A 64,765-nucleotide genomic window follows, 5' to 3' on the forward strand; every position below is an offset into this window, starting at 1 on the left:
TCTGTGGACATTCCTCACTTTCCTTCTTCCCATTTACTTCCCTGAAATCCATTGGTCCCCAGCCCACTGAACTTCCCATCAAACCTTCCTGGCTTTCCCCGTTCTTAGACCTGTGGTCTTACCTACCCAAGGACACATTATGCCACAGATGCAAAATTAAGTTCTCTGTTCCGAGGATAATTTATTTTCAAATTACATCTAATCCTGTGTGAACTGCTGAAAGGGCAACTATAAGCCGATTTAAGAGGAGAAAGATAAAACTGAAACATTTTACAACTGTATTACAATACAGAACACACAACTCTCAAGACAGTTCTCTTGAACGGGATCATGTTCCCAAGCTTCAGACCCCTGTGGAGCAGAACTGACTTGTTCCACCACAGCACACGACAACGTGTTGTCATACAGTAGCTCAAAATCTCTCCTGTATGCAGATGCTGCTGTTTGCAAGATGGGATGAGTGAGAGGCTTGTCAGGCAGCTAGTTGTGATTCCAGATTCTGCAGCTAATTCAGTGCTTGTCTGGACAGCTCTAAACTATACCAGCTGCTAATAGTCCCCCTCGGGATCATTTTCTAATTGCAGATTACTAGACACAGCGGGGCATCCCTTTCTTCTCCAGGGGTAATCCTTGTGCTGGGATGGAGGCGAGGAGATTTATGAACCAAGTACGCAAGCCTCAGCTGAGAATTGCCTGCGTGATAGGGACAACTAATAAGTTGGGAATGCTTGAGCGATTTCTGGTGCTTTTGTGCTCTTTCATGCAGGGAATCCAACTTTTACTGTACTAATATCAGCCTGTCAATTCATTGGTGTGGGTATTATACACCAGAAGAGCTCCATTGCAGTTCATTCAGGTGACTGGTATCTGGGTATATGCAAATCCAGGACCGTGCTGTCCTACCAAACTCATGTGTCTGCGTCATCACTTGTACTGAACTCGCTTGTCTGGTCCATCTCACCTAAGAAAGCCTTTATCTTGTGTTTTTCCCACACCAGAAATCTGATTGTCAGGTCCTTGGTGTTACACCGGTGCAAAGAACATGAGGCTGTAGCCTGTATGCCTAGGGCATGATTTCAGATGAGAAAGTTTTAATAGCAGCAGTGAGCCTTAAAAACTTAATCCTTGTTAGCGACCTCTTTGTATTTCTCACCAAAACTGTTTTGAAGCTTCAGTTATAATGTGGCACACTCATTTTTCTTACTAATTTTCGGAAAGTGCAGAAATCCTGCACGAAAGAATCCAAAACACGGAGTAGGATTTCAAATTCCAAGATCGCATCTGTGAATAGCTCTCCAAAATCACAAGAGCTCCCAGAAGATCTTTTTGCTGCTGATACGCTTACCTTGGTGTCTGCGAAGTGTCAGTCTTACGGTGCTACCTCACTTTTGCGCGAAGAATTCTGCGTACCTGTTGCTTGTGACAGGATTTTCTTTACCTGTCACTAGAGGGCAACACAGCCACTCACATCGTTACACCACCCCGCTATACACCCCAGCAACAGATCCACGGGTGCGGATTTCGCGTCAAAATTTGCATTTTTTTTCTCTATAAACCCCATGCTCAGGTGTTAGCTTTAATAGTTGCTTGTTGCATACTTTTGAATGGGCAATCCGGAATGACACTGAGAGGACAACAATTAATGCTGTTTACAGCAGTAGGACTTCTCTGTTTATCTCACATCCTCATAGGAGTCATTGTCCACTGCAGTGCTGAGAACAATAACTGATTTTGAACAACTGATGCCAATGGGAGATTTATCACTGACTGAATTTCATACAGAATTTGTTCTTTGGTACTGACTTTTACCCACAACTGCACATACCAGAATACTATTTGCTCAGGTTGGATTAAACTGACCTTCTGAAAAGCAATTCAAAAGTAGCAGGTACCTTTGAGTTTTGTGCAGGCTGGAGGGGGAAAAAAAAAAAAAAAAAAAAAAAGTTTTGATTCTGTCACATGTAACTCAAATATTGCCAAACAGCCTGACTTGTCTTAACTTGCAAGCACTTGGCGTGGAAACAATCTATCATTTTGAACATTCCTAAGTACAGTAATGTGCTCATTTAACCATGACTATGTTGGCTACATTAAAGGTGTAACTTCCAAAGGAGATAACGCCGTGTGATTACCTAGTATCAAAGGTGGGTTTAATCATTTCACTGAGATCAAGTTTTTACAGCCCCCTATGATTTTTACCATGTTGCCAACACCCTACTCTGTCTTGGAGTCAGAGTTCTCTGATTTCATGTGATTATCTTGGGACAGTTTCCAAGTATATATAAGTTGGATTACCACCTAAGGATATTTTCTTCCCTGCTTACTCAAGCAGTGTCTCCAGATGACCTTCCAAGGAGCCTATAAATATATATATATATTCAAGCCTCACACGTGAAGCCCACATACTTGACTCCTGCCTCCTGCTTCTCTGCAGACATTTGCAGTGTGACTCCACAGTTTCTCTCCCATTCCATGTAGCAAATGCAAGTAACTCTAGCCAGCTGTTAATTTATATATATATATATATATACAAGGTAAAAGACATCTATATTTAGGTCTTGCAAGAATTTACTTTTGTGATAGGTAAGAGAGAGTCTTGTCAAGTTGTGAGTTAAAATGTGGTGAAGTCAGATTATGGGAGAAAGGCTCCAGAGCTGTCCCCTCCCCCAAAATGCCACACTTGAAGGAACGCTATTCAACAGAAGCCTAATACATCTCTTCTAACCAAGTAGCCTTGTACATTGCATACATCCCTTGTCACATGTGATACGTAAGCCCCTCCCATGAACTAAGAATACTTGAGAGATCTGAACGTAGATATCTTACCAGCATTTTTAGAAGTATATGCTGCTGGTACATTGGGATATTACAGATAACTTGTTTTAAAGTACAGTTTGATTTTTTTTCTTAAAGCTTTGGGGTAAAAAAAAAAAAAAATCCTTTAAATTTAATGTTAACTTTTTACTTAACAAGAACTTTTTATTAAACACAGCGTCTTCTATTTCGAATGCAGGACTTGTTACTTGGAATTGGCTCATACGTTCCTCTCCTTCAACATCCTTTTTCTGGCATTGAGCAGCATGGCAAACTTCAGAAGGTGGTGAATGAAATCCTGCTACTGGTTATAATGAAAACTGCCATTTTTCTTTCTCAGGCAAATTATGCGTAATTTACGAATAGTTGTATTCTAACACTCAGCTATACCCACATCATATTTTAAAGGAAATTTAGATGCTATCCTAAATTTTGTTGCTGGAGGGCAGCTTCCCTTTTTCTCTCTTAGTCCTTTTCAATCTTAAAGACAATAAAAGGTGATGAAAAAGTCTTTGTGGTGAATCCCAAGACTAGGATATCCCCAAGGCAATGTGGTTAGAGCAAAACCAAGAAAAGCACTTAATTCTGTAGATATAATCCAGTCCTTCCAGTAAGTGAATACAAGCCTATTAAAAACTCATCTCAAAAAAAAAAAAAAAATGCTCGGCAGAGGTTTTGTTAGATTTGGGCAGATAAACTCTTGAGAGTCCCTCTGCATGCGGCAGGTTTTGTCGCTGGGCCCCAGCTGCTGACACCCTGAGCCCAGCACCAGGCGCTGAGGAAGAGCAGTGGTACGGACGGTACATGTCAGCCGGAGCCTTTAGACACCCCTCACCCTCTCTCCGGGAAGAAAAATGAGGTAAAACCAGCAAAGCCTCGCCAAAACGTGGCCGCGCCGTTTCCTCAGGACACCGCCCAGCAGTAGGGCCAGCCAGCGGGTCCGCGACGACATGCCAGACCCCTTTCCCTCCCCTCATGAGGGAAACGGAGGAGGAGGAGGAGGAGGAGGAGGAGGAGGAGGAGGAGGAGGAGGAGGAGGAGGGCTGCTTTCACCCCGAGGGGCTGCCGAGGGCAGCGGGGAAAGGCTGCGCTTCCCGCCGCCGCCGCGCTGACAGGAGCCCCGTCGCTCACAGGTAAGAGCCGCCGGCGAGGCGGGAAGGGAGAAGGGGAGGGGTGTGTGCGCCCCCCCCCTCCACCCATCCCTGCCCCTTGGGCGGGCCGAGGGGACCTGAGTGGATGGAGCCCGCGTCACTCAGGGACAGGGCGAGGCCGGCGACTGGGGATGGCGGCCCCCACCCGTCGTTGGGGCTCCAGTTGTGGAAGAGCGGCGGCACCATGCGGGCGGTCGGCGGGGTAGGGCGGGGGAAGGCACCTGCTCCCCGTGAGGGGAGGCGGGCTGAGGCGGGAGGGCTCCCGCCGCGGGCTTGTCGCTGCCCCGGCTCTGCCGCCGCCGAATGGCGGCGGCAGAGCCGGGGCAGCGACAAGCCCGGCGACGGTTTGGTTCATCCGTTTCTTTCTAGGACGTGGTGGGCATCCTCTGCTTGGTTTCTGTGGCGGCCTCGTTGGATTTCAAGTACCACCACGCCGAGGAGCTGGAGGCGTACCTGAAGGGGGTTCACGCCGCGTACCCCTCCCTCACCCACTTGCACAGCATCGGGCGCTCGGTGGAAGGTAAGGGGGGGGGGGTGTGGTGTGAGGGCGGGGAGGAAGGTGGCGAAGCGAAGGTTTGCTGTTTCGATTTAAAACTGGGACAAGCGTGGCGGGGAAAGGTGGCGGCGGTGGTGTTTCGGGCGCTCTTGCTGGCGCGGGGCTGCTCTGACCGCAAGCTCCGGGTGCTTCTGCTTCAATCCCTGGGAAGTTTCCTCATCCTCTTGCTTACGCGTGAATAACAAACTCTGGTGACACGTCTGACGCTTCAGCTAGGGTAGAAGTTCTCCCGACGCCCAGTTTTTTGGAGAATTGGAAACCCCCTGAGTGGCAATTTCAGAAACAGGGCTGTCTTATAGAGAGCTTTAAAGTGTGCGGTACCCCGTTTGCCAAGTGTCCATTCTAGGTGGGGCTGTAGTAGGAGTGTGTGTTTTCTAACTTGTGGCTGTCTTAAAAATATCTTCTCTTTTGGCTTTACCTATTATTCCAGTAAATCTAGACTGACTAGAAAAAGCATTTCAAATTTCATGATGATAAAAGGTCTTGTGCTTTAAATGGAGAATGGGATTTCAGTCTCAAACCCTACAGGAAAATATACTGAAATCAATAATCACCTTTCTGGCCTTACATAGATACTTGAATTCACCTCCCTGTGATTGATACTTTCTTACAATAGACTTACAGGAAAAAAAAAACCCAAACTTTTTCATTTGTTTAAAGAGATTAGAAAGTTTAGTGTTTATTAACATATAAATACTTTAATGTAGTTTTAATCAAAAAACCCTTTAGGTTTCAGTTCAGAAAATTAGATCACTTTGATCTAATTCTCACACAGAGTTAATTCTTTAGAAACATCATCTGTTCCTCTAATTCCATTTTATACCACTGAAAGGAGACAGTTGTAGCATCTATTATCAAATCTATGCTTGTGTTTAAAAAAAAAAAAATTCTACAACTTTCTGAGTAGATAATCATGAAGAACGCTGGTATTTTCTTTTCGTAGCTCCTTTCTTGTGTTACCATGTGTGTCTTCAAATTTTTTAAATATACTTGTATTTGTCTGGGACATAAATTTTGGTTGAAAAGAGGGCTCTGTTTCAGAGAGATATCAAACAGCTGTCATGTTGCTACGGATATGTCATCTTGTTTCTGTGCATATCTGCACTCATTTTTTAGGAAGTCTTGTAGGAAGGCTCACCCTAGACAAGGAATCTTAAAGTTAGTTAAACTGTGTTCTTGGTTTCGTCAAAAGCAGTATCATACTGGATTATGTTATTCATCCACACAAGAGAAAGCTAGTCCCTTTAAGTACAGTTCCCTCCAGTACAAACTACCTATTAGCCACATCTTCCTTCTCCTACCTTGAGGGGCTTAGCTTAGTGACATCAAAATGTTGCATTTTAATGATAGGACTAGATACTGACTTCTCTGATGTGAAGTCTACTGGCTTATCTTTGTGCAGGTAGAACAAAACCTTTCATCCAACCTGTGAGACTGAAATCTTGGCTTTTACATATCTAGACATCTGAAAGTTGGTAACATGAAGTGTTTGACTTGTCTGAGTTCCATTAGCATGAAAACTGGAAATGCACCATCTCTGTGATTGAGCAATGCACTGAAACTTTATTCAGAGTTTGGTATATTGCCTTCTGCTTTGCCAAACTGCATGAGAAAAGAGACTTGCGTGGGCTCTCCCTTGTTCTGCCAGCTACATGTCATGATTCACAAGCACTTCATCAGTTACGCTTTTTGCGTGTCCTGTGTGCCTGCAGTATTCCCCTGCATGGAGTAGGTGGGCAGTGGAAACTTTCTCAGTGCCATGTAAAGCAGAATGGCAGTGAAAATTGTTCAGTGCTTCTCTATTAATTTCTTTTTTCTAAATGTTAAGAGATTTGTACCTCTTAGGAAATGTGCCTTTAGAGTCCCCTGAAATATGGTAGAGGATGGAACAGAATTAGGGTGTCTTTTTTTTTTTTTTTTTTCCCCTCATACTAAAAGCAAGTTCTGTGACAACAGTTGTTAATATAATTTTTGTGAAAATGAAGTTTCAATGTGCATGCACTTACTTGTGTGGGTTACTAGTGTTGTCCCACTACTAATTAGCTAAACTGTGACAGCAAAATGTACTTATTGATGATGAGAAACGAATTTAAATATTTTAAAATTGAGGTCAATGCAATGTAGTAACTTTTCTATCAAGCTGTTGACATTCCTGATACGGAAATTGTTGATAATGAATACAAAATCCTATGAATCGGAGTGGTAGCTGTAAAGCCAGCTGACGCAGTTTTACTGTTACCATGAATGGCTATTGTTCCCATGTTATTCTCAAGCCTAATCTAGGTTTTAGTCTAATTTTATCTAATAATCTAGTATTATATACTGCCATCTGTACTTGAGTTATGAAGAACGTGAAGCAAAGGCTTGACTTTTGGTTGGCATGTAGACTCGGAGCTCTGTGAGGGTCTAGAATCCGATCGTAGAAGCCCAGATGTGGACGGTGATAGGGACCTGTTTGTTACCACTGCAGAAAGTGATCGCATGTAGCTCTTTAATGGAAATATCTGGACACTCCTCATGCCAGAAGCCTCACATGCTTCAGGCAGATCATAAAGTAATTTAGGTCTGGGGGCCACCTAGTTTGAGCTCCTGTTCAAAGCAGGGCTAACTTGAAAGTTAGATTATGATGCTCAGGGCCCTCTCCACCCGAGTTTTGAATATCTGCAAGGGTGGAGATTCTGTGGGGTCTATGGGTACCTGATTCAGTGCTCAACTACCTTTGCTGTGGAAATGTTTTCTTGCATCCAATTAGAATTTCCATTGCTGTCAGTTGTTACCTGCCCTTTTTACCTCCAAGAGGTGTCTGGCTCTGTCTTCTCTGTAATATCCCTTTAGGTAGTGGAAGGTTGTAGCTGTTTCATCCTCCAGGCTAAACAAGCCAGCCTCTCCTCAGAGGTAGTGTGGTTATCTCGGTGGCCCTCTGCTGGACCTCCTCCAGTGTGGAAGTGGTGGTGTCTGTCTTGTGCTAGGAAACCCACAGGTGGACGTGGGACTCCAGGTGTAGCTTTACTAATGCTGAGTGGAGGGGAATAATAATTTCCCTCAAGCTGCTGGTTTATGTTATGTCTGATGCAGCCGAGCACACAGGTTACCTTTTCTGCTGCAAGAGCACACTGCTAACTCACATTTATCGTGTCCACCTGGACATTCCTCCCACACCCTGCAACCCCTAGGTTGCAGAGCCACAACCTAGCCCAGTCTGCAGCCTGTACAAGCATGAGGTTCTCTTCTTGGGCTGATAATCCCAGTATGATGTTCTTCCGTTCCAGGTGCAGGACTTTGCATTTGCCTTTGTCAAACTTCATGAGATTTCTTTTGAGAAATTCCTTCAGCTTGTCAAGGCCCCTCTGAATGGCAGCCCTGGCCCTGGTGAAGATATTAAACGGTATCAGTTCAGTACTGAGCCTTGAGGAATGCTGCTAATAATTTGCTGTCACTTGAACCACCAGTTGCTCAGTCCAGCCAGCTTCTGACCTCACTGTAGTCTACTCATTAATCCATATGTTTCCAGCTTGTTTACAAAGATAGTGTGAGGGTGACAGAGCAATGGAACAGGCTGTTCAGGGAGGTTGTGGAATCCCCATCCTTGGAAATACTCAAAAGCTGTCTGGACACAGATCTTGGCAACTGGCTATAGGTGTCCCTGCTTGAGCAGAGGAGAGTTGGACCATGTGACCTCCAGAGGTCACTTCCAACAGATTCTGTGGTTCTGTTGAAAGTGTTGCTAAGGTCAAGGCTAAAGAAATAGAGTGCTTTCCTCTCTCCCACTAAGCCAGTCATTTCTGCATAAAAGGTAAGCAGTCAAGTATGATTTGTCATGGATAAATTTGAAGTGAGATTTATGAAGTGTGTTTATTTGATGTATGTAGACTGTAACAGCAATGTACACAACAGAACTGGTACCAAAAGCCTCACTGGAAAACAAACTAAAGAATGCCCAGTGTGTCTTGCGGTGGTTTACATCACCATGTGGAAATTCACCGCCCCTCTGCCAGATTACTGGGAACACCTCTGCTAGATTACTGGGAAGAATGTGGACTGGCAATGGCCTGTTGAGTCTCCAGGTCTGTACATTCAGAAGCTGTGATATTTAATTATGCATCTCATCTGCTAAGCTATTATCCTTAAATGAGGGGAGAAGGGAGCTTAAAAAGATGTAGCCCATTGGTTGACAAAACTGAGTGTTACCTGTTTGGTCTAATTCAGTAGGTAACCTCAAATCCCTCAAGATTTGTAGGTGATTTATATGGTTGTGAGAAACCACATATGGTCTTATAAGCAGGCAGTCAGAGATGTGTGATGGCCTAGAAAAGACCTTGATTCTTTTATATTGTTTCAGATACCTTGTTGAATAAGCTCGTAAAAGATCTTTGGCAGGAGCTCTGTTTTCTAATAGGCACCACATCCAACCTCAGTACAGTATGTGCACTGTATAATAACAGAGGAGGGTGCAGAGCTGTGTCAGTCCATAGAATGGGACCTGGTGTAATCATATTAACCTGTCCTGCCTCATACCACCCCAGCAAAAAATAGACGGACTCTTCAGCAAGCAAATCTTGCAGTGTGCATTATCAAAAAGAAAATATTTGATGTATGAGTACAGTCTGTGGCTTTTCGTTGTTCAAGATACCATGCTGTTATTCTTTCTTTCTTGGCAGTGCTAGGTTAACGGTTGGACTCGATAATCTTAAAGGTCTTTTCCAACCTAAATTATTCAATGATTCTATGGTTTGAAAAGAAGATGAGGGTGGTGGAAGCAGACTTAAGGATTGTGATAGACCTGATGACCTTATTAGGAGAACAAAGGCAAGCAGCTGTTGAAAGAGCTGAGTGGCTTTTGTAGTAGGTCCACACTCGTTTTAAAATCTCTTTTCAGATACACTCTAGATTCAGAGGAAGTGATACCATGCCGATTGCAGCTTGTTTTAGATTTGGATTTTCTGGAGGCCAGTCTGCATTTTTAGGATTCCAGTCAAATTGGAACAATTGTAAACATCATCCTTAAGCCAGCTCCTGCTCACTGAGCGAAAAGTTGTGTATGGTTCAAGTACTTCTGTCTTTACCTAGTGAAGAGCCTCAGACTTGATTTACTAGATTAACATCTCTTTGGCAGATTGGAGGGACAAAAAGCAAAACAAAACAAATGGACCAGATTTTATTGTGGTTTCATTAGAAGTTTTCAGAAGTAGCTTCTTGCAAAAGAGCTGTCCTGAAAGCTTTTTTTGAGTGAGAACTAAGTGGTTTAATCATCCTATTCTTCTGCTTACTACTCAGTTGTACTCTCTGTTGCCCTTGGGCTAGCACAATCCATCCATTTATCTTAAGCATTTTGCTAACTTTCACTAGTCCACAAGAAAAATATCTCACTTGCTAGCATTCTGCTGTCGCTGCTGTATAGCAGAGAGGCTGAAGCATACGTTGGCGGCTGTGTTTGCTTGGGATGGGTTTTAAAGTTCATGCAGGACTTCCACGTGGCTGTGTGCATAGAGGATAACTAGGTACTACAGGGAGGGTGTGCTCTGCAGGGCTCCCAGCAGGCCAGGTTTTTCAGTGCCTGCTGGAGCTCATCGTGTCTCCCTCCTGCCCACATTCATGGGTTTACCTCCTCGGAAAACAGAAGGGAATGGCACATGCCCAGGTTTCCATCTGATAAGCAGCTGTGACTTCATGAAAGGGTGCACTAGGGATCAGAATTCAGTAGTGCAGTGGGAGCCGTGTGCTTGCCTGGTAAGAGGGTTAATAGAGAACCCAGGCAGTTAACCTGTCCCTGACACCATTGTGCGCAAACATCAGTGGAACGTGTGCCCAAGGTATGCCAGGGATCAGTTAAAATTTTCTGTCTTTTCTGATACAGCATGATTGATACTTTTAGGCATTTATGGGTGGCTACTGAACAGGGGAGTGTGAACTTCAGGTCCATTGCACCGCAGCAAAAATATTTAATAATAAAAGACCAGGTATTGTGCTTGCCTAGTCTATATATTGATAGTCTGTGCATGGAGCTGAAAAATGATATCTACCTGGGGAAAAACAGGAAGTTATTTTCAGACGTTTCTTGTGATTCAGTGTGGAAGGAGCCTGGATTACTACCATCAGTAGTAAAATGCGCTGTAAATTTTGTTGAATTTACATTAGAAGCACTTATATTCTGGATGGTTTTACTTTGTTTAAAGTACTAGCAAACAAGTTTTACTGCTGGAGAAAACAAAACTGAAATATGTATCCATAAAATGTTTGTACTCTACTGGCATTGTTCCTGTCAGGTTAGTTTCAGGGGTCCTGTCACTGTACAAAAATAGAATGAGGAGCTTATACATAGCCCAGTGTACTTTGAGGTAAGTTTCTCAGCATTACCCATTATTAAAAGTTTGTGCAAACTAAACATGAGTACCAGTCCATTTAAAAAGAAGGAAAAGAAAAAAAAAAAAAAAAAAGTGATAAAGATGATTCTCTTTGTCCTGAAAATAAATTGTATGGAAGAAAATCCCCAGGAAACACGCTGTCTTTAAAGAGAATATTGCAATTATTTTTTTCTGTGGTTATATGATGTGAGGTATGTTTGTGTAGAAGAGCATTACCTTCTGTTTGTTCCATTTGAATGACTGCTGCAGACGGCTTTCCTCCTGTCTCCAATCATTGATAATGTCCCCCCTTCCCTTCCCTCCTCCTTATCTCCCACCCCACAAATTTCCTTAGTGAATTACAGGCTCATCGTGAAAGCATGGCATGTGTAGATAATATAAGCATTGAGATTTTCAGCGTTTAATTTTAGAAACAAGAATGAATGAGACATTTTCTACTCTGAGGGCATCATGTAAAGCACACTAGAGTCGCTTGGCTTAAGTTTGGAGATTAATTTAAAAGCGGGCATTCTAAAACTTATCATGATAGGTAAACTTTTACGTGTTCTTGCCTGCTTCTGTTCAGAAATTTTTTCCCCTTATATGCCACTTACTCTTGGTCTCTTGCTTCATACCCACCTTTATTCTAGTCTTTGTCAGTACTTGTGGCGTATAAATGTATGTTAACAAGATTCTAAGTAGGTTTATACATTCATTTTATTATTGAAAGGGTGTTGGGGTTCATGGATGGGCTTGATCATAACTGCCTTGTAAACTCTGTTTGCAGCGTATTATGTGAGTCACTATGATGGGAAGGGAAAAAAAACAGAGGAGGAGGAGGAGGACTGGCTCCTTCAGGGTTTATCTAAAGGCTAAACCATGACTTTAAAATCAAGAAGTATTAGCCTGTATTTTTAAAAATCTTCAGCTTCCAACTGAGCTTTACTCTAAACCATGTGCTTACATAGACCTCACCATTACTAAATTAACTTTAACTTCTAAGTCCATTTGCTCTAACTGAAGCTGAAAAGTCTTTAAATATGGAAATGTAATTCTATATTTCATCTGACTGCATCCTCTAGCAATGTAGTTAGCAGAATTAGTTTTAAATGTGAATACTGCCTATGTCTACTTGTAGGAGAAAAGCCATGGCGCTTCTACCCTCTGCAATAGTAGTCTGACTTGTTGCGGTCGAGGGGGACAAAGCAACAAGACAACAAACCTTTTTGAAAGCCTGTTAGTACAAAAGCCTTTATTGCTCTCTTTCTCTGTTCATTTATACTCTCTTTCCCCTTAGCTTTCCCAGACGTGTCTCCTTCTAATTGGTTCAAAGTTGTTATACAAGCTTAATCGTTTGTTATTTGCACAGTTCATTATAACTCAGCTCTTCTGCCAGAAGGACATGTACGCCTTGTCTTATGGTCGACACTTTCTCAGAACTTGCTTGTCTTGCAGCTGCAGCTCTTTTTGCTCCTTTTTTTTCTCTCACGGGTAGACTGGAATCCTCTCAAGGTCAAAGTCGTCCTGTCCAGGGGCCTCAGTCCAGCTGAGATCCCCCACACTGACTACCTTAACCTGACACAGGTAGTTTGTGTGCAATCAGTCCTCTGCTAGCCAAGTACTAAGATTTTGCCTGATGATAACACAACTTAACATTGCTTTCCTGTCAGTATGGCTATGCATTTTACACAAATAACTTGTAAAAAGCACGTAACTCGGTCAGCGCCGGATGTTTAAAAGATTGTTAAGATGTTACTCTGAGATTCAGTCACTGACTCAGAGCACGTTCCTTGCAGGGAAGGTAAAATAATTTGCTTAAATCTTCTCTTTTGTTATGCTTGCTGTGAATTGGTCAATCACCTTTGTCCTGCCTTCTGTGCTATTTCCTACACCTATAATAATAATAATGGAAATGTATGTATGTATTTGTGTGTGTTGTGCAGTTTTCTTCCACATACATGCATGTGCACAGACAAATGAAACTTAAATACAGTTCTTGAGAAAATCTTGTGGGAAGGCTTTTTTTTTCCTGTGAAACCTGCTGTATCAGAGATTCTTGCCTCAGCCTAAAAAAAAAAAAAAAAAGATTTTCAAACAATTGTTTGAAGGGAACTTATCCTAGTAACATAGATTAAACACTTCTGGTATAAAACCTGTTATCTAGTACTGGAATCTTTATGTTGTAACTTTGAAATGGGAAGAGCTGATCTATTTAGAAATAGTCCACTGCTCCTGTGAGCAGCATTTATTTAAAACCAGTGTCGTGGGAAGAATCTCCTTTCCTGCCTCCTCCCTGCTCCTTGCTTTGTAGTTGTCTAGTTGCAATATATATTTGTCAGACTGTTCTTTGGAGCAGTAAAGGTCTTAAGCCTGCAGCCATCCTGTTTTCCCTCAGCAGGACTTTGCAGCTTTCCATGTTTGTTTATCCGTAGACCGAATTGACAGCTGGATATGGTAATTCACACCACTGAAGTTAGCAATGCTGGGGAGCTTGTGTAATGTCGAATCAGCAATTGCAGTCGATGGGTGCAGTTTCAATTCTTGTCGATCTCCATATCCTTTAGCTGGTGTTAAGAAAGTAAGTAGAAGATGTTTTAGAAAAACAAGCAAGCACAAAACCACAGAGTTAAGGATACTAAGAACGGTGCACAATAGACAGATAGATTACTGGGGCTTTTCCCCCTTATTTCTTGTAGGATTCTTCTTTTTGGAGTATTGTAAATAAATTTTTAGCCATGTAAATAAGAGACCTCGAAACATGGACTGAGATCATTTGTATAGCTTGTAACTATACTGAAAATTTAATTTATGGTCTGCTGATTGCAAGGGGCAAATTAAACGTGCATTCTTACTTCAAGTTACTTTCTATATGTAACTCAGTGTTGACTTACAGTGGTCCTAAGTAAGTATTCGTTTCCTCAGACTGCTTTTTTTCAGATGCTTTAGAGTAGCGCAAGAAGATAAAGAGATTCTCCAATAAAGAAAAAAAGAGAAAACATAACCATTAATGAAGAGGTGGCCTTCACTTGAGGGTCTTCTGCCACCAAATTAGGGGTCTCTATTAGCCTGACACAGCCTACATTTGCTGGTCTTTGGGTCATGCTACAGGGCCTGTATTTCCCTAGAAGTAGGGAAAATGGAGTGAATATTGATGTTAATGATCAGTGATGTGGGTTGAATCGCCCTTTCAGTACAATGTTGTTAATTTTTAAACGAATTCTAATCACAGACTTGCCAAAAAATAAGTAAAACTCTTACCCTATGCCTGTGTTTTACCCAGATGGTCAGTCTGTCTGCATTCTCCTCTTAAGGAGAGCACAGTAACACATCACTCCTACCCTGCTTCAGGGGATGAAGCTTTTCAGCAGAAAAGTGTTTCTAGTAGCTTTTTATTCACATCCCATAAAAGGAGAAAAGCAGTGTACCTTGCATCCCTTCTGGATGGCCTTTCTTCCTAGGACCTCTGGCTGTAGATCCTTAGAGCTACCAATGTTGCTGATTCTTGGGGCTGCCTAATTAAAGCTTTACTGTATGTAACTATGGTATGGCCTTTATGTTCAGCTAGTTCACATAAGCACAAATGGAGACCTACTCATAATATATTTATTAGTTGATAGGCAAGATGAGACTTCTTACCCTGAAGCATTTGTTCCTTAGGCGGTTGTTCCATGTGTTATTTTGCATAGGAGAGAGATCTAGATTTATTTTTTTTTTTAAGGCTGGGTTTTTTTCTTTGAATGAAAGCTGGGCATGCGCATAATTGCTAGTTTTGCTTTCATAACTTTTTATGAATTAGTTACTACTGGAGATGGAAACAAGTCATGTGTAGGGCTGGCTGTAGCTCTGTTCCCCTCCCAGCTGAGATATTAACCTCCCTGTAAACTGTTCCACTTCTGGCACAGTGACTTTTATAATCTATACACTGGTTTAGATGTGAGGAGAAGGTTAGAGGATGCTTCTAAGCAGATGATTGCAGCTTGATGTCTAGGGCTTACTTGTTATGGGAAAGGTCAGTTCATGGCAGTTGGAGTTATTTAATGAAATGACTGTAGCTGCTGCATAACATGCTGGGCTCACAGTGGATTTAGGACAGTTGAGTTACATTTCCTGTTTGTTGTTCCCAATGTGTTCTATGTCTGTGGGTCTTGCAGTTACCTGGGGCATTTAAGCAGAGCTTCAGCAGGTCTGCACAAGTAACATTTATCCTAAAGCCAAAATAAAAGTAAACTGTGCTCTCAATAAGAAATATAGTCCTACTGTGTCAGTTCAAAAGTCTAGTCTGGTCCAGTATTCTTTTTCCCAAGAACAGCTAGAGAAGGGTCTAGGAATAGGGTAGGCACAGAATGATACTTTCCCAGTGTGCACTTCTAGCAATGTGCAACCCGGCTGTTTCTGACAGCGTATTTCCTAATCGTGGTGGACCTAAAGTAGGTTAAAGTACAAAGCTTGCTTTGATGCACAGTTGCACCAGGCTGATCTCAAAATCCAAGCAGAAAGAAAGGCCACCAGGACATGTTTCTCAAAGAGACAAAGGACTGAGTTTCTCTGTTTGTAGGTAGTAACACTGCCTGAATTTTAGTTTCCTGCAGTGCCTGTTGCCTTTCCTAAAAGGCAGTCACTAGTGTTTCTAAGGAGACATTTTGTTACCCATTTTGCGAAAGCATCTGGAAGCAACTGGTCAAACTAATGTAGCTTGTTAACTGAACCAGAAACAGATGGTGATGATAAGGATTGGATTATTTTTTAAAAGTTTATCTTGCATTTTTTTCCCCCTCCAGCTAGTTTAAAAAAAAAAAAAAGGGGGGGGGGGGGGAGGGAAGTAGAAGGGGAAGCTGCTTACTGCATTTGTAGGACTTTGCTTGCCAGTGTTGGGATGTGTATTGTTTGGAGCTTCCTATTCTTGAAGCAAACATAATGTCTGGGATCTGCCGAGGATGTTTGCAGGGTATGCATAGCAAGTCTCTTGATTAGACATGTCAATGTACTGAAACTCTTAAGGTACACCAGTAACTTCTCAGCCATAGAGGAGCAACAACCTGTAATCTCCTCCTGGTTTTCTACTCCCTCTCTTGCCTTCAGGCAGCAGGAATAGTTTTGACCTTCTCTGCCTCTGGTGGTAAAAGGGTAGGCCAGAGAGAACTGTTGAATTGGGTTAAATTGCACTTAAAACCAAACCATACCCCTCCTTGTGCCTGGCTTGTGTTATACAGCAATTGCTACTCATGATGATCCCATGGTAACTTCTGCAAATGGGCAGCTTTACTTTCTTTTATGTATACAATAGCTTTTCTGAAAATTACTAGATGCATACAAGTTTCACGCCTTTCTGACAAAATAAAGCACACATTTTCAGAACTAGGTTTAGAAGCCCTGTGGCAATAGAAGCAAGAGTTGGTGAAAAGGAAAAATAGTCTGGTTTCTGGGAGTTAACATGCAACCAATCAGTGTAAATAGTGGGGAAAGCCTGTTCAGGCTAATTCTATGTGTCTGTGGTGGTCTCTTCTCAGTGAGTAATACTGAATAAGGTTAGTGTATATTAATTTAAAAACAGTTTTCCCCTCTGGATTGTTTATCTTTGGATTTTTAAAATTTATTTCTGGTTTTGTGTTCAAATAAACTATAAGGTGCTATTGTAGAAACTGCTCTGGATTGGCAATTTTTCCTGTTTTTTTTTGTTTTGTGTCTAAAGAGTGATTATGAGAACTGGAAATGGTACACTGAGATGAGTCATGTATATGTAGGAAAGAAAGAGTTGTCATTCTCATAGGATACAAGTCCTGTGGAAGTATCTAAAGCAGCTGTGGATCCAAAGCAACCAAAGATTTGTAAACCTTTAAGAAGATAAGCAAGCACATGAACCATGAACTGTTTTGACTCCCTTCCCTTCTCAAGTGCTTTGGTTACAAATAAACAGTACCTAGGGTTTTTTTAAAGCGTCATTGGTCATTCCTACAGTTCTGCGTATAAAGTACTGACTCTGAATTGGGTTGGCTGGTATAATCTCTGGAAGTGGATAGGTGCTTATTAAATAGCGGGAAAGTGTTACTTTTATTTAGTTTTTTTCCTCTTTAGAGAGAGAGAGGTAGCCTTATGCCTTTAAGAAGGGATACATGGGAAGAGACCAGAACTGTTAAGCTAAGCAGTGGCCCCAGCATAGTAACCATGTCACTGGTAGCGTGTCTCTTGCTGAAGCATTATGGTCCTTTGTGTCTCAAGAAATACCACAAATTGGCTGAGATGGGACTGTCTGTATTAGGACTTGGAAAGCTGACACGTGAAAATACAGAGCACAGCATTGTCCTAACACTTTGAAATAAAATTGAAAAATATTGCACAGGTACTGTACCAATTAGTTTGTCTTGCTGTTATCCTCAAACAAGTATTTGCTTCCTTATCAATGATTTTCACTCCTTCCAATAGCTTACTAAGAACAGTGTGGTTAGAGTAGTTCTTGGTAAGTATGGTCTCTCTTAGTCTCTCCATTAAGCAGGGTACTTGAGGAAACAAAACAAGTAGTAAAACCTTTACTTACCTCCCTGAATAAGAAGTGCTATCAGTTTGGGGCAGGGGAGAGTGGGGAGGTGGCCATGGTAGACCTGCAGTCTAATGTTACCTTGGGCTCTTTGGGGTTTGTTCTGCTTACCTAGGTAGCATGCTGAACATGGCCAGATATGCCTGGTTAATATATGTGATTGATCTGTATCTTTTTAAGCCTTCAAAATACCTTGAAGACTTTCTTATATTTAAAGTGCCCTAGCTCTTCTTGGGATGCCAACTTTGTTCATTACTAATGCTAATCCAGGCTGAGTCTTTAGGTAATCCTTTCTGTCTGTGAACTGTGAGAATAATAATATGCTGAAAGTTGAGGATAAACTCTCACAAAAGCATTTGATGTACTGCAGTTGTTCGTACAGATGTCTATCTGATCCCAGCTTCAGGTACATAGGTTATTCTAAGTATAAACTAGACATTTAGAGTGTCTGTTTTCTGAACAGACACAGCCTCCTTTTTTGGCTGATAACTTACAAAACTTATATCCCAGAGGATACATTTATATTACTTACCATAATCTGGCGGGTGCTTTATTCAACTGTCTGGCTAGACTAAACTCGCGTATTTGTTCATGTTTGTAAGGCTACTTCTGCAATGCTACTAGGTCAGTCATTCTGATTAAACATTTCTGGTTATATAAATAATGTGTGGTATCTCTAACTTTGTTAGAATCTGAATTGAGCCATGTGTGCTGTTGGGCAGTTCCCTTGGGGAAGACAAGTTCCAAAACAGAGTACCACAGGGCAAGGATGCTGCTGGGGCTTGCTTAGCAAAAGGGAATTGTTCATGAAGCCCTTCATTAGCTGTGGTAGTATTTTGCCAGAAGACAGTGTTGTCCCACTGTTATCATGGAGAAACTAATGCTTTGTCTTTGTATGGAAGCTTGAAAGTGCAATGCTAAGTTACACAAGCATTTAATGTCTTGGAATTTCCATCTTCTTGCTTATGTGTGTGCACATAGGTGTCAATCGTGCTTCTGTGTTATACACTGACAGTACTGAGCTTTGCAGGGAATACAAGTACAGATCAGAAGACTTAAAGGCAAAAAATGGTTTATGTTAGTACACAAACAGATTTACTGTGAATGTGATTTAACAGTTGAAGTGGTAAAGCTAGGATTGATTTCTTCATCTCTCTCTTCCTGCAAGATAAGAAACTTTATGTTTATGGTTCGACTTAGTTTCAGAAAATGTGTCAGATGCAGCTAGGAAGATACCCTGACTTAGTTCTGCAATGAAAAGAAAACTGTGAAGATGCCATAGTATTGTGCATGTTAACAATTAACCTAGATTTACACTGGTATTACAGGTAGCCAGTAAGGATGGAGTATCTCAAGATATTGCAGAATATGTTGCCAAATGCAGTTAGGGAGATGTTTCCAATATTACTATGCATGGATTAAAGTGGATTAAAGAGCGTATGAGAGATTGTGGGAATTGGGGTGTATCTACAGAAGAATTTATCAAGGAGTGACTCATGCCATCTTGTCTCCCCGCAATATTTTGTATAAGTAATGCAGATGCTGGTTATTTGCATCGTTTCTCTTTCTTCTGTCGAACCATAATTATGTAATGGTTGCTTTTGCAGTGGAAGCTGTTTTAAAAATCAGCTGGATGTTTATTTCACTGCTGTTACTTTGTGTTCTCATCATAGGATCTAGGCTGAGGCTCTTCTGCTTATACTGGAATTGAGCAGGATTGAGACAAGCTATGCCTAAGGCATAGCCACTACCCTCTTATGTTCTCATTGAACAAAACCCTGTCTATCTGGTCCCCCTTCTTATTTTGCACTGCTTTCATTTTTTTGCTTTGGGGGTGAGAAACATACATTTAATTTAAAAGTTTGTGTGGAGCACAATAGAATTCAGCCCTGATAGGGAGAGTTCTCAGGACTGTTGAAATACCAGTAGTCAATAACAATCTGAAGAATAATGATAAAGCTTTTAAGTTGTTTGCACTTTCTATTTAACTTTTCTATCTTTAGGCAAGGTGGCCTTGCTTACAGCTTATGGGTAATACACAAACCACTCTGATAATGTGCTACTTGGCCTGTAGAGTTTGTTGCCAAACATGGCGTAAGTAAGAGTAAAAATAAGTGCTTTTTAAGGGAGAGGATATGAAATAAATACAAAGAGAAATAAATTGTTGTGGCTTGTATCAAATCTCAAGAGTATATTTTTTGAGGACATCATTACTTAGATTTGGTATAATGTCATGTTGTCTTTTTTCATAATCTAGCTTTATGCATTTTATAGATAACGTAGATGGATCCAGGCAGATTCAGATCTGTGGCTTGGATTTAGACATTAAAAATCCAATTTTATAGCCAGTGTCAGAGCAAGTTTTGTATGCGCTATGTTCAGTGCTGTACTGTTCAAACAGGTATTCAGTCAGATCTGGAGCCAGAGTAAACTGGTTTTGACACTGTTTTCCACAACCTTCTCCTGGATAAACTGGTAAGATGCGGATTGGATAGGCAGCCTTCAAGATAGGTAGAAAACTGGCTAGCAGGCTGTATTCAGAGGGTGCTCATCAATGTTTTTCACTCAGGTTGTCAGCCTGTCACAAGTGAGGTCCCCAGGGATCGATACTGGACTCTACACTGTTCAACACCTTCATAAATTATCTGGACAATAGGATTGAAAGCACTGCCACCACATTTGCTGATGACACCAATCTGGGTGGTGAGGTGGACAAGTTAGAAGGGTGAACCATCTTAGAGAGACCTGGACAGGCTGGAAGAGTGGGCTGGCAAGAATGGTATGAAGTTTAACAAAGACAAATGCTAAGTCCTTCACCTGGAATAACCAAACAGCCCAGCACAGGCTGGGATCTGTGGGGCTGGGGAGCAGCCTTGCAGAAAGCGTCCTGGTGGAAACACAGAGCTGAACATGAGTCAGCAGTGTGATGCTGCAGCAACGAAGGCAAATTGGATCCTGGGCTGCATCCGTAGGGGCATTACTAGCAGTGATAAAGGCATGATCATCCCACACAGCGTGCTCAGGCTGCATCTGGAGTACTGTGTCCAGTTCTGGTACCCACGATTCAAGAAAGATGCAGACAGACTGGAGAGGGTCCAAAGGGTGGGCCATAAAGATCAAAGGGCAGGAGAACCTGCCCTGTGAGAAAAGACTAAAGGAGTTCAGGCTCGTCTACCTGGTGAAGAGAATGCTCAGGGGGAGAACCTCATCACAGGATTCTAGTACTTAAAGTGTGGCTACAAAGAGGACGGAGGCTTTGCCTTTGCAAGGAGCCATATGGAAAAAGACAAAGGGCAATGGATACAAGTTGCACTGGGGGAGGTTTCATCTCGGTGTAAGAAAGAAACTTTTTACAGTGAGAACAATCATTCACTGGAACAACTTCTCCAGGGCTGTGGTAGAGTCCCCATCACTGGAGGTTTTCAAGATGCAATTGGGCAGGGTGCTTAGTAATCTCACCTAGGCTCACTTTCTCATGAAAGGTTGGACCAGATGATCTTTTGAGGTACCTTCCAACCTGGGCTGTCCTGGTTTCCGTGTTTCTTGGACCTTGCATTCTAATGAGAATCAATTTTTCTTCCTCTTCTCTGTCCTGTGCCTTTCTAGGTAGGGACTGCTCCACATGGATCAGCAGTACTGCAGTTCCTACCTATGAAGTCAGTGTGCAACATATGGCCAGCCAAGGAGGACTATAGTCAGCCTATTGCTTTTTCTGGGTCAAAGTGGACATACATGCAGCCTTTTGAATCACTAGCCTAGCCTGGGTGGTACTGACAGTGGGACTGGTGCGTTGCCCAGTCATTTAACTTCATTTCCTAGCCATAACTTTCTTTGAAATGACTACAGTTCTTTTTCAGAAATGAAGCTATGAGAACAGAGTGAAGAAAAGTAGAAATAAATTTTCGAACAAAACAAACGAGGGAGTGCAATCCAGATGGCAACATCTACAAATGATTTGGTTTCTTTCCCACTCGATCTGGAGATCAAATTCAATTCTCTATCTTAATTCCCAGTTTTCATAGATCTGTTTAGAATACTGACACTGTGCCATGAACTGTGGCAATGCTAGAAAATTTAAAAAAGACTGCTCGTTCTACTAGAAGCTGTGTGGTCTGGCTGTGTTCCAATACAAGTCTTGTTACTTATCCTGAGACACCCGGTTAGAAACACACATTTGTCTTGATTACTTGAAATATAGTTCATTAATTAGTTGAAGTCAGCTCTGGTTTGGCAGTGAGAAATGGCTCAGTTATTTGAGCTGATACAGGTTCAGTTGATTCAAAGCATGGGAGGTAGCTTAGCTGTTCACTTCAGATACAAAACCAGAGTTATCTGGGCTTTACTGATTAAAGGAAACTTTATCTATATGCTGAATCTTTTTATATGCAGTAAATTACTACTGTATGGAAAGAAATCTGACATCATCCCTGATACGTACACTATCCAGTACTGCAGGCTGAGCAGACCCAGGAATTTATTTTAATTGTTAATGGTAGGTTTACTACTTCTCACAAGCTGGAAATGCCAGGAAGTAATTGGTGTCTCAGTTCATGGGAGTGTTTATAATTTAGATGGCCCTCACACAAACTGTAAACAGTCTAAACACTGATGCTGGAAAGACCAATTTAAATCAGTACTTAATCCTACTCTATACTTAGCTCTTTCTTGTGTTCCCATGAGTGCAATTCACAGTGGTAGCAGGAATGAGCACTGCTGATGGCAAGGCACTGGAGATCTCTTTGGAAAAAATCTGAAATCGGACTACAATATTATTTGTAGAAAGTCTTAAATGACAGAAATAACTATAGCATTGTAGCTACGCTTGGACTCTTGTTGCTTTAGTATATATAGTGCTGAATTGGTGCTAGTGCTGCTGTGGGGAAGTGGCTGGAGAACCTGGCACTGTTCTGCATCGGCTTGTGAGATGCTCCAGAAAGTCTGTATGTGATGGATGTGGATGGCGTCATTGCTGGTAGCTGGATTTGAAATAGCCCTTGTGATCTGCTTCCTTTCAAATAAAACCAGGGGCTAATCTTAATGTCTGGTTATTGGTGAAATAAGATGCATCATGTTCTAGGGACTACAGTATTTTTTGGCTGCTGTGATTGGTTGGTTATTTTATATATTAGATAATCATTATGTACAGAAGGGTAATATAAATATAGTAAATATATTGGTTAGCTTAGTGCAGGATCCGGATATTAAACCATATCACCTTCTAGGTCACTGCTTTGTGCTCGTATAGGAAACCATCGGGGATTTGAGGAAGCTAATGCTTTTAATGGGTACTTATTTCACTTGCTTTGAAAGGGCTTTTTACACATAATTCACTGAACCTGTTGGCTCTGAGATATTGGAGGGTTTGGAGGGGAGAAGGGCTAGGGTGGTGGGGACTGGTGGTTCTTTTTCTTTCTTTTTTGAAGAAGGATGTGCTTGAAAGCTAGCATCCCTGGTTTCTGCACTCTAACTTGCCTAGACTTACAGAAGTCGAACTGTTTCTTTTTTTTTAATGAAACGATGGCTCTGCATACAACAAAGCCAAGTAACTAGCTTTGTCACCAAAGCACTTAGTGTGAACTTATTTTTAAAAGTATGGATTGCTTGCTCACATTGTCCTTTAATGAAAAAGTCAGTAGCAGCATCTCACAGCTTTGTGCATAGCACATGGATATAAGGGTTGAACAGCAATGTCTTCTAGAGTGACTGCATAAAACTAGGGGATGCTGAGACCACTCCTTGTTGAGTCTGTCGGCTCTCAGTGCTGTCTTGTTGCTTCTTGATCCTAAGCCTGAGACTCTGATTCAACCTGTTAAGTGAGAATTTAGTTTGGCAACCACTGTCTTCAGTTTTACCTGTCTTGCAGTTGTTTCAGTGCATCTTGTAGTGTTCACTCTGTCCAACTTTTTTCTCCCATTCCTGAAGGCACTGCCGTTGCCACAGCATTTTTGTTTTCTTTTCTAGCTTGGTGACTGGCTCACTGCAGCTATACCATGAGGGTCATGGCTTCCACCTCTGGGAAATGGTTGTGATCCAGAGCTTGTTCACTTCAGATTTGATGATCCACGAAGATTTAGGAAATAATGCTTTTTATAGTACTGCATAATATCTTCTTTTCTGTAGGTAACAATGACAGCTGGACTCCTTTGAGACAGCTCATGGGTCCTGACAAGCCCAGTGTGACAGCTGGGGACAGGTAGCATGCATGCAGGGTCTGGGCATTAGCAAGCTATAGGCTTGGGACTGCTATTGTCGAGGAACTGGTCCAGATTCATTGCTGCCATCTACTGAAACTAGAGCTTTCCACCTCATTGAGCAGACTAGTGGGAAGCATACTTTTGCAGATGAGATCTGAAATGCCACAGTATCGCTAAAAACAGTAATCAAAAATGCTCTTCCCCCCCCCGGAAGACTTCCAAAATGCTTGCTTATTTACTTTGTACTTAAAGTTCAGCTTCCTTTGCAGCTTTAGTGGTCCTAACTAATACTCTTTCTGTAGCTATTCTTTCCTTGCTGATTTTTTTTTTTTTTTTAATATCTCTGATACAGCTCTGCCTGGTATCTCCTGTTTTCTGAGCAATAAAGCAATAACTCATGAATGTGTTTAGCTTTTCTGTGTTGTCTTTAATAAAAAAACCCAGATGCTCTTTCTTTGAGATAATGAAAACTTAATGTGTGTACTTCAGAAAACCCTGATGATTTAATATTTTGGGGGGAAGAGTGTCTTTTATTTTAAATACTCTTTAGTTGCTTGGTGGCTTTGCTTGACAAGATCTTGCTCGCTAAACTTGATTTAAAAAATTGTTTATTACAAAAAAAACCTCAACTATTTTCTAGCACTGCTTAAATGCTTTTGAAATTGCAGGATTCACTACACACTTTTGGTCAGAAGGCAAAACATATTTATTCCTATAACTAATATAGCAAGTACTCATAGAATAAAAATGCACAGTCGAGTTTGATATGCTATGTATAGGACTGACTGGGCAGCAATGAAATATGAGAATTTGTATAGTGGTCTTAATGACCAACTCTTTTTTTTTTTTCTTTTTTTTTTTTTTTTTTCTCTCTAAGGTTTGTATGATTTTACACTTGTTTAAAAAAATCTCTTTTCCCCTTCCCCTCTTAAAGGTAGAGACCTGTGGGTTCTTGTTCTGGGAAGGTATCCAACCCATCATAAGATTGGCATTCCAGAGTTCAAGTATGTTGCTAATATGCATGGGGATGAGGTACGTTTCAACTTTTGCAATGTCATTTATACCAAATATACACTTATCAGAGGTTTCGAGTGAACTTCTCTCAGGCATGTGCTACATATTATTGAGGTATGTCATATCTCAAAGTGGACCTAATATGTGTGTATTTCTTGCGGAATTTCAAGACAAGGTTCCCTTGTTTTGGTGGAAGGGCTTTAGGAGACTTTGCATCATGGTGAAGAATCCTACAATCCTACGCCTAAGACCTCTCTTAAGTAAAGAGCTTTGTCTTCTCCACGTGAATAAACCCAGAGGCTTTAAGTTTATTGGCAATAAGTCAGATACAATAGTTTGCTTGTACATTATTATTGCCTAGGCGTGAAGTATGACTGCTAGAACTCTTCAAATATATCCTAAGATTGAATAATAATTGCTGTGAAGCACCAAATCATTTATTTTAGGAAGAAAATTTCTCTTGGGAACCTTAAGCTAGGAATACCTAGATTCACCTGAGATAACACAGTGAGTACAAAACAAAAAGCAGTTTCAGGATTAACTTGCTCTGGAAAGAATGCCCACTTATTCACGATAAAGGAGAAAATGTGAGCTTTCTTGGTGTAGGACATGAATCTGGAACAGAAAGACTCGAAGTTTCACTCTTCTCTATAACTCTTTCTTGCTTTCCATGTCCCTTATTCTTTAGCTTTACCTGCTTATATTAGTCATGTTCAGGATAAGCTTAAACTACACAATATCTTTCTATGCAGTCTTTAATGTGAGGGGTAAATAATTCAACAGAAATGTAAAAATTTTTCTGCGTATATGCTAGACTGTGAATTCCCAAAACTGAGGAAAAATAGATGTCCTAGGAAATGTATCCTGTGTAAAGTGTAACATATCACAAGATATTGCTATTACCAATGCTGTGTGTGAACACTTGCAAGCCTACAGGCACTTGTGACATTATGTGCCAAGAATTTTCCCCAAGTTAGACTAGTTTCACCTTGTTTGGCAGTGGCCATGCTCAAAGTGCTGCTGGGAGGCTGACTGCTTTGGAATTTAACTCTGTGTGGGAGGAAGCTGATTCATGGTTTCAAATGGGTACGCGTGTTACTGGATGCCCAAGATAAGGTTTGCAACTCCTAAAGCCTGGTGTGTGTCAGCAGGGTAGTCGGAGGTGCCTAAGAACCGAGGCTCCATATGACAGTCCCTGCAGACTGCTGAAGGGAATTGCAAACCTATGGCTACAGGTGACCCAGCTTTGGCACAAAAAGAGATGGAGGGAAGGGTATGAGCTCCTCCAGAATGGCCTGGCTCTCAAATCCGATACTGCTGCCCTGCAGAAGGCCACTCCTCCTGCTGAAACCTCTGCAAACTCCTGCCATTGTCACTGCCCAGCTGGATATGCACAAGGAACTCTGACCATGGAGACATGCGCTGCTTGCGTAGCTGTAGGGTCAGGAATTGCTGGAGGTCAGGCAACCTAGATCACTGCCTAGGATCTATATTTTTATATTGATTTTGTGAGGAAATGAGGCAAGACTTTTTTTTTTTTTTTTTTTTAAGTATCTGTCACTGTGTCTGAGTTTGAGCAGGGCTGATCATTTTGCTACCTAGGTACCATATAGCATTAAGTGCCATGCTGCATTCTAGCTTGTTCGTTAGACCAAGCACGCACCTCGGGGAGATTCAGGAAATAGAGCTGTTCCTGCTGTTCAGGCCCTCATGATGATCTTTGCCTTATGATTATTTTTTTGTGTGTGTATGGATATAATACATGGTTGTTTTTCCTATCCGACCATAAATGTATTTCAGATGGCAGGAAATTAATTCCTCATATAGAGAACTTGAATATTTTTTTCCCATAATCTAAGATTCTGCTGGACTAGTCACTGGGGAAAGATTCAACTACCCCTATAATACATTAAGCAGATAAGTTTTGCACTAACTGTACGACAAGCTTCAACTTGTGTTCCACAGTCTTTCATAACTTAAAATTGCAGGATTATGGCTTCATTGATCTAGCTAGGTCATCTGTGCTTCAGTGATGCTTTCCATAGACGGTACCAAGTGAGAAAAGCTCTGTTCTCAAGTGTTGTTTGGTGGTGCTGCCCTTCTAACCTGCTATGATCACACAAATGACATTTGTTTTTTTGACTCAGCTGGCCAGCGGCTCCTAAAACACAACAGTTGCGGGGGAGCCTGAAATCCATGTGTGCAGGCTGTTCACACATGCTGCTGGAAGAAAACCTAGGTTATTTGGAGAGCTGCCCAACAGGGAAGCTCTAATAAAATAATGTGAGTACACAATACTAGGAAGAGAGTATTTTTTTTCAGAACTGGAAATATTTATTTTTTTAAGTAGGTTAATTTTTCTTAATACTGTAAGACACGATCAGCCAAGGTTTAAATGGCTTTATTGTGTGATCACTGTTGCCAAACAGAGTGAACTTCTGCCCTGGATCCCCAGAGGTGCAACAAAAGACTTCTCCCGTTCTTTGTGTGCCTGCATGAAGTTGGAGACCATTTTTAGCAGTACTTTTTGTTTAACCCAAGCCAGATTGAAACCGATGATTAGAGGTAGTTCAAGTCACTTGCAGCTATGTGAGCCTTTAATCAAAATGGCACTAACAGGTGCACAAAATGCATAAGCCTGTGAAATGTTAATACATTCTGCACGGAGGAAGATGAGGGAGAGGTTGCCTGCTGTTCTGGGGCAGCACTCATTCTGGATTAGGCAACAGGCTCTTTTGTCCCCAAGCTTGTACTTTTACTTGAAAGATCTTCTCCTCCTCAGTGTAACACTCACACGTTCCCCTCTGTGGGGAAGAACTCTCAACATTGACCACAACCAAACCCCCAAACACTCCTAAGTCATACATGGAGCAGAACTGTCACCTGTTGGCCAGCTGTGCCGGTGACTTGAGTCCAGCCTGCACAGCTGAACCACAAGATCTCATTAGAAGGTTGTTCCTAAACCATGTCTATATCACAGCAGGGAAACCCTTTAAGGAGAGGCGTGTCTGAACAAAGTGTAAACTACCTGTGTGTTTCTGCTTGTTCCTTGTAATGTATTAAGTGTATGGCTTCCTTTAACTTTCTGCAGCTATAGTGTAACCGAGCCATCACAAAGTAAACTCTTACCCAGGATGGCAATGCTGACACCAACCCTTTTCTCCTAAATCATCCGCTTCTGAGTGTAATAGTATTTTGCCTCCTACGTTATGTGAAGCTGAGCCTGTACTGGTGCGCCTGAGCCAGCACACATGAAAGGGTGTGTTTTATCTTGCTGGCTTATCTTTTGATTTAAGTTAAAGCAACTAGGCCCTATTTTCCATGTCATCGTAGACATAGTCATAGCCACAGAAGGGTTTCCTGAGATACGATGACTTATTAGGGCTTGTAGGACTGAGGACTGAGGTAGGTTTATTTGTGATCAATATAATTGGGGCTTATAAAAAACAAACAACAAACTAATGAGTGTTGTATAGAATTTCTCACTCATTTTCAAAAAATGAGTGGAAGATGCATTTACACTATAAAAAAGGTGCTTTTTTTTTTTATCAACAGGTTGGGCAAAAGAGTTGTGTCCGCATACTACACAGTCTGCTATAAGGAATTTTCAGCATGTATTCCTATGTCCTTTGTGCTGTGCAATTAGTATGGAAGTGATGTGGTATGGAAACAAGTGTGCGCTCTAGAAAAGAGATTTTTTTTTAAAAAAAAAGAAATATTTCTTGTATAGCACACTATTTTCCACCTGGCTTCAGTGTCAGCTGATGTGATGTACAGAGACTTCAAAATTCAAAACAATCAAATCTATTTGCTAACCGCAGACTTCTAAAAAAAGCTGGATGCTGCTGAGATCTCTTTCAACCCAGGCAGGGCTGCTGCCTTGCCTTTTTCCCTGTCTTTACTGATCCATTTCTCGGCCAGGTGAAGCCTGTGCTGAGAAGCCTGAAGCCTGTGGAATTTGTCCAGGTGGTAACATCTTATGCCAGTTCCTAGTTCAAAAGCAGGCTTGATGTTGCCACTTCCTTCAGTGATAAACCAAGGAACTGCAATTCCCTGTCATCTATGTGGTAGTTCTCGTATTTCTGTAGTGACTGCTGCTGTAGAAATACATGGATATCTGCCAAACTGTATTTGCAGAGTCGCTTTAACACCCGTATATTTTAGTAAAGAAGGACAGATGCAGTGGGGTGTGTCGCAGCCGTGCATAACAATTAGTGCTGTACAAGTGTTAAAAACAAATAATCTTCTAAGTGTGGCATTTAAGTGGTAAACCTGGCTGGATGATCTGTTTCTCTGCTGTAACTCTGCTTCCTTAGGCAAGGGTTGTGCCTGGTATGCTGCGCTAGGTCTGTAGAGCAGTCAGGGCTGGAACAAGGAGACTGGCAAGACTGTTGCTCTGAAACAGGTCCTACCTGATGGTTTGGATCTTTCTTTCAACATAGTTCAACTTAAAAACCAGGCCACGTTTTAAGGAAATAACTTTAATCATAAAAATGGGCAGAGTCTATCCACCCATAGTCCCCTGGTGTTAGGTCTCTCTCACGTGGTAACAAAAATGTTTTAAAAGCAGGGGTGCTGCAGTAAAGTGTTACAGTGCAGGTGCAACTGGAGCTAACCTTCATCTTTTAACTGGCTGCCACTAGGGCTTCTTGGCTCAGCCCTTCAGTAGCTGAGCTGGGTGCTGACCCAGCCGTGCCAGGAGCGATAGTCAGCAAGTTTAAGGGGTATGTCTATGGAAACAGCAGTCACACCCTTTTTCTACAGGGTTGATCTGTGCCCTGACGCATGCTTCTTCCTTCAGGACTTCCCCTGAGGATCACAGAAAGCCTTTCCTGCTGGCTCTCTCCCTTTGGGGCACACGGGGAAACTGACGGTTGAAGGTGCACAGAGAAACTTAATGTCTAACTGCATCCCTAGAGGTGGGAGGAAGGGTTTTTCTTTGCTTTTGTGTCACCCCTCATCTGAGCTACAGCAAAACAATGCACCTGGGCATCGCCCCTGGGATACCGCAGTTAAAACCAAATATTCATCATGCCTTCCCAAAGCCTTAGAGCACATAAAGGCTGTCCCCTGCTCGCTACATCTTCGTATCAGACTAGAGGCATGTTGAGGTGTCTGTCATTGACTTTACTGTCAGCAACCTACCTCCACTGTGTCTAGATCCTTTATTTGAAGCTCTGAAGTAAAAATAAATGCCTCATAACGTCTCTCCGCAGGGACAGCTGACCTCTCTAGCAACAGGGTAAAGCTTGGCTGGGCAGCAGATGCCTTCCAAGGGCTCGATCAAAGCTCTAGCTATACTTTCCCAGAAACTTCCTTTCTCTCCCCTCAAACACCTCCAGATGTGCTTTCTGAAGGAGTGCAGGGTACTCTGGACCAAAACAAACCCACCTCTCTTTGCTCCACCAAAACAGAGCGGCAATCAATGCACTCTTCTGCCACCGAGGAATGATCAAAGTACCAACTCTCTGTGATAGAGATTAGCTGAACTGTTTAATGTACTAAGTACTTGGGTACAACAATAGCTATACAAGGAATCCTGTAAAATAGGGTTAGTTTTTAAAATACCGTATATATAAGTCTGTGTTTAAGTGCAAAGAATGTCATTATGAAAAACTGGTCATCTTCCCTTCTTTATAAACATCGTCCTTTTCCACCACCTTCTCTTATTGTTTCTCTGTATCTTTTTTTCCCCTTCCTGTCCCTGCCTCTACCCTTTGTTTTCTGGATGTCTCCTTGTCAGGCACTGAAGAGCAGTACGGTAGGAGCAGAGGCACTTGCCCAGTTTCTCCAGAGAGCGGTCCAGTCTTGTCTGTAGTTCAGCTGTCTCTGTGGTAGGGCCGTTCTTGCTGCTTCTGAATCTGCTAGCTTTACCTCTCATGCCCAGGGCCATGATTTGGCTGACTCCTCTCCCCTCCTTTCTTCCCCCACCCTGTTCAGTGTGCTTCCCAAGATGTCTATCACCCAGAGCTGGAACTGAGCTGCCTGTACAAGACAGGTTCTGTTGCATCCCTTCTTAAATTTCACAGAGTAGATTTATCAAACCTGCAGAGCAGTCTGTTCTCATGTACTCAGGTGCTGTTTTGAAAGCTACTGGAGATGAGGTGCCTTCCCCCCCCCCCCCCCCCCTTGTCAAGGCCCAGTTGCTGTAGTGGCTAGAAAAAGAACCACGTAGTTACTGGCACAGTACATGCAGTTGCGTAATGCAGCTTCCCCTAGCAGATTGCTGGACGGTGCAGGAGACCAGGAGGAGCTGACAGGCAAGGGTTAGAAAACTTAGGAACAAGTCTGCTGGGGGGCAGGGTGGGAAGAGATCCTTCTTCTTCCTGTACAAACAGCATGGCAGAATTACTTGAGTACCAACTCTGAGACCATGGCTGCCTTCAAGTATGACACTTAAAACGGAGCAGAGTCGTGTTTGGCACTACTTGGTGGCTTTGTTTGTTTCTCCTGCAATAACAGCAATTGCCACTAACTGGCAGGACATGGTTTGCTCTCGACTTGAACACCAGTTAGACCCAGCCCTCCTTGCCCCGTTGTGTACTAACCCAGCTCCCACAGGCAGAGCTCCAGCTGGACGGTGTCCATGTTCCTGTTTACCTTAACACCCAAAGCACGATTTGCCACTTAAAATGCACCAATCTGAAAATTCAACAAGATACTAGTGCAGCAAATAGCTGTGGAGAAACATTCCTTTTCCCCTGCCTGATTTCGCCTACCTTTCACCTTAGCCTGTACCAGGAGTCTGAAAGCAAGGAGCTGTTTATCTGCAACACCAGGTTCATCCAGTAATGCCACTCCATGAGCCTCACTTCAGAAAAAAAAATTTAAAATTCTTTGCAATATTTCCACTTTAGTGGTGCAAGACTCATTCTAAAAGATATGGAGATGCTGTAGCTCTGAATTAGAGCCTGCAGCGATTTACCAGGGTTTGTTCTGGGAGATAAAGTGGAGATAAATTATCTCCAGAGCACATCTAGTTGCAAGTCTTGATTTGTTCCTGTCCCAGCCAGGGCTTAGGAACCCTACAGCACCCTTGAGGCGTGGGTCACAGTGCTGTAGAAAGTGTTCCAGGAAAGTATGGTCCAGTGAATGCTGTACTAGTGCTTTCTGGGGTAGCATAGGATTGTTCTTAACTCACTGGAGCTGGAAGTCGCCACTAGTTTGCCTGAAATCTGAGAGCGTAATCTAAAGGGAGATGTCCTGCAGGCTTTCATGACCTATACAATCTTGCACAAACAAAAGTATGTATTTAAGCTTTCTGTCTGTCACTGCCTTTCCTTGATCCAAAGTCTGCATCCGAACATCCTTCCAGCTCTTTTTCTAAGGATTTACATATAGCTGTTTGGTTTCCTCAGTACCTGTGTTCCTGGCGTTAAAATAAAGCAATGTAACAGCAAATGAGACAGAAGTGTCTGTGGGGCCTCTCTTGATCCTGTATTAAAGTTGACTTCCCATAAAAGGGGATCAACAAGAAAAACCCTGCTCTGTAGCACCCTGCAAATCATGGAAGGTGTCTTCTTCCCCCCTTCTGAGCCACCGCTGCCAAGCCGCGATGCACAGCACTGACGCTTACGCGCAGGGCCCGGGGCCCCTCGGGCGTCAGCGCGGAGCTGACTGTGCCGAGCAGCCGCGGCAGCGCAGCGGGGTGTTCCCAGGCCCGCGTGGTCTCTAGCAGGCGGCCCGTGCCGTTTCAGCGCTTGGTAAGGCTATGCCTTGTCCGTGCAGGATTTAAGCAGTACAGCTGACACAGTCAGGTTCCCATTATAGAAAAAAGCTCTGGCTGATCAGGGTTTAAATCCCTTGTGAAAACCCTCCAGTGACTGTCATTTATTAAATTAAATACATTTAGGGGAGAGCATAAAACAAATCGGTATTGACCAGAATGCTCTTGGGTGCCTTGTACGGCTGTGTAAGCCAGTAAGAAACACCTGTAAGTGCAAGGTGGTGGGTCTTTTTTTTTTTTTTCTTTTTTTCCCTTCTTCCATAGCAGACTTAAAATAAAACCTGTGCTTCTTTATACAGACTGTTGGGAGAGAAATCCTGCTCCATTTGATAGACTTTCTGGTGACCAGCTACAGACGTGACCCAGTTATTACCCAGTTGCTCAATAACACCCGGATTCATATCATGCCAACAATGAATCCTGATGGATTTGAAGCTACAAAAGTGCCTGACTGCTATTACACACGAGGAAGGTACGGGTAGCTTAGGAGGGTGGGAGTAGGTAAGGAAATGGGTGGGGAGCAGTCACTGGAGGTGGCCAAGAGGCTGAATCATCCTTGGTGGAGAGGGCAGCCTAGAGGATTTGCTACGGCTAATTTTGGCCCGTGCTGCTCTGAAGACGGCACTGTTATAGCCCAGAGTTTTTGGAAGACTGAGTCAGACTGGTGTTTATATGTGCTGCGGCTAGAGAACATTGGTCAGAACGGTGTAATGACCTCATCTTTTAGGCAGGAGAGCCAGGTTGGGAACAGAAGCGTAATTACCTAGTTAGACCTTTAGGGTGCTGCAAAAAAAAAAGAAGGAAAACCCCACCCACAGGGATCTGTTTCAATTGAGGAATTTGTAACCCTTCTTAAGGAGAAAAAAGGTGGTGTGTAAGCTTGTTGAATGGACTTCTAGAAATGTACTTAAAGAGAGTGTTGCATGCAGGTTTAGTACGAGGGGGGAGTTAGGCAAGCAGAGCTAGCTACAGTATGTGCTGTGCTAATAGTAGTGCTAGGAAAAAAACTTAGGCAGAAGGAAATGTAACCTGGCATTGCATCCTGTGCTGCTTTTGCGTTCTTTAATGTAACTATTGCAGAGACCAAAAAGGGGAGGAAAAGTTTTAACAAGGTAGAAGAGGGAAGAAGAGGAAAGAGTGAAAGAATGGGCAGAAATGCCAAAGGGACAAAGTTAGAATGTGCAGAAAAAGCATGAGCTAGAAGTTCTCTTGGATCACTGGACATGGCAACGTCGGAAGCAAATGAAAAGGTAGTTTAGGTAGTTTAGTTCTCTAGGTGACTGGTGTAGGCCCTCCTTTTTATTAGGAAAGAAATGTATTCCTCAGCAAACAGATAAGAATTTTATGGAGGGTGGTATTTTTTTATCCCCTTACTGTCAAATAGAGTTTAACTAACTGAGTTTAGAAATTAATACAGGTGATGCTAAATACCCTCTCAACTCCTGTACTGACCTGTCTGAGTGAAAAAGGAAGCAAGCATTTGCACAGGCTGGACCTTCAGGTACAGGGAGAAGAGAATACATCCTGCGTTTGGGTCAGATTTTTTGCTCTGTGCCCAGAGTGACAGCAGAACAAGGGACACAGCCGTCCAGGAGCTACCTTGGTCTTCTGTACAAGTGGGAAAAACACATACAGAAGGACAACATCCTCCTTGTCTGGCTGAGGTTTTTCTCATTCACATATGTGAAGGTTGGATGGGGCTTGGAGCAACCTGGTCTAGTGGGAGGTGTCCCTGCCCATGGCAGGGGGTTGGAACTGGGTGGTCTTTGAGGTCACTTCCAGCCCAAACCGTTCTGTGGCTCTGTGGGTAGGTGTGTGCGTGCTACGTGCATGTTAAATGTTATTCGCTATTTCCACCTGAAATACAATGGAAGAATTGTTTTATTGTGTCCTACGAAAAGTCCAGTGCTGCCAGAAAGCAAACTAAAGTCCACCTTCTCATTGCTTCACAAGCTTTGCAATGGCCATCTTGCCAGTTTCCTGAAGACACCAGCATGCCGCAGAGCTTAAGTATTGGAAGGTGGGCGACGAGGAAGTGTCTATGGGCAAAAGAGAAATGGGAATGTCCTCTCTCTTTCTAAGGTACAATAAGAACGGAGAAGACCTGAACCGAAATTTTCCTGATGCCTTCGAAAAGAACAACGCTAGCATTCAGCCAGAGACTCAAGCAGTAATGAACTGGATAAAAAACGAAACGTTTGTTCTTTCAGCAAACTTGCACGGGGGTGCCCTGGTTGCCAGTTACACCTTTGATAACGGTAACGCAGGTAAGCTAGTGACAAACTCTCTTCCCCACAGCTGGTTTGGTTTAGGAACATGAGCTGTACCAGAGCAGAATTTATCAGGATTTCTGCAAGGTTTTTCCAGCTTTTGATGGGCAGACTCTGGTAAACCCCATCAAAATTCACTGCCTGGTACGTGGCTGTCTGGGAGATGTTTATCCTGTGTGTAAGGCAGCACTGTACGTTTTACCAGGAATGAGTTACATGATGGCTGTCTTTGCAGTTACCGGCTCTTTGAAAGGCTACAGCCGGTCTCCAGATGATGATGTCTTTATTCACCTGGCAAAAACCTATTCTTTCAACCATGCCAGCATGTACAAAGGGATTGGGTGTGACAACAGACAGACCTTTCCAGAAGGCATCACCAACGGGTATTCTTGGTACCAGCTGGAAGGTAAGAGTGTCAGTGACACTTTTTTCAGCTGCTTCAGATACGAAGTTCTCACTTTCTCCTGCCATCTCTGATGATGAAAGGGCTCTAGTTCTGCCCAGAGTAGAGGGTTGATGAGGGCAGTCGCCAACATATTCACGGACCTGGGTGTCAGCAGCTCCCGCTGTCAGCAGCTACACAGGGGAATGAGGCAGCCCCTGCTGCCGGGCTGCTTCTGTGCCCTTTCTTACACCCTGCGTGGCTGTATAGATCATGCACAGGCACTGGTGCGGCACTAAGGTCTTGTCGTAGAATCATGAGGTTGGAATAGACCTCTGAGATCAAGTCCAGCCGTCAACCCAACACCACCATGCCCACTCAACCATGTCCTGAAGAGCCACATTTACATGTTTTTGAACATCTCCAGGGATGGTGACTCCTCCGCTTCCCTGGGCAGCCTGTTCCAATGCTTGACAACCCTTTCGGTGAAGAAATTTTTCCTAATGTCCAATCTAAACCTCCCCTGGTGCAACTTGGGGCCATTTCCTCTTGTCCTATTGCTTATTACTTGGGAGAAGAGACCGACACCCACCTCACTACAATCTCCTTTCAGGTAGTTGTAGGGAGTGATAAGGTCTCCCCTCAGCCTCCTCTTCTCCAGACTAAACAGCCCCAGTTCCCTCTGCCGCAGCCCCTAAGACGTGTTCTCCAGGCCCTTCACCAGCTTCGTGCCCTTCTTCTTGTCCTTGCAGAAAGAAAACCAGGCTTCTGTTCATGTAACATCCTTTAACATTTGATCACTAAAATAAATGGTTTCATTACTGTTCACGTGTAGCCAGACAGAGTGTGGGTCCTGTGTACTGTGGCATTGCGTGTGCTTCCACAGTCTGAATTCAAAGCCTTAAAGGCTCTCAGGGATGGCTTTGGCAGGGGCACGCTCTGTGCCAGCCTGTGCGTTTATCTGCCCCGATTTTGTTGGGAGCGCTTGAATGAATTCAGGTCAAACCCCCCCCTTCCTCAGCCCTAATAGTCATCATTCCTGAAACGCCACTGCACTCTAGAAAACCACGCTTTACATGTAACTAGAGTCATGAAGCTGGTTTTTCCACAGGAGGCAGTAAATACAAGTGTGGCATTGAGGAATAACTTGTCTATCATCTGATTTACTTTTCTTACAGGTGTGATGCAAGTACCAACTTTTTAAGTCTCCTGTTTTTCCTTCTAGCTTGAACTTGGTGCTTCTTTGCAGCTGAACACTGTTTGTTTTATTTCACTTGTAAGGTGGAATGCAAGATTACAACTATGTCTGGGGACAATGTTTTGAAATCACATTGGAGCTGTCATGCTGTAAATACCCTCCAGCGGACCAGCTGGAAAAGTTCTGGAGAGACAACAAAGCTGCTCTGATCGAGTATATGAAACAAGTCCACCTGGGTGGGTACACGCACAGGGAGGGGGGAGCTAAAGCTGAGGCCAGGTCGGGGGGCACAGTGGGAACTCCAGCAGCCCGGGCCTGTGTCGGGCGAGGAGCTGTGGCGTGAGCTCGGGAGCCGTCGCTTCTGAAGAGCACCCGGGGATGGGCCAGGGAGGAGAACGCCTGGCAGGCGGGGGGCGATGGGCACCAGGGCAGTGGTGCAAGGGGCTCAGAATGCGCTGGGGCAGGAGGAGGGGACGGGCCCCTGGGGCCATCTTACCATAGCCCCTTCAGGGAGCACGCGTTCCTGAGCGGCCTTGGGGCAGTCATTTAATGTTTTCAGCACGTGCACAATGTTTCGTGGGGCTCTGCTGCTTGGGTTTTGTATTTTTGTGAGGCTTTACCGGGTGTGATCTTGACTTCACAGCTGGAAGAGATCTGCTGCTTAGTGAACTTTACCGTGAGTTGAAGGGTTTGCAGAAATCTGTTCCTTATCTCGCGTTTTGTTGCCCAGAATGTCTGACTGCTGTTTTATCCAGCGCTGCCTTGAACGTGCTGTGTGAGAATTTAGGGAGACTACTTCATAAGCAGACATTGTTGGTATTCCGCCCTTGGGAAGTACTAGATAAGTGGCTGACTTATTTTAAATTAAAAAAAAAAAAAAAAAAAAAGGAAAAAAAAACCCACAAACCAGTGCCAAAGATTGAAGCCCTTCAGTAAAACACGTACAGTAAGTATGTGTGATGCTCTCAGCAAGTGAGATTTAGCAGCAGAGATGACAGTGCTGCTTTCTAACTTAACGTCGGGGTGAACTATGACCAACAACAAAGGATTTTCTGTTTTAATTCCCTTCGGTAAGACAGAAGTGCCTAGTGATTATTATTACACGTGCTCGCAATCAGCGAAACAGCCTTTGGGTGCATCCAGGAACAAGTGGTCCAGCTTTCTCGGAGGAGGCGGCTCACCGCGGTTACAGGCTCTGATCTTCCTCTCCTCTCCCTTTTTCATAGGTGTCAAGGGTCAGGTTACTGACAAGAATGGGAATCCCATTCCCAACGCCATCGTGGAAGCCAAAGGAAGGCCTCACGTCTGCCCCTACCGAACGAATGAACACGGGGAGTACTTTCTGCTCCTTTTGCCTGGGACGTACGTGATCAACGTAAGTGTGCGGCCTTACCGAACCGCTGCTGCTGACTGCCCTGAGCACAGCGAGCCCGCAGCCGTACGGGCAGATGAGCGGAACCTGCTCAAGTCGTACAGGGGCTGTAAAGACTCTTCAGCAGATTTAAAAGAAAACAGCATCTTATAACATGAGTGAGTCAGTGAAGTTTTTGATACAGCGAGCTCTGGAGTCCCCAGAACACCTAGAGATAAGCGCTCATCTGGCCTGGCCGGTGGAGCCAGCGGGGATGCGCATCCAGACCCCAGTGCCAGCAGCTGGAGGGGTTTGAAGCAAACTGCAGAGCTCTTGGAGGGTGAGGGGGTGGGGGCTGGGATCCGCGTAGCCCCAGGCAGTGACAGCGACAGCACGAGCAGGGACAGGGACCTCCATGGCTCCTCTGCAGCGGCGGGTGGCAGAGAACATCTAGGCAGCGCGGGCTCTGCCTGCTGCCAGCCGGGGTCTCTCGCTTAAGCCTAATTGCAGGATTCCCTCTTGCGCAGCATGCCCTGCCCCCCCATTAGAAATGAACACTCTGTTACTGCTTCTCAGGCTTTGGGGGTTCAGTCTTATTACTTAACATGAAAACTCTTTTCTTATTCCGTGTTCTCAAACGTATGTTTAGAACACTTTTTTTCTACACGTTGAAAGTGTAAAACAAGCACATTAGACAATGATTGTTCCACAGCTGAGCTCAACGTTTCAAACCAAGTAAGAAAGCTTCTGTGTTTCCTCCTAGGCTACTGTACCGGGATTTAAATCAATGCTCAAGACAGTGGAAATACCCGACAACACCGGTAACTTCAGTGCTGTGAAACACGACTTCTCTTTCTCAGGAGTCTCCATCAGATCAAGAGCTGCTTCATGTCCCAAAACTCCCCTCTACCAGGAGCTCGAACAGGCTTCAGCTGCAGTAAAACCAACTCCATGTGTCTTGGGTTTATTGACCGTAATGCTTGTAATGTTCAAGTGAAATGACATGACGGGGCAAGGGAAAATCTTCCTGCACAAACGTGGCTTTTCAGACGAGGAATTGTACATGCAAAAGAATGTATGTTTTTATAAACCAAACGCTCAGATTTACAATCATGTTTATTGTATTTTGTAAAATACTGGCTTGACAATCAACTGTTTTACTTTGATTGTACCGGACTGTCATATTTTTTTCCACGCAAGCATTTTCCTCTAAAGAAATCCTCTACAGCCCACAGAGATAACTGTAGAACTTCGCTGCAGAAAGCACAAATACTCTGTAGCATGTGCCCGAGTTCAAAAAAGTCTAGGCTTGTACTGCGGCCGCGTCACACGAGCTCAGGTTCCTCCTCGCACCAACAGCTGAAGTACCACACGGCTGTAAGCAATTAGCTCCACCCTCACGTCTCTCTCACAATAAAGCCACTGCTGTAAATAAGGGACGGCACTTGTACGGATGCTCTTTCTTACCTGGACAGCTGAGACTGCTCAGGGCTGACACAAGGTAAACACCAGGAGCACAGACACGGTGTGAGAGGGACAAGAAGATGGAAATGAAGCGTCAGTATGTGCCGCAGGGCCACGCTGCGGGAAGCCTGATGATAATCTGAGGGGAACTTGAGTCTCTGGAAACGGTGTTCCCCAGGGACAGAGCTGGCCACAACACTGGGAACAGTCACCGACAGCTTCATACCCTTGCTGTTGGCCGTTTTGTACTGAATGTGGTACAAATAGAACCGCTTACTGATTCGTTTCAGCCATGGCTTTGGAGTGCAAGTGGGTTTCCCAGCCCCATCACTCTGCAGTCTGGACCACACCGTACAGGCGTGCCGCAGGCAGGCAGGCACGCTCCGCGAGGTGCCGGCCTCACCCCATCAGAGGCTGGCTTCCACGCAGTTGAACCCCCATGTGCCCCTACCTGGGCCGGGGGCAGAATAAGCCCTCCCTTTTGGCTGGCCAGCTGCATGTCATCTTCAGGGCCCTCTGGAGCTGTCCAGTAAACACAAAAGCCAGAGTTTATTTTAAAACTCTGTCACCTGCCAGTGATTTTTCCCACCCCTGAGACTTGGTTCTGATTGTGTCACTCACTCACAGCAAGAAGAACTAGAGCTCCCCTGAGCTGAAAATCCCCCAAAAGCTTGATCTCTGTGAGGAGGCAGCAGGCCGAGGGCAGAGCAAGGGCAGAGCCTGTGCCCTGGCTCACAGAATTAAAAATCTGTACGGAGCCCAAGTAGCTGAACTTCTACCATCAAGTCACTGACATGAAAAAAAGAGCACCAAGGGGTTATAGACAAATCTTTATTTAAAGGTTTTAAATGGAACATATTATTTAGTTTCCTCAGAAAAGGAAAAACTGCAAACCAAAAGACAGACACAATACACAGGAACATTGCTCTCGTAAATGGATCTACACTCGGTGCAATTTGAGTCGCTAGCTGTGGTTTAGCGGTTACTGCCCGGGGCAGCACGTGCACGGGGTATCTGGAAGGTGCTGTGCCACGTTCCCGAACACGTGCTCACCCGGGAGGAGTGGCAAAGCGTATCGTCACCTACAACAGCCATCCCCGGGTGCCGACAGCCGGACAACAAAGTGAGACTCTGGTTTTGGAAAAGCAATTTGGTATTTTAGGGACTATGTAATTGTCACATTGACAGCCATTAACTGAGCTCAAACCCAAGAACTGTCCTTTAAAATGGGGCTGTTAAGTTAAAGCAAGATGTACTCAGAAGGCAAGACACTGACACATTTCACGTGTAGAACACACACGCGCGTGCACACACACACACACACCCCCTCTCACTTGGAGGCTTTCAGTGCATCCGTGCTAAATAAAACAAAAGCTCACATTAGTTAAAGGCAACGATTTTTTTATGTTCAGTAAGTGTGACCCATTGTTAAAGCTGCCCTAAGCCCCGGGTTCGGGGGTTTTGTTTTCTGCTTTACATTGCTTGCACAACTGTCAAGGACAAGGAACTCCAGGTAAGACCGTGAGTCAGAGCTGGGGGAGCTGAGCCAGTCAGGCAGGGGATCCCCAGGAACACATACATGCCCGCGGCCAGCAGAGCTGGTGCCCCAGCCCCGGCCGTACCGCGACGCGGGGGGCGTCCGTCCAGGGCAGAGGGCACACGCACTGCATGAAGTACGCGGGTGCCCCCGCAGACCCTCACAGCCTGCGTCCGCCTGCCGGCTCCGTGGGTGGTGCAGAGCAGCCGGGAGAGCTCAGCCCGGTACGAACGCTGCCCCCCACCAGCCCCCGACACCTGTCCAACACCCGGGGCAGCCCCTCAACAGCAAATGTCCCTTTTCAGTCCGAGTGTTGCGCAACAAGATGCCCCACCTTCCTGGGGTAAGGGCTGCCCCGCCATACGTGTGGAGGTTGACAGGATGGATGAGTTAACTCCTTCAAAATTATGAACACCTACACTTACACCCTGACACAACAGCAGCTTTAGATTAAGACAGGGAAGAAAAGTTCTTCACCCCCATCTTAATCCTATTTATTCATTTCAGTTTGTTCACTTTCATTACGCTTCTAGTAATTTTCTAAATCTCCCTTTTATAAGAAGACAATTTTCTGAAACAATTATTCTTGTTGACACTTTCTGTACAAACGAGGAATGCTTTTTTCCCTTGTATTAGTTTTTAAGGGGAAAAATCTGCCTGAAGCCATGCACGTGGCGTCATACTCACACGTGTATGAGAGACTGTGACATTTAAACCGATGTCCAGCGAACAGAACTCTGTGATAAAAACTGTGCCGCGCTCTCAGAACAACTGTAACCCTCCTCATCAACTGACATTCCGTAGCTCTTTTACCCTGACTAAACCCACCTGCCAACGGACACGGCAGCCTCAGTCCCCCACGCAGGACGGCACGGCTCGCGCTGCTCCTTGGGTGCTCCCCAGGAACACTAAAACACCAGCCGGGGGGCGGGGGGGGGGGGGGGGCTGCTCTGCAAAAAGCAGCATCTTTGCAGCGCGAACATTTAATATAATCAGCAACCGAGCTACTTCTGTTTCAGCTGCGCAAGCTTTTTTGAAGGACAAAAGCAACAGACTTCACAACTAGTAAATCTTAAGCGAGACTCGCCATTACAGGTTTGCACATACTTTAACATTCAAGGCTTCCAGCCTTTTTGAGAAACGTCAGGCACCGAAACGAAGCAATTTTGCCATCTACCTCGAGTACTTCACTTCACACCCCGCTTCCTGGGGTCAAGAGTTGAATTCCAATACTAATAAACAGCTATACAGTGAAAAAGTTGTATTTAATCAAAAAGTGGGTTGATGGTACCTTATAAAAAAGAATAAATAGGAGTTCTTGTAGCTTTTGTACATCACTATTGTGTGCCTGAAGTGCACGAAAGAGCAGACCAAGACAATTCCTGAACACTGTGCACTGTCACTGTGTCAGCCCCTGGCCGCCCCTGCAGCTGCCTCCCTCACGCGTTCCAAGGCAAAAGGCACTGCCACCCCTTGCAAGTTGACCTTGAAACCCCTCACCCCATCTTCCAGACCGTCACCTCCCCGTTACCAGCACCACGAAGCAGGCAGGCAGCTCCCTGCCTGTGCTCGGAGACGCAAACACATTCCAAAGGAAAACAAACACCCCCCAAACATTTTCACTCCACTAAGGCTGCACCAGGCTCCATCTCTAATAAATGTTGTTCAGGTTCAATTGCTGTTTTAAAGGAAGGAAAAGAGAAAATGAAGCCATAAAAACTCCTCTGCCCCTCTTAATCTGGATATAATCTGAATATTTCTCTTTATTTTAATGCTACAATTTCTTAAATATATTTCTGTGACTGTGATTTACTAAGTATGTGTATCTACGTATCTATACACGTACCAATAGACTAATTCAATAAATTAAAGCTCAAAACACTCACTGCAAGCACAAGAATATTTACAAACTGCAATAAATTAAAGATTAAAATGTGAGCGATATTAAATAAGGATCTCAAAAGACCTCACCAACTCCTTAACAACTGTTAACTCCTGTGCTAAAACTTTACAAACTTTTGTGCCGCTCCCCAAGGCCAGAGACGTGCCTGCAGGCCGGGAAGAGCAGGGCGATGAGCGCCGGGCTGGTCACCAGCCACCCTCAGGGACGGGCGCCGGGGGATTCACTACGCGGTACGCTCTCAGTTTAGCTTTTGCCAAAACAGGAACATCACTGAGAGGTGAAATGGTTTGTGAAGAAAAATCCCGAAGCCAAGTGACTGTGAGAAGCGAGGGTCACCTCTCTGACCACAGGTGCCTTTTTGAGCGCTGAAACATGTTTTTAGATACAGAGATGGCTTCAGGGGGTTGACTGGAAGAGAATGCCAAGAGTGGGAGGGTACCATGAGTCCCAGCAGGAAGGAGGTAAGGACAGCTGCTCCCCCAGAACGGCAGCTACACAGCAGTCACAGAGACTCCCCAGCAGGCATCGCACTGAAAAGGCCCAAGACACAGGAGGCAAGGCAAGGGGCGAAGCTTTTCTAAGCACAGTCCCCATGTTCTCAGCACTTCTCCTGAACACACACCCCTACGATTCTCTCTCAGCTGCAGACAGACCCCAGACGCGATACGCCCGCTGTTTGGCTCTGACCTGCAGGTGCAACGGGAGGGCCTCTGCAAGCTTCCCTGCGCTCACCTTTATCACAGCAAAACTTAAGAAAAACAAAGAGGAAGCGGTGTGAATTAAGGCAGGGAGCCATCGACCAGAAGCATCCCTACTCAAAAACTTCAAATATCTGCCCAAAGGACTTCTCCATCTGGGCCAAAGGATTATCAAATCTCATGAAAGGTTTCTGCTACCCAAAGAACTTCAAGAACTTCCAGCTACCTGCTGTCGCTGTACAAGTGGCAAGGGGCAAGCAATTTGCAAGTGAGAACTTGAAGAAACACATAAAACTGGGGTTTACACTTTGTTTAGTTAAAAAGAACTACGGTAAAGCTCAGAGGTACCAGTATCTTTTAGTATTAGTTTTCAAAAATCAGCTCAGGTGTGCGAACAAAACACGACTCATCCCAGTAACTCAGGACACCGGCCTGAGGGACGGGTACACCGCACCGTTCCTGCGCCCAGCCTGCGCCTCCGCTCTGGGCACGTCCCTGACGACTTCTGTGCCCCTCTCTATTGGGCAGATGATCAGCAACTACCTGTAAAATCAAAAGGTTCTAAAAACATACAATTCTTCTTGCAATCTCGTTTTCCAAAGGAATAAACACAACTCACTGGTACAGAAACGCTCCATCCGAACAACAGCTCAGATGAGCAACCCAACTACGCCCTGAAGATACCTGAGCTTACACAAATATACTCACGCTACCTACTTGGAATGCACCACAGAACTGAGTCAGCTGTAGACTCCCTGATAAAGGAACCGGTAGGTTTCACAAAGGTTTTGACAAAGTACAGTGAGGAGACAAGAGCTAAAAGCAGTAAAGGACAGGTCTGGTGAGACCAATTTTGAGTTGGCCAAACACTCTGCAACGGATTTTCAGAATTCTTGTGATACAGAGAAAGTGTAAGTTGGAAAAACTACTGGATTTAAAGAACGTCTGCCTGAAGTAGAACTACGCAACTTACTTGTTCCTGCAGACAGAGGTGGACTTCGTTTTCTTGCGACCAGGCTGCATGCTACACTGCTGAAGTCAAAAACAAGTGCAGAAAAAGAACACAACTGTCCCCTAATGTTGCCCGACCTGACATTACACAGCATCTCCTTCACTTATGTTGCCTGTTCAAGCCTTTTCTCACACTGCTGAAATAATCATCAGGACAGCACACACCTCCAAACCCACACCAGCACTTTAAAAGCCCATTTCTCAGGACGTTTAAGAGAGACCTGTAAGACTGAACTTGGATCAATGACTTCTCAAGACACACGCAGCCCTGAAGTTTACAATGCACGTTACAAAAAACACGAGACACCCAACACACTTTTCTATTTCCAAAACCTTAAATCATTTTCTGTTGCAACTTCCCCACTTCCTGGTAAGATCTCCCTCGTAATTTGGTTACTTCAAGGAATTTAAGTTTTGGGAATGAGGGAGACAAGATTCATTTATTTATTTTGACTTATTCAGAGGGTTCTGATTGAGCCTGGTGTCTTCACCAGACCTCGGAGAGTCTTCTGGAGGAACTCACATGAACAAACTCTTCAACATGTCTCTCCTCTCATAATCATTGAATTTGGGTTTTTAACGTGCGTATTGTATTTATTGTAGTAAAACAAATGTCACTAACTTGTATGGAACATAAAACACTGGGAGAGACAGGTAGTTTACAGGAATTGGTTACTGAAAGGGATTTAAAACCTTCAAGTTGACTTATGAGTATCAGGCTAACCTCTTAACAACTCCAATGCACTTATGTCAGCAATTACTTTTCACACCAAATGTAAAGAGACCCAAAATACTACTTTTCCAATAAGAATACAAAAATAGTTTCTTACTCTCTGAACCAGTTTGTGAAGTTCCTTTTGCTGCTTGCCGGTCAACACCCACCTAACTAAAATAAGTTAGTACAATCATTTGTATGGGCTGCCTGCACACCGGGCAGGGTTTGTTCCTCTTCTTAAGTTTCCTTGCGCATGTGAAACACGACATGAGGTGTCCTGTTTTGCCATGGACTATGCAGCCGTTTTTAGGTCTGCTCTGACATATGACACAGGGCTCTATGCTGGTCACGGGCAGACTGGATTCCAGGCTTTCCTCCTTGTCTTGCATTTCTCTCTTCTCCGGTTCCTTATAGTCCTCCTGACTGCTACAAAACACACTGCTCGATGTGGATGGCTGGGAATAATCTTCGCTTTCCTGGGACTCGGAAATTTGTACTGCTTTATCCTCGTTCTCCTCCACAGCTGGTTCTTTATCTCCAGTCATTTTCACTTTCTTACAGTCAGGAACATCAAAACCTTCTTCAGACTCTAGAGGGAAGGAACTTTCTAACTTGCTCTTTTCCAATTTATCACTCTTTTCATCTGGAAGCCAGTCCTCACGAAGGGCCCAGCATCTGTGGCAATGCCGTGGAAGCGGAGGATTCATTTCGCTACATTCGGGACACTTCCAGTAATCCTTTGGTGAATTAAAGGTTGGAAAAGCTTAAGCTACTTGGAATGCTTACAAGTGAAGGATTCAGAGACTATAAACAGTTTATTACTGCCAAAGCAATATGTTATCTTGAGCTACTGACTCCTTTAAAAATTCCGTTCAGTGTTTGGCCCCATTTTATGTTTCTAGATTAAAATAGTCTTGATTTTAAAAAGACTCTGATTTTCTTTCTTTTTACAATAGAATTATGAAATAAAAACAGAGGTAGAACAATAATGGTCTATTATTTCTTATGCAAAATGAAGAAATCAGACCGCAAAAGTCTTCAGAAAACCTACCGGAAAACTTCTTTTTGATAAAATGGTTACTATTATTTTCAACAACAGATTTCTGAAATGGAAACAACTCAAGACTGAAGTGACACGTAACCTGTGGGATGCCAAGCTGCTGGTGTGCAAGACGGCCGGGTGAGGGCACTCTGACACAGTGTTAGAGACTAGAAAACACCGGCCATTAAAAAAAAAAAAAAAAAGTTAAAAACCAGCCTGCATCACTGTCTCGGAGGTCACTCCATACACTACGCAGAAAATAAGCCACTAGCTCATGAAAAATACACTTCCTTTTTAAGGAGAAAGACCCTTCTTAAAAATAATGAGTACCACAGGGGGAATAAACACAAAAAACCAAACAAAAACTTAGAGGATTTAAAGCACTGAGTCCTGAGTAACATCACTGACATCAAAAGCTTAAAAGACCAATTTTAATTCCTAAAAATAACGTACAGATGTATTTTTCCACACATAAGCTATGGTTTTAGATGGCAGCTAGCCCTGTGTTTTACTACACACAGAATAAAGTCCCTCAGTCCTACAGACCATCAAGGGACTGGAACACTTCAGAGAGTTTTGGACAGCAGCTTTAGTCAAGCTTCAGCTGTTAAAGGCAAATGTAAATAAAAAGATACACTGCATTTTAATTCCTGTGAGTGCTTTTTCCCACATACATCTACATACTTCACCTCAAACCCCTGAATTTCTTGCCACACTTCAAGAATGGTCTCACAGAATTTAGAAAAAGCCTCAAAATCTTTTAATTTTACAGCACTACTCTGAAAACAGGTTTGCCTTCACAACTGTATGCTACAGATTTCTTCATTCAAGTCGGACAATAAAACTAGGTATTATAATTTTCAGGGAGAGTTTTTTAAATATACATGACTAAGGCTTTTTTATTATTATTTTGTGTAAAATGTCAAATCTAGGTTCCAAACACTTTCCTTCTATTGAGCCAGTGAAACCGTAAGTTAGTCTGTTTTGGTTTTTTTAATGGATTAAGAAGCTTACTGACTTTAAAAAAAAAAAGAAATAATCAAGGTTGCTTAATTTTTACTCACAGCTAGAGAAATCTCTGGATCTTCATCAAATGAATCAGCATCACTATCCTCATCCTGGTAAATAGTCAGCTGATATACCTGGTTGAAATTTTTAAAAAGTACTGATGTAATTCAGTTTTGGCATTCAACTAAAAATCTGATAAGATTTTCTGTTAGACTTTTAATAAATGTAATAAGTAGCACATATATGTTAATTTAGGTTAGCAAGTAACTCCACAAATGGATAGCTGGTTTGGGGGAGAAGAATCCTGTTCACGCTTGTAACACCGTTTGAAGACAAAGGTAGACCAGACAGACGGAAGGTGCGGCTTTCTAGAACAGAGGTGCTCCTTCCCCTCCGCTCAGCACTGGTGAGGCCACACCTGGAGCACTGTGTCCAGCTCTGGGCTCCCCAGCACAGGAGAGAGATGAGGCTACCGGAGACGGCGAAGGGCCACTGAGATTATTAAGGGACTGGAGGAGCTCCCTCAGGCTGAGAGAGCTGGGACCTTTCAGCCAGGAGAGGAGAAGGCTCAGGGGATGTCTTATCAATGTGTACAAACACCTAAAAAGGAGGGTGTAAAGAAGACTGAGCCAGGCTCTTGTCAGCTGTGTCCCGCGACAGGACAAAGGGCAACTGGCACAAATTAAACCATGGGAAGTTCTGTCTGAACATCAGGAGACACTTATTTACTGTGAGGGTGACCAAGCACTGGCACGGGTTGCCCTGAGCAGCTGTGGAGCCTCCATCCTTGGAGATACTCAAAAATCATCAGGACATGCCTTGGGCAACCAGCTCTGCTGGAGCTGGGGTGGTAGGTAAGGTGACCTCCAGGGGCCCCTTCCATCCTCATCCATTCTGCAATCCTCAACACTGCTGTTGGGAGCGGGGGCACACCTCAATCCTTTCTTCCTCCAAATGAATGTCTTATCTCAGGGTGCAGCTCCGCAGCACTACAACCCGGTGTACATCAGTACAGTCAGTCCCGTGCAGCCCCTCAAGTATCACAACCATCTATGTCCCTGGTGGATTCTGCCTCTGGTCCTTCCTTACCCATGCCATGAACTGATTCACCTCCTTGAAATAACAGAACGCTATTCCAGAAAAAAAAAAAAAAAAAAAATGCCCACTTCATTCCCAAAATTTCAGCTATCTAGAGCTCTTGGAAAATGATGATAATCACGATTTTACTGTCTTCTTTCTTGCCTTCTAATGGAAATTTACCTAAAGTTGTGTTTCAGCATCTCTCTGAACCATTTATAGACATGAAGGCAAATGATTCAGAAATACCCTTTGCAAAAGTGTTACTAAGGAAGTTTTCATTCGGTATCAAAAGCATCATCAAAGCTCAACACATACTTCTGTAATAAAACTGCAGAAATAGATTCAAATACACATGCTGCCATCGACTCCGAAGGCTAGTGAGCGAAGTTAAACAGACAGACTTTTCCAGACTGTCAAGAGTCCGTTTCAGAGCCTGTGGAAAGCCTTAGCACCATTCCAGCTACTGCCTGCTGGGGGTACAGTGGGGACCCAACCGCACAGGCATGTCATGTGATTAAAGAACAAACGGGTGCAGTTTGTGACATAGCAGACGCTGTCTCGAAATAAAGCTGTAGAGTTACTATTTCTTGCTGGAATCTCAACATGGAGTAATCCTCTACGTTTCTTTCCCCCTCTCACCCTCACCAGTCCAAAAAAAGCCAAACAAAACAAACAGGCACCTCATCATCTTCATCTGTGAGCTCTTGTCCTTCTTCATTATGGCTATAATCTTCTGAATAAATAGACTCTACTTCAAACTCTACACTGAACTGGTCTGAAACAGAACTGTGTTCAAACCAATCAGAGTTTTCGCTTAGTGAACTGGCATCAAGATCCTGAAACAGAAACAAACCAGAAAGTATACATTCAACCTCACCAGTCCATATCCGTAACCATCACTGTTAAGATAGCTCATAAGAGAACCGAGCTCCTCAGTTTAATTAGCTACAGAAGAAATCAGACCAGCTGCTGTCAGGTAAAACATCTTTTATGAGACAAATGAATTACAGGTAGGTAAAAATAAAGCTAGATCTGACAGCCTTATGGCGGCTCTGTAACAAGAGGCTGCAGTTAACCTACAGCCAGCCTGAAGACCGCAGCTATCATTTCACAAAGGCTCTCCTGAAAAGTGAAAGAACAGATGCAAGAAGATTCTGTCTTTTGGCTGTGCCTCATTAAATTCTCATCAAAGTCTCATCAACTTTGTTCACCTGAATTCGGGACAGTGGCTGGACAATTACAAAACAGGAAGAGTGAAGATACAGAATCAGTTCTGTCAATTCAGAATACAGAACATGACTAGCAGTGCTGTTAGCTTAGCTCTTCACAACTTAGCCTAACCACAGATAACTGGCCTCAGTCTTTGCCAAAAACAACTATAAAAAAATCAGTAAAGGCTTGGAAAACGAATACAGTGTATCACCAGAGCACTACTGTGGACAGTTACTGAAGCTGCACCAACTATTCTGGATTATGGAATGTCTGTGACTGCTGCTTTTCTCTCAGCAGTCTAAGAAATAGTTATTTTAAACCACTAAACACATCTGGCACTTTTTCGATACTGTGCCAAGCAGCAAGAATCTGCTTTTTAAATAATATTCAAAGTTAATACTTAAAAAAACTTTCAGTTCAGCTTTGTCAGCAGATCTATGAAAGACCCCACTCCACCCACACACCTTCTCTTTCAGCCTCTTTTCCTTTCCTCAGACACCACTGAAGGCACTGCTGCTTTTAATTAAGAACATGATGTTTTAAGATGCATATTTGCACTCATGGTATCCATAAAATTTGTACCACAAAAATACATATATTGACTTACAGGAATGGAAAGAGAATCTGTTGAATCACTGCTATTGCTTCTTTCACGGCACAGACCACTGACTACGCACCACGAGAGACTTTCATCAAACGTCAACGAAATGCTGTCTGACTTATGTCGTTTCCTTCTGTCACTATGCAGATCATCTGAAGAATTTTCTTCTGGGCACATTTGAAAATTTTTATTACTCCAAAAATATCTATGCAAGGTGCAGTTTTGAATATTCTTAACAGACACTTAAAAATATAGTTTACTTATATAGGAACTTAAGAAAAATACAGTCATTGAGTATTACTTTATGGGGAAAAAAGTAAAGGCACCAAAAACTTACTTAAAAGACACAGTAACACTAAGAAACATGAAGAGCGTGAAACACTCCTGAAAGCAGTATTGCAGGGGCTGGCTTTCCCCACTTGTCCCACCAGTACAGCTTGTAAATGGCAGTCTCCACATGCAGGAAATAAATTGCAAATTTGGAAGCATTTTTACTCCACACATGACACGTTAAACCCCTCCTAATTGTAAAAAATACAGTCAGGATCTTAGTTGTCCTAGCTCCCTCTACAGTCAGTAGACAGAAAGGCACTTTGAGAGGGCTTCCGAGCGATCCCAGAATTTGCAGGGAGACAGACAACTAGCTCCCAGGTCACGTGCATACAAAGGACCTCATGCTAAGCAAAGTAAGTTCAGGTTCAAGTTTCAGACACCTCAACAAATTTATCAACTAATAGTTGCACTACATGTAATTGCATTTTCTCAACAGGATTTTTCTAACAAACCGTTATGACTTCCGCCACAGGCTAGCAAGAAAATCTCCAAGGCGTACTATGCAAAAATTGAAAGCATGGCTTTAAGCTGTGCTTATCAAATATGTTTCGTTTGAAGGGAAAAAGACAATGTTTTTTAAATACATCATGTTTGGAAACAACCACCTACAGCAGCATAAGGAGTAGGGGGACAGCATTTTAGGGGTAGGTAAGTCAAAATTCAGCTCTGCTGACTTTTTTTAAAGTGTTTGGTAAGAAACCATTTTACTAAAAAAGGCGTTGCAAAGTCAGTATGTAAGTGCAGCAGAGTGAAAACTCCCCAACAGGCCTGACCACCTCATTCAACAAACCTCGGTAAGAGCCTGCTGCCCCCCTACAGGTGCCTTTTGCACCCACCCTCTATTGCCCAGCTTCTCCCTTGCCTTGCAAAACACACCCTGACAATCCACGAGTCTTCAAGTCTTGAATCTTTCATTGTAAAAGAAAAGAGAACAAAACACTTGTACATACTTTGAGACTTCTCTTACTTTCCCTTGGTGCTTCTTGGCTCAGCCCCTCTCTTTTCTTTTTCCGCCCTGAGAGCCCCACCAAATTTGGTGCCCCCAGGCCCAAGGGTTGCTCCTGTCCATCGTTGTCCTCATTTAGTTGTCATGGCTCCATGCTGTACTGATACTGTATCACCACAAGGTTTCTATACACTATATAAGCGGCTCCAAAGGAGCCGCTACCATCCCAATTTAACAAGAATAGTGGTTTAAAAGGAAGATTTCCTATAAATTAGAAAAAAAGTGTATATAAAAACACTATATTAAAAGAACTTTTAAGGTTGTAACAAACTAATAAATGGATGCAAAGACAAGAGTTAATAATCAAACCCACAATAAGCAAGCACAACACAGGACCTTATGTGCGCTGGGTCATGCCTACATATTACAGGTTATGATGTTTAACCAAGGCTTTCCATCCCTTCACCAGTTTTTGTTACAACATTAAAACGTTCTTTTAATTTAGTGCAAACCGCTCAGCAACGCAGCACAGTTTTTGGACTGACTAGCATAATAGTGGCCTATGATGAACACAAAAAACACTACACAAAAGCCGAGGAACTGAAAAATATCCCCAAGCAACTGAAGAACAGGAATTTCTATGCAGCGACAGAAGGTTATCACTGCCCAGGTAATTACAACCACCGAGGCATGAGGTAACAGAAGTAAGTGATGGAACGAACTAGTGTAAGAAATTCCACAGAACAGTATTCAAGCAGAACTATAGTGAACATTTGCATTGAGAAACTTAAATTTATTCAGGTTTACACTGACCAGCTTGTTATTTGCTAATTATTGGAAGAAATATTCCACATTTTGAAAATGTATTTGCCAGTGATCACTGAATAACCACAGTCAAGAGAAAGAGGAGACAAATACGATGCTTAAGTTGCCAGATGTTTTAAGGAGTGCTTAATGAACGGTCAGGCACCTAAAAATATCCAAAATCACCCCATGTTACTGCCAGACCTTTGACATGTGCCACCAATTGCAATCCAATGAAAACTAGTTTTAGCAAGCAAACAAAATGTAAAATTTTGTGGCTGTCGACAGAGGGAACTGAAATGAATTTGACTGCATCAGTCTATTACAAACAGCAGTGTTCTCATCGTGAAGACAACACAACTGATTAAGTCCTGCTGATGTGAGCGAGTTTAACGGACCTGTGGAACAAGTTATTCCATCACCTTACTAACAGTTCTAGAGATCCAGACTGTGACACAACACTGGAGCAATGCAAGGAATCGTGTATTTCTTCCAGACTGAACATTTTGGTTTAGATAAGCAGAGAAACACGAATAGTATTTTTCAGCATCTTTCAAAGTCAGTAAGGCAACAGAATGTGCTTTTTTCCCCTAAGTGGCCATGCTACTGAAAGCTCTGCAACATAAATCTGCACATACCAGATTCACTGTGTGTTCTCCTCCTAGATGTAGCTGGCCGAGAAGTCACGTTTGATGAAGTCTGCTTCTCTTCTAACTCTTGCATAGATTCCTGCTTAACAGAAATACTGAGTAAGTCTGAGCATGAACATGAAGCAAAAGGCTAGAATCAACTAATTGCATCTAAACCACCGACACTATCATGCAAAACTAAATAGAATTTACATCTCAGAACAATTTATTTAAAAAAAAAAAAAAAAAAAAATCACCTTAAGAACATTTTCTTCTTGAAGCTGAAATCTGGCATCATCCCCAGGTCTGTCCTCAAGTGTAGAGTCTGAAACCAAACCAAAACAAAAACCGCAATACAGCACAGCAGGAAAAGTCAATTTCAGGCTCAAAAACATTAAAATAAAAGCAAGGCAGAGAAGTTAACTGCACATAGCATCTACAAAATAAATTCTAAACAGAACTTAAAATCCCGACATTTTGCAACCATGGAAAAAACAACCCCATTCCTTTGCTTTTCAGGTGTGTGCAGCACTTTCCCTGTAACATTACTGAAGTGGGAAAGGGAGGAAGAAGAAATCTCAACTGCAAAGTACCTCAGAATTTTATTTTAAATGCCTACAGATGAAGGCTGTGCATTATCTGGGATTCTGCAGATACTTCCTTTCTATATTCTTTCATATTTTACACTTCCTCTCCAAAGTGTATTTTACTAGCTATCATTTTATAGGAATGCAGAATTAAAAAGACATTAAATAGAAGAAAAATTAACTGTTCTTAATTACATATGCTTATTACCAGACTCTGCACTAATAAATTATCTTTCAAGAAAATAATGTGGGATAATAAAGAGAGCATGTTTCTCATCTTCAGCAGCTGAACACTCGCCTATAGGAAGAACCAGAAAGAAAGGGTGTCTTAATACAGATTTAGAAGCCAATTTACAAAATGGCTTCCATTGTTTAACTTCTGGTTCACTCCTTCTATTAGTCAAAAATTACAGCTATATTGAGCATTTCTACACTGCAGGGAAGATGACTGTATGGAACAATTTTCCATTTATGGACTGGCTATCCACAAAGTTACCACAAAGCTTCTTTTTTAAGTATACAGACCTTTTAAAACAGGACTCAGTGTAGCTGAGGATGACCAATTCTAAACGTACTCCACATTCAGTTTTGGAAATTAAACCAGAACAACTAACAGAAACGAGTAACAAGCATTTGCCCTGACTTCACTGCTGGCACAAGTTCAAGAAGCTAATTTTTCCACGTCAAACTTTCTATGTTGTTGAGGGCTTTGTCTGCAAGAAATAGAAGCAAACGACTAATTCCTCAGTCTAGTCCTCTTTGTGCTCAGCTCTGAGTGTGCTTGTTCTGGTTCTAGCCTGACAAAATTACCCAAACGTTGTTCGATTTTTATTCTTCTTCTCCCCCAGAAGAAACACTGTTTGCTTTGACCACTATCTGTCATCACTCTGGATAGCAGTGTGTAAAGCCCAACAGCTAATTGTGGAGAGATCGATGTTATCTGATCACTACATGCAAGATGCATTAATGCAAGTTACATTTTCCCTACTACTACTTCCCATAACAAAAGGTCCTCCCAAACTAGCTTACCTTGTTGATTGATCGCTATCAGATTTCTGGAAATCATTGAATATAGCCTCCTTAGATAGGGATAAAGAAAGAGACGTTGCAAGTTAGCTACATGTCATCATAAAAGAGAGCTTACCATCTCTGAAGATGCAAAGAGTTAAAAAAGGCCATACGCATTATGTTCTCCATTATTTCACAACCAGACTCTCAGAAAAGAACCCCATTTTACCTGTGTTCTTTTACTGAAAAGCTTGTTACTCCAAATAAATCCCCCAGGAGATCATTTGCACAGTGTACAATATGTTGCTGTTTTTCATCATATAATTGTTTAGACATAATATATTGTCCAAGATAGAATATTACCTGTAAAATAAATGACAGACACAGACATTAAATAAGCAGGTTCTGTTGTTTCATGTTTAAGAGAAAACACATTAAATTCATTGAGATTTCCTCTTCCCACTTTGATTGCCTAAAGCTTGGAGCCGCAATTTTCATCCAGCATTCCCCAAACACTCTGCTATCCTGACCGACCGCCAGATACTTTTGTTCAGATTTTGAGAAACCTGCTAACCAGCACCTAACAAGTCAGCAGGTTGCCTCAGTATCTTCTAGATAAGCTGTGAACTACACTGCCCCCCATTCACCCAAAACAAAAGAACAATCTATCTGTACCCACTGTAATCTACCTTTAGTGATGATTAAAAGTTCTCACCTCCTTCATAGTAAAAGTGTCCTTTTCTGCACCAGCTAACTTTAACAACCTCAACAATAGTGGCTTTGGTTTAACCTGTGTGGAGAAGAAGAAAAATAGCATGGACCCATTATTCACCAACAAAACACTATTTATATAGCTTGGCTTCCTCCTTCTGTATTAATCTGACACACAGAAAACTACATTAAAACCTATCTGCACCCAAGCTTTTTACTCTGATAAACTTAACAGAAAATAACACGAACCAAATCATACTAAACTTCTCCTACGCCGTACATCTTAACTCAAACCCCAGTCTTTCACGGGTACATACAGATTCCTGCATCTGAGCTACAGGATTCATACAGCAGTTCCAAGTACGGGGCTGGGTCCTGGAGAACTCAGCTGCACTCCTTTAGTCATTACAGTGACTCCCAAAGGGCAGGGAGGAAGGCAAACGGACCTTTGTGACTGTCAGGTCCAGAGTGCAAGTCACAAAACGAAACACTGGCCCACCTCTTTCCTAGTCTCCTGTAACAGTTTCTGGAGCTGCGGTTTTGCATTTGCCAGCTGGGCTTGGTTCACCTCCAAGGATTTTTTTTTTTTTTTTAGCTGGGATAAGCACACCCTGCACTTTCCATCGTATTTCAATCACTCCTACCTCCACAACGGCCTCCTACCCACTCACTGTGCCAGCAGAGTTGTATCTGCAGCCAGTCTAGGACAATTTCTGAGGTAGAGTAGGGAAAAGTTAAAAGAAAACAATACAAAACAAAAAAACTTTCCCCTCTTTTTTTTTTTTCTTCTGGCCAGATCAGTGTTCTCATTCCATTTACTGCACTATTCCACAAACAGCTGTGCCAGTACCAGTGCAGAAGGACGAGAACAAGCTGCAGGGGCTGACACAACTTCAAACAAAACGCCTGTGGAGCCACTGACGGTTCCCAGTGCAGTATATTCTAGTACTGCTACTTTAACAATCGCGTAACCATTCTAAGAACAAGCTAATATTTAGCTATCCTAATATATTCCCTAAAATAAGAAAAAAGTATTATAGAAAAGAAGCTTTTTATAGGAACGTGTGAATAAAATATCAGGAGACAAGGAACAAATGCTTAGGGGAAGGGTGGGGTGGGACTACGACTTCCCTACATTCCATTTCAAATACCTGCTAAAACCAACGTTAAGTTTTGCATTAAGTGGTTGTGCAAAGAATCACACATAACGAAAATAATAAAGAAGCTTGTGGACAACGTTAGATCTCTATTCACACCTTCCTAAGTGCTGAATTATTTAGAGCATGCAGGATGTGTTTCAGCTTCATAAAGGAAGCAAGCAGTAACTTCTTAAACCAGTGACAGCCGAGTATAGAAAGCAAAGCAGTTTCAGATCTCTGAACCCAGCAGACCCACGGGTTCAGATCCTTTGACTCCCCAGCCCTCTCTCCCTGGCTCCTGCAAATACAAAGTTCTTCTGCCACTCAGATGTGACAGCAGATGGTAGCACCCCATTTGGATGACTTAAAAAAAGAAGAAACAAATGGAAAAAAAAAAAAAATCAACTTTGAACAGTCTCCTGTTTTGTGACTTCGCCTTTCTGAAGTTCTGCTGCCAGCCTACACTTTTAAGCTTTACTCTTCCACAAAAAGTAACCCAGTTCAACTGTCATCGTACGCATGCTGGTTTTGACTCGCATCTCGGGTACAACACATAGGCTTCCATTCTCAGGAAAACTTATGTAGAAAGCCAGGACAGCAGAGCTGTCACTGTATCATGAAAAGCCTGGACATGCAAAGCCATAAACACAAACAACGACTCTTACTACAACTTATGAACTCCAATAGAGGAGAAACCTAAAATGCCAAATTCAAAAACCTTCAGTTGTACTGACAAGATTATTCCACGGTGTACATTTCACACAACGCGGATCTTCCACAGCTCCTCACTTAAGAACTCTTAACAATTTCCACCACAAAATACTTACCATGATCAAATCGGACCATAAGATCCCTTTTATTAAAAGAAAGCAACCTGACCATCAAAAGTCTCCAGGAAACGGTCTAGACCTAAACCATCATCCTCAACTCTCAACCACGAATGAGAATGATTTGCTTCACCATTTCAGGATCAAAGAAAGACCATCTTCACCGGATTTCCTAGCTTTTCTCTAATCATCGCTTGTCGAGCAAAGCGGCCCTTCTGAATAAGCAGATAAAAACTCTGCAAAAAGCATGAAAAACTCGCGCATCCAACAGAGTTACTGACCAGCGCCTCTTGCTCCGAAGCGGTGACAGGAGAGGCATCCGTAAGCGAGGACATCTTGGTATTGCACATTTGTCTGCAATGAAGGAGAGGACCACCTCAAAACGTGGAACACAGTTACACAGCCCGGGTCCCCTCCCTCGGACAGAGACACCCCGGGGCGGGGGGCAGCGCGGCGCTCCGCAGCTCCGACGGCGCAGCTGCCACCCCGGTGGTGCCCACTTCACTCACCTCGGTGCCCTCGTCCAACCCATACGCCGGGCTCCGGCGGCGGGGATCTGGGCCGAGTCGGGCCGGGCCGGGCTGGGCTGGGCTGGGCCTTATATAGCGCTGCCAAGCGGAGGCAAGTCGGGGCTTAGCTCCTCCGCCGGCCGCTGCCCGACATGCCTGAGCATGACCGGGAGCCGCGGCGCTGCCGAGTCACCGCGGGGGGGGGGGAGCGGGCGGGCGGCGGCCGACGCTGACTCACCACGGCCGCCAGAAGGGTGGGAGGGGGGCGGCGGCGGCGAGAAACAGCCCCGTCTCTGCGGCCCCCCCGCCCGGCAGCGCCGGCCTCGCTGCGCCCACCCTCCCCCCCCCCCCCCCCCCGCGGCGGCCACAGCGCTCCCCTCAGCCCCGAGCGAACGCCCCGCCGCGCTGCGGCCGCCCCTCCCCCAACACCCAGGCCGCCAGGCGCGGGAAGCAACCCCCGAGCGACCCCTCAGCCCCTGCTCCCCCCTCATCGACCGGGATCCTCACGCACCACCAGCCGCGCCCGTTCCGCTGCCCGGCGGGCGGAGGACCGGCGGCCCTACCACGCCGCAGCGCGGTCCGCGCCCACCGCCGCCATTTTGGCCGCCGCGCCGCGCGGCCCGTTGGTCCCCGCAGCGCCCCCTAATGGGGTCGGGGCAACGGCCGCGTCGCGCGCAGGCAGCGGGGCAACGGCCGTGCCGCGCGCGGGCCTGAGGCGATGCCTCTCACGCAGGCGGCTGCGGGCCGGGCCGGGCCCGGAGGGAAAGCCATGGGTCCGGCCTGCGGCGGCGGGCGGAACGGAAAAGCCGTGCCCGGGCTGAGAGGCAAACGGGGCGAAGGGCCGGCAGGAGCCGGCGCAGCGAGAGCCGCGCCGGGGGGCTGCAGGGCAGCGGGACGTTTGGGCTGTGTTTTGCCGGTGGCTTTTTCTTTTGTCGGCTGCGTCCCTCTTCTTCTTGTCCGTCGTCCCTTTTATCCCTGTGTTTTGTCTGCGGCCTCTCCACAAAAGCTGTCGGGTTTTGGTAAACAAAACGTGTTGCGGTAAACGAGACATGTTGAGGCTTATGGACATGCAGCGTTGAGGAGATAGAGCTGGAGGAGAGGGCTGGTTGCTAACAGCGGGGCTAAAAGAGCGTGAGCGTTCCCTGCAGATCCTCACTGAACTGAAAATGTTAGCAAACCTCGTGCTAATGTTGAACATCTCTCTGGCTTCCCCTCGGACACATCCAGCAGTTGGGAGGCACAGGCCTGCCCGCACAGGCTGAGGCCATACAGCCCCCGCCGGTGCAGCCCTCGGGACCCCGGCTCTGCGAGCTCCGCTTCCGAAACGTCAGACCTTGTTCGGGGACAAACAGCCTTAAGACTTCTGGTGGCAACCTGGTACTTCCATAAACCCGGCTGCAGCATGTGGTCGTGATTGAAAGCGTTGTTACGTATTTTGAGGTTAAAAAAGGCAGGGCCTCTATAGTCCACGTAAATTCAGAGATGCAATAATAAAAGCGTTGGTTGCCTGGCCAATAGGTAATGACACCTTTGGGTCCTAGTTTGATTTACAATGCTCACTTATGCCTTTTTGTTTTTTCACTGATACTTAGAGGAAACTACGAGGTAACTTCACATCCAAAGAGAGTTGGAGGCTGTCATGTTGTCCTATATTCCTGTCATCTCCCATTCTACAATTTTGAATATCTTTTAAGTGTAGGGTACTTCAAAGTATGTTATTTTGATAGGTACTTATTTGCTACACGTCAACTAGAACTGGTTAGTTTTTAGTCTGACTCCCTTTTCTAATTCTCCGTTTTTTTCTTTGCCCATGGTGACATTTTAAAATTATATTTGAATAGTGAAAAGATTTGTTACAGAGCGTGAGTGTTGCGAATAGTGTTCAAAGATATGCTAGAGCAGTGTGAGCATAATGCTAATTTTCCATGACAACTAACTTGTCCAAACAAGCAGTGGATAACTGCCTGGGCTTGTCCGTTGGCCAAATATAAATCCTCAGCAGCCATGGCACCCTGTAAAAATTCCAGCAGTGTTTTAAATCTAGCTATTTGTGTGATGATGGATTTTCAAGACAAGCTTATTATCCCTCTAGATCATAAAGCTCAAGGTCTAGTGAGGGACAGCAGAGAAGCTGACAGAATTTTGCAAAGCGTGTTAACCTCCTGTCAGCACAAGGCAAATAACAGTCTGGTTTAAGCAGAATGTCCTGCCTTGGCAAAGTCAGATATCTGCTCATTTCCACCCAGCACCCCAATTACTGAGATCCTTAGCTAGCTAGCTTCACCATTAGGAGAAAATTACATCTACACAAAAATGCCAGAGGACAGAACCGAATGGCTACACTCAGTTGATGTAACACTGAACAATAGCATTGTCGATGCTCAGTCTTATCCTGATGTGGCATGAAAACTGATTCCTGTACAAAATGCATTTTACTGAACTGAAGCAAAACAAAACTGGAGTGTTTATGTAGTTCTCCCAAAACTCTATCACATTATTGAGCCTTCTCTTAAGCACAGTGTCATTTTGCTAAGGCTGTGTGGAAATTAAGGTGCTTTTTAAATTAACAATAAATTTTCTACAGTCCAAGACTTACCAAATGGGTAACTATGACTTTCTTTTTCCACTTCTCAACCAATAAGAGTCTTGTGACCAACGACTTTGAGATTAAGTTTGGATTCTTTAAATAATAACTTCCCTTACTGATTCATTAACTGCTAAGGATAAAAAAACCCCAAACAGTTTCTGTCTAGAATTTTTATCAGTCTTCAAGGACAATCTTATCTCTTTTCTCAGACAGACTAATCTCAAGTAAGGGGAGGCTGTGAGCAGGTACAATATACTGTCTGTGCTTGTTTAGGGAGGTAGGGGGATGTTTTCTGACATGCAGTGCTGCACTGCTTCTGTCCTGTTTGTCACCAGTTTGTCATCAATTATACAGCACATGCTACATCATCGACATGTATAATTATTTTCTTATGTGTGATAATTCAGGATGAGTATAAGTAAAAGGTTTTACTTGAAGGGCGAGTAATAAACTTGCATAGTTATGAGAGCTGACTTCCCCACTATTTCAAGGTCGTAAAAAGAAAAGGAGACATAATGACAGCAAGACCCCACCTGTGTATTTTATTTATAATGCTACAGAAAATATCTGGAGCAGATGTAGCCCTGCCTTGAGTGGATGTACTCACTTTAAGTTGCAGTTAGCTGATATGGTATGAGACCCTTTTTCATACAGATTCAGATTCTAACTGTAGACATTTCATTAATGCTTGCAAGCTAAATTCTTTCCTGAGGTGGATCTGGTCTACCTGCAGGCGCATACACCAGAGGAAGGCTGGGTCGCGGTGCTGCAGGGGTGCCCAACTCGAGTGAACGGATGGACCGCTGAAGACTTCAATTTCAGATTTTTGTTCCTCACTGCAATTCTTTTTTTTTTTTTTTCCCCAACGTGTCCCTCTTACCATATGCCTAGTCAGCATCCAGCACATACATGAAATGGTCCAAAGTTCCCAGGTGCTGATCAGAGGCATAGGTGGCCAGGGTTTGTCAGGTCTCATCTCCAACCCGTTTGCTGCTTCTTGGCTATCGGGCAGGTTAACCTCACATACTGTCTACCAAATGCTACCAGAGAAAAAAAAAAAAAAATTCAAAAAAAGCCCCTGGGGCCGTACATTGTGCTGATGCATCCTTTCCGAAGGCTCAGAGTGCATCTTTATTAGTGTGACACAAAGCTGCGATCACTCATGTGCTGCAGCTTGTCGGGCACCGCAAGATAAAAGGACAGGGGAGAAAGGACGCTGGTATGCCGCTGGGGCGTGTGTGGCTTAACGGGGCTTTCTGCCAGGCCTGTCTGCTGCAGCCGTCACCCCGCATGCCAGACAGTGGGTCAGTACACTGCTGGACAAATACAAGAGAAAGAATTCCGTTGTTTTCTTGACATTCCTGTTTTGTTGTGTAAGAAAACGCACATTGGTAAGAAATCCTCGTGCCAGTAATAGCAGATTCGGTTCAGAGAACTTATACTTCATAAGCTAAGACCTATGCCAGTGGAGAGCTCTGTCAGTACCACCACCGGAAACTTCTTCTTACAAACGACACCCACACACTACTAAAGGAAACGGGGACGCAGCCTCCCTGGGGGCAATTTGGAACAGACAGTAATGACAAGCAGGAATCAAGAGCGAGGCTCGTAGCAGCGGTGGGAACCCAAAGACCACACGCGGTGCTGTTGCAGCTATTTAACAGGAAACACGAAGCTGTACTTTGCTGTTAAACTGGTGATTTTCTGGTGTGCAGGAGCCCTGTCTTTGAGCTGCCCAGGGCTGCGCTGCCCTTCCCAACAACCCCCGCTGCTCTGCGGACTGGGTGGCACGGCAGGCGCCTGTGCGCGCTCCCTGGGCTCAACTACCTGCAGTATTTTACGGGTGCTTTGGATACGAGATCAGCAGTTTCCTACATCTCCATAACTCCAGATTCAACCTCGTTTATTTTGAAAAATGTAAAATTACTTCAGGTAGACTAGCAAAGATGGTCTCAAACAAAACATTTTTCTAGCAGCTGTTCACGAGCTCTTACCTCGCTCCTGCAGGCACTCTGTTCAGGTGCGCCCTGCTCTTGCGAGCATTAACTACAAGTTGTTTCAAAACCACCTGGAGCTGGAACAATCCCACATCAGAAGACAGCAGTTCTGCTTTTGTTTGGTTGGCGTACACATTCCTCCGTGCATCTGGGAGACATTGGTAGTCTGTCTGCCCAAATCTGATTCCTATTTGGTACCAGCTCAGTCAGCCACAAGCAAAATTATAAAAACAATAGTGTATGCCTTCTGAAGGGAGGCCAACTGGCAAAAATATAAACCCATTAATTTGAATTTATGCTTAGAAGTGCTCAATACCTAACATGGAATGAAAGTTTGTCTGGGATTTTTCCCCTCTAGTTCTCTGTTTAGTCCTCGCTTTTGAAGCTCATGGGGCGATTCTAAAGAACCGAAAGGGAAAAATCTCAGGAAAAGGCTTTTCTTACTCTCCGTAGTTTTGGTTAGGAACATCACTGAGTGAAGAAACGTGTTTTTCTTCTACTCTAGTTAAGCCAGGGTGAAGTATGTTGCTAAATTGTGACCATTTCCTGCTGTACTAATCTGTAGCTGTGAAAATTAAGTAATCCAGTGGTCTCTCCTGTAGGAGCACTTGATTGCATGAAATTAGATCAGAGAAAGCCTCAGATTAACAGTGTCACCTGACTTGTTGAAGCAAACTAGGATGACCCCAGTTCAGTTTAGAACTCTTCTGTTAATCCAGTGCTCATTTGTCATTCAAATGTGCTATTCAGTCTAGCACAAAACAAGTTTCTGTTCAAGGGAGTGGCGCAGAAGGGTGTGTGGGGTGTGCACAGGCTAATAGGACTCGCCTGGAAGACTGAGATGTCTTTCAGAAGCTCTTGAGGAAACACTCTAAAATGTATTCAGGGACAACCTAGATCTAGGAGAGGCTGAGAGCAGACGTAGCATGAAATCCAAATCCAGTCTGTTTGGGATGCCGTGTATGGACAGAACTACAGCTGATGATGAGGTCTGGCCTGAAAATACTATTAAAGTCAGGCTGCAGTTTGGGTTAGAGGAGGCGAAGACAAAAAAAAAAAAATTTAACTGTCTGGCTGTTACTTGAATTGTTTGTTACTAACAACAAAACCCAGCAGGGTGTTTTATTACACAAGCAGCTTCTGAACACAGACCCATTCTATGCGTCTGATCACGTATGTCCTAGAATTGTGCCAGCCTTGCTAACCCATTTGTCCGCATCTTCCCTGCATGCTTCCATGCTTGCTTTCCAGCCGCCTGTTGTACAAGGAATATATCCTTTATTTTGGACCACAAAGTCTCTGTAAGATCCTCCCTTGCAGACCTTCTTGTGGTCTGCCCCGCAATTTAATATTTGGTTGATACAGCCTTACTGACTGGTGTATGATTTTAGCTGACGCAGAATGAGCTATCCATTCCCATTCCTGAGAAAAGCCTCAGCGCTCTCCTCCTGCTAATACAATTGATTTTGCTGGTGAATTATGAAGTCACCTTTCTGCCGGTATCGAATGGCTCTCTACTTTTGAGAGCACAGCTTTGTCAGCACAGCTTTTAACGTACAGCTAGCAGCATGTGCAGTTAAACAACAGTGCCAGCGGCTAGACTAGTAGTTTGGAGCATTTACGAGAGGCATTACTAGTGTCTGGGGTAGCCTCGACTTGAAACCTTGGAGGTTAATTTGAATAGTTTCCCTCCAAGAGTTCCTTGCCATCACAAACAGGGCTGTGTTATCAATCTTGGATGTGTATCCCAAAGCCTTCTTTGGAAGTGGATTTGCTGAGGAGAGGAGTTTCTGTGAGATTAAATGTCCCCCAAATCAGGCATGGATCCATATAACTCCTGAAATAAACTGATGTACCTTGCTAAGTCATCCTTCTGAAGAGCCACGTTGCTTTCCTGGCTACCCAATCTGTGTTTATCTATATGCCCTCTCTTGATTCAGACGCATCCCGATCATATGGCGCCTCACCACCGAATAGTTGGTATGCAACTATCTGTTGCCAGGCAAGAAAAGTTTTTTTACAGTGTCCAGTTGCCTGCCTGTGAATTAGTACTTGTTTAAACACAAACATGAAACAACAGCATCTAAGTAAGGAACACATTCATGCATAACTTTATGTCCAGACAGTGGTTATTAAATCCTCTTGCCCTTTTGGCTTCAAAATGGGGGCTATGTTTGGTCTGACTGAAAGACTCTCATGGGGAAGAAACAGAAGAAAAAGGCATGTTTTCTAGCTCAAGAGGCAGTGCATATAGGTGCAAGAATGACAAGCTGGCAGACTAGAAAGTAAATTCTCTGATGAATCTCAGACAGCTATGAAGTCATACCAAGGGCTCCTTTTAGTTAGCTGGCAGAGTAGCCTGTCAGACAGGGCTTTACATCTTGAGCATATTGAGCTTTACACAGAAAACAGGCTATACTGGAGGGACAGTCATCTTGAAGCATGTGGTCTTGTGATCTTTTAAGTTTGCATAGCATAATGAATATGCAGTGAAGTTGTTTTTTAAATTATTTATTGTGTTTCCAGTGGTATATTAGTGTTCTGATTCTAGAAAGTTCCAAAGGGAAGGAGATTTACACATGATACATACAAACGTTCTTTAACTGCCTGTCTATGTTTAGCCTGTACCCAGGGCTAAACTATAACAGTCACTCTATCACCCAGCAAACCCTCACCAGCCAGGAAGGGGAATCAGGGGAAAAAGGAGAGCAGACCCATGGGTGGAAGTGAGAACAGATTTTAATGAAATAACCCCAATACCAACAGAGATATACAGCGTTATACTCAGCCAAATTAATATCCAGCCATCATAATCAACAGGAGAGCAGTCCTCAGGAACCAGAGGAACCACAGGAGGAACCCCAGCAAACCTTCCCCCTTTACAGTGA

The 64,765-nt window shown here is 43.7% G+C and overlaps 2 protein-coding genes across 3 annotated transcripts; one reads left to right on the forward strand and one right to left on the reverse strand.

The window, feature by feature from the left end:
• The first annotated feature begins 4,050 nt into the window (after positions 1-4,050).
• On the forward strand, positions 4,051-38,568 carry CPM (carboxypeptidase M). The gene is made up of 10 exons (XM_086471915.1): positions 4,051-4,172; positions 4,206-4,257; positions 4,335-4,485; positions 24,523-24,620; positions 32,628-32,800; positions 34,411-34,595; positions 34,834-35,004; positions 36,262-36,414; positions 37,405-37,553; positions 38,293-38,568. The coding sequence occupies exons 1-10, from the start codon at positions 4,051-4,053 to the stop codon at positions 38,524-38,526; spliced, it is 1,488 nt and encodes a 495-aa protein (XP_086328041.1). The 3' UTR covers positions 38,527-38,568.
• A 6,147-nt stretch (positions 38,569-44,715) lies between these two features.
• MDM2 (MDM2 proto-oncogene) lies at positions 44,716-57,134 on the reverse strand. 2 transcript variants are annotated; one of them, XM_009949058.2, is made up of 10 exons: positions 57,066-57,134; positions 54,823-54,897; positions 54,337-54,470; positions 54,129-54,178; positions 52,770-52,837; positions 52,522-52,612; positions 49,807-49,964; positions 48,668-48,823; positions 46,964-47,041; positions 44,716-45,594 (listed from the first exon to the last, which is right to left on the reverse strand). In XM_009949058.2, exons 1-10 carry the CDS (start codon positions 57,132-57,134, stop codon positions 45,025-45,027), a joined length of 1,449 nt encoding a protein of 482 aa, XP_009947360.1. In that variant the 3' UTR covers positions 44,716-45,024. The 2 variants fall into 2 exon arrangements, with proteins under 2 accessions (XP_009947360.1, XP_009947359.1); XM_009949057.2 differs by having other exon boundaries at positions 49,807-49,967.
• Between the last annotated feature and the right edge of the window lie 7,631 nt (positions 57,135-64,765).

Source organism: Leptosomus discolor, chromosome 1, assembly GCF_034619465.1.
Source record: "Leptosomus discolor isolate bLepDis1 chromosome 1, bLepDis1.hap2, whole genome shotgun sequence".
NCBI lineage: Eukaryota > Metazoa > Chordata > Aves > Leptosomiformes > Leptosomidae > Leptosomus > Leptosomus discolor.

Coding starts and splice junctions, on each gene's coding strand:
- CPM (XM_086471915.1), top strand. CDS start 4,051: ATGGAGCCCGCGTCACTCAGGGACAGGGCGAGGCCGGCGACTGGGGAT. Junction 4,258..4,334: donor CTTGTCGCTGCCCCGGCTCT/GCCGCCGCCGAA, acceptor GTTTCTTTCTAG/GACGTGGTGGGCATCCTCTG. Junction 34,596..34,833: donor CTTTGATAACGGTAACGCAG/GTAAGCTAGTGA, acceptor CTGTCTTTGCAG/TTACCGGCTCTTTGAAAGGC.
- MDM2 (XM_009949057.2), bottom strand. CDS start 57,134: ATGTGCAATACCAAGATGTCCTCGCTTACGGATGCCTCTCCTGTCACC. Junction 54,898..57,065: donor CTTCGGAGCAAGAGGCGCTG/GTCAGTAACTCT, acceptor TTCTCCACACAG/GTTAAACCAAAGCCACTATT. Junction 52,613..52,769: donor AAGAAGAAAATGTTCTTAAG/GTGATTTTTTTT, acceptor TCTGTTAAGCAG/GAATCTATGCAAGAGTTAGA.